At 30.1% G+C, this 72,089-nt stretch overlaps 2 protein-coding genes, 1 long non-coding RNA gene and 1 pseudogene across 3 annotated transcripts; 3 read left to right on the top strand and 1 right to left on the bottom strand.

Moving 5' to 3' along the window:
• Positions 1-12,012, bottom strand: part of LOC112730527 (cytochrome P450 83B1-like) — a 12,288-nt pseudogene extending 276 nt beyond the window's left edge.
• Positions 12,013-16,597: 4,585 nt separating this feature from the next.
• LOC112728200 (uncharacterized) lies at positions 16,598-19,304 on the top strand. The gene is made up of 3 exons (XR_003166195.2): positions 16,598-16,770; positions 16,863-16,917; positions 19,016-19,304. It is a non-coding gene; the product is annotated as an uncharacterized lncRNA (long non-coding RNA).
• Positions 19,305-34,660: 15,356 nt separating this feature from the next.
• LOC112728199 (6,7,8-trihydroxycoumarin synthase) lies at positions 34,661-39,089 on the top strand. The gene is made up of 2 exons (XM_025778244.2): positions 34,661-35,671; positions 38,341-39,089. The coding sequence occupies exons 1-2, from the start codon at positions 34,763-34,765 to the stop codon at positions 38,980-38,982; spliced, it is 1,551 nt and encodes a 516-aa protein (XP_025634029.1). The 5' UTR covers positions 34,661-34,762; the 3' UTR covers positions 38,983-39,089.
• Positions 39,090-67,325: 28,236 nt separating this feature from the next.
• Positions 67,326-70,072, top strand: LOC112728198 (protein RGF1 INDUCIBLE TRANSCRIPTION FACTOR 1). Its single transcript, XM_025778243.2, has 5 exons — positions 67,326-67,445; positions 67,547-67,762; positions 67,846-67,920; positions 68,262-68,405; positions 68,989-70,072. Exons 1-5 carry the CDS (start codon positions 67,443-67,445, stop codon positions 69,331-69,333), a joined length of 783 nt encoding a protein of 260 aa, XP_025634028.1. The 5' UTR covers positions 67,326-67,442; the 3' UTR covers positions 69,334-70,072.
• Positions 70,073-72,089: the final 2,017 nt, after the last annotated feature.

Below are 72,089 nucleotides of genomic sequence, written 5' to 3'. Positions count from 1 at the left end.
AGTTACACTTTTGAATATCTTCTTTTAAGAAATCTTTTTGACCTCCAAAGTTTCTAACTTCTTCTTGAACTTTCTTCATTACTCTTAGATTTTTTATGAGCACGGTCATAGTTCAAATTGTTGTATTTGCAGTTGTATCTGTTGCTGCTATAAGTATGTCCAATAAAAAAAATAATAAAAAATAGCATATTTAAGTAAAAAAAAAAAATCTTTGGTATAAATTATATATAACTGAATTCATGGACCGTGGCCTCAATAGTTGCAAACGCAAAAATAGTTTGTTAAAAGCTAAAGAATATTAAGAATCAGATTGGATAAATAATTTAATTAAGTTATTTTAAAAAAATATATTAAAATTTATATTAAAAATAATTTATAAATAAATTATTTTGTATTTAATTTGTTAGTTATAAAAATATTTATTTAAAAAAAATTAATAAAAAAATTATAATAGAAGTTATTTTTTAATTTTTTTAAAAAATATTTTAAATAACTTTTTAAAAAATTATAAATTAATTTTAAAAAATGTACTAAATATTATTAATGCTATAACTTTTTATAGATTAAAAATTAAAAAAATCAATTATAAACCTGTCAACGGACCCTACTAAGTCGAAAGAGTGGAGCCAAAACAAGTATCATCAAGTTGTCCATCTTAATTTGAAATTTTATGAAAATGTTTTTTATTTATCTATCTATACTTCTTTGAAAATATAAATCCATCTAAGAAGATGAATATTGTGGATAAAAATAGAGAATGTCAGGTGATTAATATTTTTTTATATTTATTTTGTATTTGAATCAATTCTCTATTTTTTTAGCAATATACTGCCGTATGGTTGGTTAGAGTGATAAACACCACTTGTCTAAAAGTTTTAGGTCTAATCTAAAAACAAAAATAAAAAGAAAAACAATAATAATGACCAAGATATATTATCTCATTTAAAAAATTTTGTTAAATTAAATTAAAGAGTAATTACTTAAATCAGTTTCCAAAAATTTTAAAAGTAGATATTTTAGTTTTCAAAAAAAATTAATGTACAAAAATATCCTTAAAATTTTATTTTGATAGACAAATTAGTCTCCAATTTATTTTTCAGTCGACTAATTATCCAAATCACTCATCAACAATTTTAAAAGCAGACATTTTAGTCTCCAAAAAAAATTAATACACAGATCAGATCAATCTCCAATGTTTTTCTCTGTCAGACATAATAATTTTTCGTCTATTTTTCAACATAACTCACTAACAGAGAATGCAAATTTAACATACTTTTTTTTAACATGATTTTTGCACATATTATAAATAAAAAAATAATATGTATGTATATGTTAAGTTAGTCTAATTATATATGAAGTAGAAATTTAGTTAGTTTTTTTAGTTAATTGATAATTTAGTGATCAATTTGAGATTCAATAAGTAAAAAATAGAAGAATAACTTTGAGTATACTTAATTTCTAGCTATCACTCCAAATTAAATTATATTAAATATAAAAATATCAAATAATTTTAACATTGAAATTTTTGTAGAATAATCTCTAATAATTTTATTGAACAATATTATTATTATTATTGTTGTTGTTGAGTGACAATATATATATATATATATATATATATATATATATATACTTTTTATGCAAAAACTATTTTTATATTATAAATACATACATAAAATTTAATGAATAAATTAAATTTATTATTATTTTTATCCAAAAATATGTAAAAAAATTATGGTACAGTATTATTGTGTAATTAATAATACTTTTATTTTATTTTACTTTTTTATGGTGTAATTGATACTAATAAATGTCACTCAATGCACATTTGGTGATGATGATTGTATAAGCATATCTACTTAAAATTTTACATAATGCATACACATGAATATAATTAATGTTTAGACCACTTTTTAATGAAGACATATATATAGCTTAGAGTTAGAAAATATTCAACATAACAAAATAAAACATACAAAAAAACAAGACATGAAACTAAACAAATCACAATAATATGTTTTTAATTTAAGAGAATACAAAATTTAGTACATTTCTTTTTGTTGGATTCGAAATTGTGTATGTAGTGAGAATGGTTCAATATTTTTTTTTTAAAATACCATATTAGAAATTAAATAGGTTTAAATTAACCTTAAAAATTAATTTGATTATTATAATATCTACTAATAAGTACTTGAAGAATTTGATGAGTTATGTCGGAAAATAAATGGAAGATTATTATATCTGACAGAAAAAAAATATTAAAAATTGATCTATGTATTAATTTATTTGAAAACTAAAATATCTGCTTTTAAAAGTTTTGGAGACTAATTTGGACAATAATTACTCCACTAAAAAATAAATTATGGAATAATTGATTTGTTAGAGTAAAATTTTAAAAATATTTTTGTATATTAATTTTTTTTATTAAAAACTAAAATATCTACTTTTTAAATTTTGAGGGACAGATTTAGATAATAATTAACTTTAAATTAAATTAATACACGCACATCCTAACAACATGCTCAAATAACCATTGAAGACGGATTATATTCTCTCTTACAAATACATATGCAATCATCTATATAAAAACAAAATTAATGTAAAGGAAAAGAGGAAGAGTAAATACTGTTAAAACTGCTTTGATGTGATTATAAGTGAGGTCAAAAGAAAACGAACGTTGTTTCTTCAATTGAAGCAAGAGTGCAAGACATCAACAATATCCTCTCCTTCTAAAGTGTCTCTATTAAGATCTATGTGTTCATCAATAACTTGGTAGAACTCATCCAACTCCTTAAAAATTCTCTCAAGACGTGCATGAAGTCCTTTAAATCTATCAATCCAACCCAAGAAAGGTATACAATCCGAAACAAAGAGAGTAATCAACATGGCTTGGAACTCATTGAACAAACTATGGAACTTACTCCTTTCAACTCCTTCATCTTCATACCTTAGCTTCTCCCAAAGGCAATCCTACATATGATAGTGCTTGTTAGAGCCATTAACACCTCATTCAAATTTGTCACCTTTTTTTATGAAGCATGGCTCGATATTTTCTTGATCAATTGCTTGACCTCAAACTCTCTTATTGAGGAAAGGTTTGAGACACGCTTAGCACTAAGGAGATGAGAAACACATATTTTTCTAATCTCTCTCCAATAATCATTGTTTTGGGAAAAGAACATCTCCAATCCATTATAGGAAAGTTTTTGTTGAGCAATTATGTTTGGTCTTTCAGCAAATTCACGAACTTGGTTTTTCAATGCTTCTTTGGCCAATTTAAGGGATGAAATAACAATTGCTTTCCTTAGACCTAATTGAAGGGAGAATATAGGGCCATATTTCTTTGAGAGTTCAAATAGATGAAGATAAAGGGAAGTAGTATATAATTGCGAAGATTTCCAATTATTGGAAGCCCTCTAACCTGGTGGAAAGGCTTTGTTCTTGTTAAGTGTTCTTTGTTTTTGAAAAAAGAAGAAAAACAAGGGCAAGGGAAGAGTAAGGAATAGAAGATAAGTGGTGACATTATTTTAGCCCGTGACTAATTAGGGTTATTATGAAAAGTTTTTGATGATGTTTTCTTACTTAATTGTTTAATTTAGTATATGTTTGTTCAGAAGCATGAATGCATGTCGAAAAGTTTTAAATGTTGGATTAAATTTGTTTGGATATTTTTTTAATATATTTTTATATTAAATATCCGTTTACTTGAAGCAATATTTTGTAGATTTTGTTTTAATTTTTATTATTGAGAATTGAATACAAAATTTATTTTTTTAACTATTTTTCTTTTACTTTTTTTATTTTTTCTATATGTATGATCATTTTTATTTTATTTCATAAATATCTTTTTTCATCTTTTTTGTTTTTTAACTTCATTTTATTTCAACTTTTTTTTGTGACTTCTCTATCTGAGTAATGTTTCTTTGTGACTTCTATTTTATAATACCAATGTCATCTTGATTTGTTTTTACTTTTTTCACGCACTTATTTTTCTCATCTTCAATAATCAAGGTAAATCTCTTTCCTTTATCATAATTTTGCTTATTAAATTATTTTTGTTTAAAAAAAATCAGTTTCTATTTTAAAATTAGTCAAATACTGGTTCCTTCCAAAGTAAAAATTAAAAAAAGGTTTTATTGTGTATCACTCATTAAAAAAAATATGCATTTGAGTTTAGATGAAATATATATTATGATAAACTTCAAGAAAAATATGTATTTGAACTCAAATAAAATTAATTGATATATTTCGGATTATTCTAAAGGCTTGTCTTAACCGTACCCATTGCTTGAACCTTTTTGCTAAGTATTGATAAGTAGATTTAACATGCCAATCTATAAATTTTGATATGTATTGAAATGTCTTCACAAGTTTAACAATGTCATTTCTTTTTGTTAGGAATATGATCAATTTATCCACTATATCATACATACTTTGAAAAGAAATAATAGTAGCACACATACACATAATTAGAATATCCAGAGCATTAAAATTTCATTATATTATACTATTTTTAATTTCAATATATTATACTATTTTTAATTTAATTTAATTTAATTGGCCTTCCTAATCTTTTATAAGTATAATGATTGTATACTTATTTATTTAACTGATTGTAGTGTAATGAGTTTAGTTTTTTTATTCTTGTAAGTAGAATAATATTCATATGTTGTAGTGCACTTCTATATTTTATGCATTTTATTGTTATTTTTGTTTCATTTTATAAATTTGGTTGCTTTTATTATTATAGTTTATAATAATTAGATCTTATCAATTATGTGTTTATATATCTAATATTGTGTGTTGTATGGCCCTCAATTTTTAAAAGTTATTAATAAATTATTTATGATGTATTATATTTATTTAAGACTATATTGTAGAGATTTTTATATAAAAGTTGAGGAAACTCTTATTTATTATTTAGAGTTCTTATAATTGAAAAATAATTAGTATTCTATATGTCTTAATTTTAATATATAATTTTTTAATCTTATTTTATAAATAAAGGAGAATTAATTTACTTATCTCCAATTTTTACTAAATTGGTATTTAACTGAAAATTATTTAAAGATTATTAATTAGAATGTATTCTTAAAAATAGATACTTTATATTTAATTTAATTTTTATTATTGTCCTATTTTTTATTTACTTCATAAAATTACACTACTATCTCTATTGTTAATAAAAATATCTAAGCTAAAACCCTAACCTAATCCTAATTTTATTTAAATCTAATTTTCTACCCTAACCCTCTAACACACTAACACACAAACAACAACCACATCCCTCACTCACTCACGCACGGTCACACACTCACACTCAATACACACAAAAAGAAACCTAACACAACAACTGGGAAAGAAATAAAAGAAACACTACAAGAAAATGGAACATTTGTAACAAAAAATTTGTATCAAATTTAAAATTGTTACAAAAAAATAGTATTTTGTAATAATAATATGTGATTGCTACAAAAGAATAATGTTTTGTAACAACATTACAAGTTGTTGCAAAACATGATAACATTTTGTAACAACCTGTTTTATTTTGTTACAAATTATGTTAGTTTTTGTAATGAGATGGTGTTTTGTATTATAATATTTTGTAACAAAAAAAGACAAGTTGCAAAAATTCAAAATATTTTGTAACAAATTTTGTTTTTTGTTTCAAAAACTCCAATTGTTTTGTAACAAAAAATTAATTTGTCACAAAATTTAATATTGTTTGTAACAAGTTAATTATTTGTCACAAAATATAAATATATTTTATAACAATTTTGTTTTTCAAAATGTTAAACACTTTAAGAGTAAAAAAAATTATGTATATATTTTTTTCAAAATAATTTTATTTTGTAACATCCTGCATTTTTGAAAATCTAAATATAAATAAATTGTGATTTTAATTTATTAAGTTTAAACTTTATAATTTTAGAAATTATTTTATTAGAAATAATTAAATAGATTCGGAGATAATTTTATTATAAATCAATTAAGATTCTTAAGTAATTTTATTATAATTGAATATTTTGTATAATTTTAGTAATTTAAAAATAAAAAAGAATTGTATAACTTAATTTAAATAACTTTTATCATGAAAAAGTTATCACTTATTATTAACTTAAACTTCTTATTTTATAAACTAATCTATTAAGAGTAATTAAATTAGTTTTATTAATATTTGGAGTTTAATTAATTAATATTTTTGTGCAAATTTTATAATTGGTTATTTGAAATTAAAATTCAATAATAAAAGTATTATACAATCTAATTTAAAAAATTTTATAATTGGTTATTCTTATGCAAATTTTATAATTGGTTATTTTTATAAAATTATTATATTACTCGTATATATTTTATCCTAATTCTAGAATTACCAAATAAAATTCTAATTTCACTAAATTCCTAAATTTATACCCTAAATCCCTAAATTAAAACACAATGCACACACATACTTTCAGAAAGGAAGGGAAAAAATGGAGAAGGAAGGAAAGGGAGTTCTCGAGAGAACTAGAGAAACAGAGGATGAGAGATTGAGGGGAAACGGGACGCAGAGGGAAGAGGAGAAGAGGGAGATGGTGCCGGTGGGTATCCTTGCCACCGTCACCGTCATTATCGCACGAGAGAAAGAGAGCCCACGTTCGAGAGAGAAAAGGAGATGCTGTCCGCGCTGCTGCCTCCATCGCGACCGATCCACGGCCGCTACTGCTAGGGTTCGTTGCCGCCACCTCTGCCAATGCCGACAAGCCCGAAGAGAGAGATAGGAGTTCGCAGAGATGTGACGGGGAAGATAGGAGATCGTATCGCTGCTACCGTTGCTAGAGACGGAGGTACCCATCGATCTACACGCCGTGGTTGCCATCGAAAATCACTGCTGAAGCCACAATGCCATGGTGGTTGCTACTGGAGCTATACGCTACTGCCGTTGGGGCTAGTGATGGAGGTGTTGTTGCAGACTCTATTTCAGTTTAGGTCCTTCACTCCTTTAACTTGTTCTACTTCCACTTTTACTTTATGGTAATCTTATTTCTGCTACCTTGTCTCCATTCTATTCTTTGTCAGTTACCAAAATTTCAAATTATTATTGTTGCTATCGGAGAGGGCTGTCAGGGTTACCATTCTAGTTCTAATGTCACTGCCACTACTACTGCTAGGAGAGTGAAGAGTCATCGGAAATCCTACTGCTGTTGTCGAGTTCATTATTAAGGCGACATCGAGGTAGGGAGTTCAAATTAAATGACTTTAATTTTAGAATGCCCATAAAGTTTATTGAATGACTGCAAATAGGTTTAATTTTTATGAGTAATTGATTGGTTATGTGGATATTGAATTGTGGCTGGAAATGTGATTGAGCTTGTGGTTTTTGTGAAATTGATTGATTGCGTGCGAATTATGAATTGTTGATGAGTGATTGAATATTGAATCTTGATGGATTGTATTGGTTGATTACTATTGGGCTGGTTATTAAATATGTTTTGAAATTAATTTTGAGAAATATTGAAAGTTAAACTTGAAATGCTAAACTTTATGTTGAAAATCAGAATTTTGAAATGAAACGGCAACTTTGAAAGTGCACCAGCAATTTAATAGAGATTGGAATAGTATGAGACTAAAAGATAAGCAAACTACAACAAGTATATTTATTAATATTCAATTTTGAAGATGTCGTATTAACTAGAGAGTTAGTTATGATTTTTCAAAGTTGAATAGTAAAATCTGATTTTCTGCATTACTTTCAAACGGAGTTAGAAACTTTGAAAAGCTATAACTAATTATGTAATGATCAGAATTGTATGAGGCCAAGTCTGGATTAACCTTGGGAATATAAGGAACTAAACTGAAAAATTTGAGACCTTTTTGTTAAATATACAATTTATGGAGAATTTTTAAAGTTAGGTTGTTAAATCTGTCCTGCAGCAAAAAAGGTCAAACAGGGCAGCAAATTTTTTGTCTTGCTGCGACTTCTACGAGCTGAGTTTTGGAGTGAAACTAATTTTGTTATAAAATTTGATTAACTTAATTTATTGCTCTAAAACTTCAGAATTTTAGGAGTTAAGGATTGGGAGTTGTGAATTTTTGAATATTGGTGGTCAAAGCTGGAAAGAAACAGATTTCAGCAAGCTATGCATCAATTTCCAATGCTTGTAACTCTTAGAATTGAATAGCAATTGGGTTACAACCAAGACACACTTATTTCTGGATGAGCTAGAAATTTCCAAACCAAAATTTAGCTTAATTAGAGTTTTGTAATAAAAGTTATTCAAATTGAAAGGTACTAAGCTTGTTGGCTTCTAAAAGAGATTCTGACTCATTTTTACTTAACTTCCAGGTTATGTAACTTCTTCATTAAAAATGGTATTAACTCAGAACTAATTGAAAAAGAACTCTGGATGAGTGAAGTTGAACCATATTAATTTTTAAGGTCATTGGATTTAACTTGGATTTTATACTGAATTTTGAATATCACATGTTGTTGCTGTTTTCTGGTTTTACGCACTACAGAGCAGTCACGGTTTTTTCTCTATTTCTAAGGCTAGAGAAATCAGAAAATTATGATCTTTGGTTTGTTAAAAATCTTATTTCAAGATGAATATCTGGACATAAAGTATGCGCAATTCTGAGTTTATTTGCTATATTAAAAACAGAAAAGAAGATAGAGTGTTAAGAATATCTTAGTAACAGTTATGAGTTCATAAAATTAAAGATTAACCTTAGCGTTATATGACTGATTCAATGTTAGAATTTGTTTGATTTTGAACTGATTTGATACTGGAAAGGTTGAAAAGAGTTTGGTAAATTGTTTGGTTGGGACCCGTAAGGGTGGTTAAGTCTTATTTTCAGAAGAGATCATGTCCGAATTTTTATAAAAGTATAAGGATCTATTTATAACATTTTACTTGTGTCATGGTTGAGAAATGACAAATGTTCTATTATTTGGTTTGATAAATTTGGTTGTGTATTGGTTGAGAAATAAGTTGTGAATTGGTTGTTTTTGTTGGAACCGTAGACGGTGGAAATATCCAAGTTTTAGGGGAGGTTCTGCCAAAATTTTTCTAAATATTTTGGATAAAATTTAATAGAAAAAATTGTAGTTAGTGTTATATCTTGTTTCTAATTTTTTGTTTCGATTTTGATGAGTTTGGAAAACTCTTGATTAATATTTGTGATGACTAAATATTATTTAAAATAATTAACTGCAAAAATTAATAATCTGATTTGATTAAATAATTTTTGTTGCAGGTTTTAATATTGGGCCGAAAAATGAGTTTCTGGCTTAAGCCCAATAACCAGCCTTGTTGCATGTTTTTATACTAAGTGGCTGAAATTTATATTGATGGGCCAAACTCAATAATATTATAACCAAGCCCATATTTATTTTTTATGAGAACCTTCTATGCTTGATCCGAAACAAATCTCATCAAGAAAGCAAATGTTAACCAAATGGGCCAGTTTTAAATTCAATGCTACAAGCCCAAATTTTATTTGTGATGCATGGTTCCAAACTTGGTCCGAAACCAAGGAAAAAATGAAAGCAAAGTGCTTCCAACGGAACCAAGCCTTTAACCATGTGATGGATTTCAAAATCTATTACATTGTTAATTAAATGCATGGGGAACATGAGAGAGAAAAGTTCAGCTGAATTGATTGATGGGTGTAATGACTACACGCCACTCTAAGCTAGGGAAGTAAAAGCAACTTTCACCAACTAATTGGTTTATTACATTTGAATTGCTTTTGTTTCAAGCTGTTTATTTTCTTTCATCTCTCTCTTCTTTTCGGTCAATATCCAGAAAATAAAGGAAGCCATGGAAGCTACATGGAGCTACCAAAATGAAGTTGCATGCATCAAGACCATCAAGCTAATGATGGCAAGAAAACATACTAAAATAAAAATGAGCTGTGGCTGAGATATTCACTATATTTGGTTAGATTTGGTGATGTATCTTGAGCCTTTCATGCTCAAAAATGGACGAAGAAGATCTCGGCCAGCAAGGGAGATTCTTGAAGCATGGCTTGTCTTTGATTCTGCTCAACCACCACAGGAAGTAGCTAGAGTGGCGAAGTGATGGTTGAAGGCAGAGATTGAAGCAGATGAAGTCATCATCATCATGAAGCATCAAGGGCCAGAAATCCATCTTGGAGAGCAAGCCAAGGATGGAGAGCTCGGATTGATGAAGAGTGATGATCAAGAAAGGACTAGAGGTAATTGCATGTTGGTTATTGCATGGTTATCTCTTCTCTCTCTATGTGACCGAACCGGTTTGTTGAAGGAGGAAGAAGTTAGTTCGGTTTTGGCTTCAATAAGTGGAGGCTCCCCTCTTCTATAATAAGGGTGGACAGCCACTGTTTGAAGCAAGGAGAAAATTTGAGAGTGCAAGGCACAGTGTTCTCAGAGCTACCTGAGCTAACAGTTTTCTCTTCTCCTTCAATGTATTTTGTTTTGTATTTTTCTGTTTAATTTTGTCATGTCTTGAGTCTCATGGAAAAAAGGCAAACAGTGAGGTTTGTAATGAAAAAGCCATAGAGCGGAAAAAGGCAGAGAGTGTAAAATTAAAAGAAAAAGCCATAGATGTCTTAGAGTTCCTTTGTTCATCTATGTTGTGTTTCATGATTCTGTGGGAATCCCCTTGTAAGTTGGGTTAGCACTTTACAAGTTGTAATCAGATTGATTATAGTGAAATTCCATCATGTTTGTGATGGAGAGTGGATGTAGGCTGCACTGCTTTTAGCAGCTGAACCAGGATATATCTGGGTGTAATCTTCTTTCTCTCCATTTCTGTTTTCTACTGCACAGGAGCAAAAACTAAAATGTCTCGTGCCAAGTGACGAGACAAAACAAAAAGTATCGTGGCAAGTGACGAGCAAAAACAAAAAGGTCTCATATCCAGAGACGAGCCAAAACTAAAAAGTCACCTCTGAGTTCAGCAAGTATTAAGCAACAAAAAAGGGGGCTAAGATTCAACCCCCCTTCTCTTAGTCACTGAAACCATCAGATTTTTTTTATTTACAGGAGTGCTGAAATGGTGACCACATGCTACCTTGAGGGCTCAAGAATATTTTGATTCATAGAGACACTAATCTATGTTAGAACTTTTAACTTTTGGTTGAATTTATGCAAGACATATAACTTGTAAAACTAATCAATGTACTCACTAAGATTCTTTTGTTTTAAAACAATTTTACCTAAATGAGCCATGTTTGAATTATGTATGTTTTTGCATATTATATAAATGTAGACTTGCTTATTAAAATAGTTAATAGATTAGTTAATTTAAAAAATAATTTAGTAAATTATGCATGCAATTTGTATTAAAAAAAATAGTTACAAATAATTATTTTGCTTTTGTAACTAAAGAAAAAAAACGTTACAAAATCAAGTTACATTTTGTAACAAAATTTTATGATAGGAAAAAATAGATTGTCACCAAAAATACCTTGAAGATAAAAATTTGTTACCACTTTTGTAACAACTTCTGGTTTTTTGTATCAGAAAAATTTGTTACAAAATATCACTTTGAATTGTAACAGTTCCATTTTTTGTTACAAAAACTTTTTGTAACGGGACATACTGCAACATCCCCTTTTTTTGTTACAAAATCCTTTTGTTTCAAAATTTCAATTTTTTGTAACAATTTTTTTTGTTACAAATATTACTTTTTCTTGTAGTGAAAGAAAGGGGAAGAAGGGAAGCACGAAGAGGGAGAAAGGGGAGAGAGAAGAAAGGAGATCCGAGGATGAGGGGAGAGGACTGCGCTGCTGTCGCCGCCAGAACCACGAGGAGAGGGAGTCGCGCCGTCAGCCGCGTTGTTACTGTCGTCGCTGATTTTCACCATGCCTCGTCACCACCGCTGCGCCGCGCTCCACACCGTCACCGCTACTGTTCTGTCACGGGAGAACAACGCGCGAAGGAGAGAGAGAAGGATCCGAGGCTGAGCTGAGGTCCAACCGCCGTGCCCTGTCGCTGTTCACGTCGCCTTCGTTGGAACCGCCGCCGTCGCTGCCAGCTTCCATCTCCATCGAGGCTGATTATGGATGAGAGGGGACGAAGCTGCCTCTGCCTCCAGAGAACGCACTGCCGGTAGGATTTTGGGTTTGCCCTTCGTTTCTTTTGAGATTCTAGAAGCTTTATTGTCGTTGCATGTTAATTTTAGTTGCCATTGCCGGAGTTCAGTAGCCGCTGCTGCTTGAGGTGGTTGCCGGGGCTGCCGCCGAACCGGTTTAGAGACCCCGCTGCTTCGTTTTGTCATTTCAGTAAGTATTTACGTTTCAAAAACCCCTGCGTTAGTGTTCGGTTATGTTTGGTTAAAGACTTTGAGGTTTGGTAACGTAGGTTTGAGTTTTGACATTGCGTGTCGCGTAGATGTTGCTGTAGCTACTGCGCCGTTCCTTTTATCCCAGTAAGTGTCTCTATCTCGGAATCCTCGCCATTAGTTTTCCATTATGTGTTTTAAGATTTTCTGTGATATTAATGTTTTAGGAATTAGAAACCGAGGCCGCATGTCGCGTTTGAGGCTGTTCTGCTTTTGAGAAAGCAAGCGGAGCTGAGGTTTCAGTTGCCATTGATTTCGGGTCGAGAGGAAAGGAATTCCTTGAGGCATTTGGATTGTGGTTTGAACATGTCGAGGTAGGGACTTTTTCAAAGAACTTAATTTTATAACTTGGAATTGCTATAAATGGATATTAATGTGATAAATGTACTTCTAGTGATTGTGTAAGTCTTATGTATTTGTTGGGCTATTTTTGGATGAATGTGATTGTTGTTTGACTGCATTGCAGTTTGGTTTTGTTGAATGGGCGATTGCTGAATTATTTCTTTAAAGTTTTGGAAACGAGTTTGGTTCATTGAAAATGATTTGAGTCTGAAGTTGTTTCTTGAAATATAAATTTTCAGAATTAAACTGATTTGGATTTGAGCCGTGGAAAGGGCTACATAATGGTTTGGTTGGGACTCGAAAAGGGTAACAAAGTCCAAGTTTTAAGGGAGATGCTACCGAATTTTTATGAAATTTAAGATTTTGTTTTAAGAATGTGATTTAGAAAAGGAATGTATTTGAGAGGTTCTATTATTTGGTTCTTGATTTATTAAGAAATAGATTTTTTTCGAGTTTAATCTGTTTACGAAAAGTTTATGTTTTAAGATTGATTTAAATAAGAAAGAACCTATGCTTTGAAGTTTGATTAAAGAAGTACTTTTGGAAGAGTTTTAGTGGATTTTAAAAGAAGTTGAACTTTGATTAATTAAGTTCGTTTTGCTTCTCAAGTATTCTTTAAATTTCGACTTAGCAAGACTAAACAATAATTCCGAGCTTTAGAAAGGTTTCCGATTTACGAACGAAATGAAATTGGTTTTTAGGCGCAAATAAGTTGGTTTTGAAAGTGGCTCGGAACTTTTGGCTTACATGCCTTGGTTTTGATTTTAAGTCTCCATTTAAATTGATTTCAATTTAAGTAACTATGATTTCAAGGATTTCTACTAGAAATAGGACATTTTCAGACAAAAATTTCAGACGAAATTTATTCTGTCTGAATGACTTTTTAATTTCAGACACATTTAAGACAAATGTTGAACAACTTTTAGTGGAGGTTTTGGAAAAATATATTCTGTCCTAAATTTGTCTAAATTTTGTCTCAAATTTTGGTGCCAAAATTTTTATACAAATTAGCAACACATTTTAAACAAAAATTATAATTCGTCTGTATTCCATCTGAATATGCACAATAACTTCAGACGGATTTGGGACGCATTTTAAAAAATGTTAATTTTATCTCAAATTTGTCTATAATTAGTCTTAAATGTTTATACTATAACTAATCATTTGAATTAGTCAAATTTTTTTTTTCACAAATTTAGAACGAAAATAACATTATTTATAAATTCTGTATGAAAGTGCATCAGTTTTCAAACGGATTTTATATGTTTATTGAGAAATTATAACATTTAGTATGAAAATAAAGTTTATATTTTAATTTTGTCTATAATTTAATTGAAGAATGGGTTGTTCATAACTTTGTCATATGCATCTCATTGATTTAATCTAACATTATTCGCAGAAAAACAAGTTTTTATTCTAATTCTTTTTAATTAATTTGCTTATAGACAATTTTTTTTTAAAAAAAATATCTGCAAAAATTCACTCTTTCTTTTTATTTATATTCTATTTTATTTAAATAAAATTGTGTCTCTTAATATTACTTTATCTATTCTTTCGTTACCAAGTGAATCTTAATGATTAAATTGGATAGAAAAATAAAATTAGCAGTAAAACAATAAGTCTCAATTTTTTATAAATAGTAATGTGATTCTTGTTTGTTCAAAAGAATAATCTACTGCGATCCATACCGTAAGATTTTATATATATATGTAAGTATAATTTTATATATTAATTTATCTATTGATTAAATAATTGTGTCACACATGTAGAAATTATATAAATATCTTAAAAAATTTGGAGAAAAATTTATTTGTGATCTTAATTGAAACCTATCGACATATATCACTTAAAAAAACGTTTAATTTATGCTCAATTGAACACCTTTTATATATATATATATATATATATATATATATAGTCTATATCATGCTTGTTTAAACAATTATAAATATCTTTTTTTAAAATATATTATAAATATATTTAGTTAACAGTAATATTAAATTTGATTTTATTAAATATTTATCTTTTAAAATTATTATATAATGAAAATTTAAAAATACAACTTAATTTAAATAATTTAAAATTAAATTTTAGATCTGACTTTGTTAAATATTTGTTTTTTAAGTACCAATATTCTAGAACTTATTTTTTAGGTACCAATATTATAATCTTATTTTTTTAATTTATTAATAAAAATTAGATATAGTTTAATTTTAAAATTTTTATATATGTAGTTGTTTTAAAATCAGATCTTTACTCGCGCCAAAAAGCCAAATTTTAAAAACCAAACTCAATTCCAAAACCGCTCTTTTGGTTTTAGTTTTTATCTCCTCCTCAAAAACTGCCCTACCTCACAGTTCACAGAGAGCCGCTCCTCACTCACTCACGCTGCTCTCCTACCTGTGGCTGTCGTCAATCTTCTTGGTCGCACTCCAGCCAGCCTCCGACCTCGCAACTCAAGCAATCTCCACCCTCTCTCGTGCTTTGTGCTCGCAGGTTCGTTGGTTCAGGCTTCATCGTTCTCTACTATTTCCTCCTCAAGGAGTTCCGCAAGTTCTCCTTCAAACTCGTCTTCTACCTCGCCCTCTCTGTACTATCTCTCTCTCCAGATCCAAAATGCTGCATTTCTCTACCGAATGTTCTTGCTCTCTACGCATCGTATTTTGAATTCTTGAACATTGTGTCAGATTCTTGAATTTTATAATTTAAATTTAAGCGCCAAAAATAAAATGGTGTGATTGAATGAGCTTTGGCTTTTCAAATAGAATTTGTGTATGGCTGCTGCTGTTTCCGCTTGCTGGATTTGATTTCAAACTTTGTAGTTGTTGTTTAAAGTAATTTAAATCCGTTTGAGTATTTGTATTCTTTTACCTGATTGCTCAATTTGATTTCAGAACGAATGAATGTGAAACTGTTTGGATTCTTTAATGGTTTGTTATGGTTAAAGGAATTTTGCTTAATTTGGAATAGGTTAGGATTTTAATGCTCATGAACCTTAGCTCTAATGACAGAACGTTATTTTGGTTATGGCTTGAATATCTTCAAAAAAAATTCCTTAAATATCTTTAATATGTTTAAAAATATAATTTATTCCCAGTGAGCTAATCATCATCACAATAAGCTTCTTCATGCAATACAGGTGTTGTTAAATTAACTCTTGTAGTGTTACCTTTAGTAGATGAACTCTGTTTGGCAGTTAGAAAACTAATTCAGGCAACTAACTCTTGTATTCTTTCTAGACTTGTTTCCCATAGCCGTGTAAGTTGCAACTTTAGTTTGTATTTTGTGCTGCTAATGTGGCCATTTCGCAATAATTAATCATAAGGTACTATGTTAAAATAATTAGTTTATGCATTTGTTTGCTTTGTTTCTTTTTTCAAGGCATACACTATCTTAGTAGAGTTCTCTTCTATGAATGTTTATTTTGTTAATTTATTTTAATAATTGCAGGATATGCTTTGCAGAAAAGACTATTGAAAAGATCAAAGACGTCAGTTAAAAATTCAACAAAAAAAAATTAGTTTTACTGAAAAAACATTTCATGTTTTATATGAAAAGTTGACTTCCCCACTTTTTTCAACCTTGTTTATTCCTGCGAAAGATGAGCTTGGGACAGCCTTTAATGATGATGAGGACGATAACATGAGTGATTATATATTTTTTCTGATTTAGATTAAGAAATTTTTAGGTAAATTAGTTAATACATTTTGTAAACCCCGCTAAAATCGGTAAATAATTAGTCAATAAATTAATTTTTAAATAGAAAATTTAAAAATGCAAATCTAACATCAAAATAGGATAGAGCTCTTTAAAACAAGAATTTTGATAACAATTTCAAAAATTTTAGCCCAAAATTGAACTGAATGGACCGAACTGGTTGAACCGGGGTCCAAACCGAAAACGTGGGTCCAACCGGACCCATAACTTAAAAGAAGCAGCAGCTTCTTCTTCCCCATTACATGCACACGACGCCAAACAGAAAAGGGAGGAGAAGGAGCTTCCCTAACCCTCATCAAATCTTCTCACTACCATAACTTCTCCGTTCGAGCTCCGATCGCCGCACCGTTCGCGGCCACGCGTCTAGTGCGTCGAGATCTACATTTCTATCAAATCAATTTCACCAGTAAGCTCCATTTTTGTTCCAGAATCTTTATCCCCTTTCTATTCTTGAAATTGAAACCTTATAGTGAGATTTTGCCAATTTTGATGTTTCAGGTTCGATTTAGCTTGCGGAGCTTACTGGGTTTGAGTTGCTACGCGTGTGGGAGCGGTAAGGTTTTCCTAAACTTTAATTTAATTTTAATTTCATTAGGTAAAATCTTATTTGGAACATATATGTGTATTAGGTGAGAATTAAGTCCATATATATATATGCATTAGAAGTAAAAAGTGAGTATTTGGAGACTTATCGGTGATTGAGGCTTAGATTGTGGTTGGTTTCTTTGAGCTTGGGGGCTGTGTTCTTGCTTGTGAAGCTGCCTTGGATTGAATAAAGTTATCTGCCAAGGTATGGTTTAGGTTTCGCGCGTTTAACATTTAAGGTGTTGTGAAAACTTAGGCTAGAAAATTATAGGTTAAGTTGAAATGGTTAAATGCATTAAATGATTAGCTTTGTGAAGATGTTGGATAAATTCATGGTTATACTTGTATTGGAATTTATGAGTATGAGTGTTGAATATGTGTGATTGTAATTTATTAATGTTGGGTTGATGATGATGTTGATATGAGTTAAATGAACTTGCTGGTTATGGCTTGTTTAATTAGTGAAGGTGAATTATGATTTGGTATTAATGGGAGAAGGTAATGGACTAATGAATTTTAATATGAAAGTTATGGTTGGAAAGGGAGGATTCTTTAAATAATGTATGGGTTTGATGATTTGGTGTGGATATTAATGTGCTAGTGGATAGGATTAATAACATAGAACTTAATATATGATGGAGGTGCAGGTTTTGATGGTAAGGAACATGAATCGGTGAAAATGGGATTTGGTTATAAATTGGTAAAAAGTGAATTTTGGTGAAATTTGGAAGTCCATAACTTACTCCTCAAATTTTGGATGGAATTGTTGTTTGTTTCAAATAAAAGATGGTTTTATAAGTTTTTGAACGATATCAATTTTGTGAAAAACAGAATTTTGTAGAGAAAGTTATAGACGACGGAAGTTTGGTATAAAAACTGTACTTTCAGGATAACAAAATCTGGTTTGTAGCAGCTTTCTGGGCATTTTGCCAATTTTAGGAAAACGTCCATCCACGCATACGCGTGGCGTGGCATTTTAACGACGCATGCGCGAGAAGCCATGCGTGCGCGTGAGAGGCTAATGCGCATGATCACGCGTACGATTGACTCACGCGTACGCGTGACTTGCTGTTCGCTCCATGCGTACGTGTGACCCACGCGTACACGTGGCCCCTGTTTGCTACAAAAGTGGATTTTAACATTTTAAATCAGATTTCTCACTTCTAAACTTCCATTTTCTTCCTTTTTGACTTAAGGTATGGTACTAAGACCAGTAGCTAGTTGAAACTAGGAAAATAAGATAACTTGGGGGGTGAAGCTAGAGGTAAAATGATGAGTTATATGAAAGAGATGAGAATGTAAATGAAGTATAATGCCATGACTTGATGGATGATTAAATAATAATTATAAATATGAAATGGCTTATGAATGATATCTGAGATACGAGTTTCTCTGGATAACAGAACCGTGGCTCGCCACCACGTGTTCCAGGTTGAATCTCGATACTCTGTTGACCCTACGTTGTAAGGGTGACCGGGCACGTATAAATTTCTGGGTATGGATACCCCCATTGAGTGATTTATGAATGAATGTTTGAATGATGCATGAATGTGAAATCTATGCATAGACTCATGGGGATGCGCGACGGGGGACAGTCTAAGGTTTTCGGACTTGTCGGGTTGGCTGGATAACCGACAGATGAGCCTCATCACCCATAGAACATGCATGCATCATGTGCCTTTGTGTGTTTTGATTGCTATGCATTTTCTGGGTTTGCCTAATTGAATATATACCTCCTGTTACTTGTTATACTTGCTTCTTGCACTATCTGCTTATTACTTGTGCGTGAACTTGTTTGGTTGCTTGTTTTCGCTGAATTAAGGAAGACAGAAGGATGGAGGAAAGGATAAAATGGCTTGGTGTTATGTTAGGTTTAGAATTGAGTAAGTTAGGCAGGTTTAGATTACCCACCCCTATTATGGCTTCTATTTAGTATTTAAGTTTTACAATTGTACGACAGAGTTCTAGGATTGCCTCTGGCATTCCCAAGACCTTATTTATTATACGCGTGGCACCTTTACATGCTGAGAACCTCTGGTTCTCATCCCATACTGTGTTGTTTTCAGATGCAGGTCGAGAGGCTCCTTGTTAGGCGTCTGGATCTTGAAGCGAAGTAGTCCCTGGGTTATTTTGGGCTTTATAATTGTATATATTTATGTACCTATGTACTTAGCTTGCTCTCCAAAAATTTTGTTTATTTTGTTCCTCCTAGAGGTTAAAGGAGAGCTAGGACCTTATTTTGAGTTTTAAGTACTTTGGGATATCTATATGTGTATGTATATATATTCTCCGGCCAGCCTTAGCTTCGCAGGCTGAGTCAGGAGCTAGTTATGCTGTTTCCTTGGCTTTCCTTTACTTTCTTGCTTATCTTTATCATTTTCCTATTAGGTTTCTTAGTACGCAAGTAATCCTATTCCTTGAGCGTTGCGCTTTTTATTTCACAAATTTTGTTTTATCCATTTTTCAAGGCTCCTAGTTATTATATTCTTTCTACTATTATATGTATGTATTTTATTTTTAGAGGTCGTAGCGCCTCGCCACCTCTGTTTTACATCCTAGGGGTAAAGCTCTGTGTGGTAGGGTGTTACACATTTTAATTTATTCATTATTTGTGACCTTTCTAAAGGCTTTCTTCTTTGTTTTAGTTTAATTACTTTTTTTCTTATTTTAGTTTGATTATATTTATGGATAAAAGTATTTTAATAATAATTTTTTTAAGTCTTTTATTGTAATTAACTTTTTTATGATTTTATTATTTATTTATAATTTCAATGATGTAATATGAAAATTTTGTTTATTATAATGGTCTTAATATAAGAAACAGATAGTATACAATTTATTTTCTAAAATATTTATATATTAAATAACAAATTATTTTGTATAAAAATTGTTTAAAATATTTTATTAAATTTGTAGAAATTTTGTGCGAAAATAGTTTTTTATTTTGTTTGAGATTTGTTTAAAATACGTAAATTATATTAAATTAAATTTATTTAAAATTTAATTGAAAAGAAATATTTGATTTATTTAAAATTTGTTCGAAAAAATATGTTATATTTGACTAAAATTGTTAGAAATTTGTCTGAAAAGAAATACATTTTTGTTTGAAATTTGTTTGAAATACATTGTCTTTATATTGGCTAATCTGTCTGAAATTTGTCTAAAATACATCATAATAGTTAGAAATTTAGTAGATAATTAGCTATTCAAAATTTGTCACAAAATCGTCTGAAAAAAATTTCGGACGAAATTTCAGACAAAATGTAAATTAGCAACAAGGGTTTTTGGGACAAAAAAAATTTGTCTCAATTTTGTTCGAAAAAAAAATTTGTGTCTAATTTGTTCGAAATTTATTTCAATTTTATCTCAAAATTCGTCTGAAAAATAGGAATTTCTAGTAGAAAGAGTTTAAGAAATGAGGCAGGTTATTCTTCCCTAAAGTCTTGAGACTCTACTGAAAAATTTTTATTACTACATCCTGTTTTAGGATGAATGATTTTGAATCTTTTAGAATAAACTTTTAATTTGGTGTGGTTTTGAAATATTTTGGGAAGATGTTTGTAGATGGTGACTGTGTTTTAAAAAGAAAATTTTACTTTTGAGAAAAAGTGGTCTGTGAACTTGAAATGATTTGAGAAATGAGGATTTTAAAGTTAAGATTGAGATGGATTGATTTTTAGTTTCCAAGTAAAGAGATTTGAGAAAAAGTGATTTATGACTTGAATGATGATTGATTTTATATGAATTATTGATGAAGTGCAGAATGATGATGAATAAATGAATATGTGGCTTTTGCACTTCTTTTATTTGAGATACGAGTTTTTCTGGGTAAAGTACCATGGCATGCCATCACGTATTCCAGGTTAAGACTCGATACTCTGTTGACTCTACGACGTAAGGGTGACCGGACACTTATAAATTCTCGGGAATGGTACCCCATTGAGCGATTTGATATATATATGTGAAAAAAAGCTATGCATAGACTCATGGGGATGCGCGTCGGGGGACAGTCCAAGGGTTTAGCAAACCGGGCTTGTCAGGTTGGCTTGATAACTGACAGATGAGACTCATCAACTATAGGGCAGACATTCATCATATGCATCTACGTGACATTGTTTGAGTGTGCATATTGTAATTGGTTTGCCTACGTGAATAATTATGTCTAATTGCTAATTACTTTACTTGATAACTGCTTGATTGTGTTTGAATCTTCTTACTTGTGTTTGTGACTGAAAACTGGTTGGATTGTGGTAGATTGACTGTTGATTAAAATGTTTGGGCCTATGGCCATGATTGATTATGTGATGGGTCGAAGGCCGTGAATGGTTTGTGTTTTTAGTTTAGTAAAGTATGAAAAACTAAACTGGTTCAGCATAGACTTAATGAACCTATACTTGGAACAATTTGGTCATTCATACTGCCTAGAAAAAGCTCTTTTAAAAAGGTTTGGATTTTTGGAGAATTAATGGGTTTCTCTTTAAAAAAAAAAGATTTCGAATTTTGAATGTGGATCTATAATTTTGAAAAGATATATAAGGCGGGTAACAATCACTATACCTTAAAAACAGTTTTTATTTTCACGTATTCTATTATAATAATTCCGCAACCCTATAGTGAGAACCCTTTCGAGGACGATGTTCTCACTCGCATACAGGTCTTTTCTTTTTAGGTTTTTGGACGACGAAGTTTGGAAGAGTTAATCATTTCGTTTCTGTTTAAACAATATTTTGTGTTGTATTAGTTACTTTCCCCTCACCTTTATCTTTACATATTTTTATAAGAGAGATGTGATTTTGATTATGTAATGCTTAAAATTAATATATATATATATATATATATATATATATATATATATATATATATATATATATATCCTTTGTAAGTATTGATATTTGTATGGATGTAAGTTATCTATTAAAAAATCTTCTGAGCGGTAAAAATATGGTTTAAAATTTTAAATAGGCTCATATTTTAGTATTAAATACTATAAGAGTAATCGTAATACCTAAGCTATTAGAGTAGCGCAGCCAGAAGCGTAATATTTTGATAGTTAGGGTGTTACATGTGTAATTTATTATAATTTAAAATTAAAAAATGCTAAAAGGTCATCAGAATATATTATTTTTTGTCATAAGTTAGTTAATAATATTTAAAAATATGAAATAAAATATGTTGTTGAATTAGACTAAAAGAATTGAATTAATAGTTAAATAATTATCAAAAATAATAAATTCTAATAATTTTTTAATATATATTTTTTAAATTTTTAATTTTTAATATAAAAATTATTAAAATAATAATATTAAAAATTTAATTTAATTTTTATTCTTTTGAGAATTTTATATTTAAAATAATTTTAGTTATTATTATTCAAATAATATTTTATTAATTATAATTATTTTTAAATTAAATATTTAAACATAAATTAACAAATTTAATCTTAATAAAAATATTTTTAATAAAATTAAGTTAAACTCAACTCTAATTTAAAAAAACTAAACTAAAACACAGTTATAAATCGGAAGTACCATTATAAATTGATACTTTCTTGCTCAGTGTTTAGATATTTATTCATCGACAGTATTCTAAGTTCTAAATGCTTTGTTATATGAATAAAAAATATTATATTATTAAATTATTTCTTTGTTAAAAAAATAATTGGACACCCAAATTTAATTATCCAATAATAAATTGATATTTTGAATAAAAAAGAAAAAGTTCACAATAAATTTTAGATTCGATTTTTTTTTGTCTTTGTAAAATACGGCTAATTTTTTTTTATATAAGATTGATATGTGAGTTATGGTGAGTTATGGAGTATTAGGGAGATATACACGATTGTGACGGCTTTCAATTTTTTGTTTTAGTGAGAAGAAATCGGACCCAGGGTTTTTTGCCAGTACACAAATCGAATCCAGGGTTTCTGCCAATACATAAATCGGACCCAGAGTTTACACAAATCGAACCGAGGGTTTTCTGCCAGTACACAAATCGGACCCAAAATTTTCTACCAGTATACAAATCGGACCCAAGATTTTCAGTACCTTCTCATACCCTGATAAAACACCGTATACCTTCATAACTCTACTATACACCAACTCTCCCTCCATATTAAAATTAAAAAGTTCGTAAAATACATGTTTTTTATTTTATTTTCTAAAAATTTTATAAAGTTGAAAATATTATTTGAAAATGGCCTCGGCCCTCTGTGGCTCTGTCATTGGATGAGACAGGTTAACATTTAGTAAGATGTCATATCATTTTCACGTGTCGGGTGCTCTAAAATATCTCCTCTCATAATTTACCTATTATTTGTCCTCTCTCTCTCTCTTTCTTTTTCTCTCTGAAGTGTGATTCTCTCAAAAAAAAAATTCACTATCATTTTTGTTGCGGTTCTCTCTCTCACTTCTTTAACTGATTTTTCTTATTTCTTTTTTCTATCTATAAAAATTAACATGATTTTGCTAATTATGATTTTGGTATGATTGAAGCTTTAAACTAATTTGGATTTATCATTGGAATTTGAATATTTTAGTATAAGATTGAAGATTATTTGCTAATTTATTTTTTTGACTCACGAATAGAAAGATAGTATTACCATATGCTCCAAAAATATACCAATTTCTTAGAACAATGCAAGTAGAGCTACAAAATTCATACATTTGGCAACTAAAACTAGTGTGACCTACAATGCTATGAGACACATAAAACTAATAACTAATGGCCTTTAATTACTTAAGTAACATAACTTTATTCACGTACTTCACTACCTATCCCCTTCTAAATTTCATGGTAATAATGTTGCATATCTCAGTTTTATTATACTAAATAAATAATATGTTAAAGTGATCTAAATAATTAGAAAATAGAAATAGTAGTCTTCAAAAAATATTTAAACAAACACAGGAAAATAGAAAAAAATAATCAATCCAAAAAAAGTATATTTCCCAACCTCTTAACTAAAGAATCAAATTATAATGGATACTTATTTTAAATATTTGTGACATAAAGTATTATTTATTAGTTATTATTTTATATTTTTAAGTATTAAAATATTTAATTTTATATATTTTAATTTTATTTATTTAGTTAGTAGTTTAACTTTATGTTAGAGGATTTAGGTAGTGTTTATTTTCAAAGACTAAAATTAAAATTGGGAGACTATAATTTAGTATTATATTGGTGGATAGAGACTGGAATTAAAATTTCACTCCCAAAATGCAAAACTTCAGTCTCTTCATACTTCCAAAAAGTGGAGACACAAGTAAGAGACAAAAATATCTGGAGACGAAAACTGAAACTTTAATAGCATTTTCTTTAATAACTAAGAGTATTTTAGTAAAAATTCTTATTTCATCTCCATATTTATCTTGAATCAAATAAGATACTAAGACATAATTCAGTTCTATACATTTTACATCAAACATAATACAAAGACTTAATTTAGTCTCAGTCTCTAACTCTCGATCTCTGGCTTTCAATCTCAATCTCCCTTCAAGACGCAGCCTTAGGATTTTCATTATTTTAACTTAATATGATGATGAGGTGTATAAATACCTTCTAAATTATTGTAGCCATGATACAGAGATTAGAAGTTTGAAAACTCACTTTTTGGTTTTGTGACAAAATCATATATAGACAAATGAAGTTGAGTGAGTCCCTTTATTGTTGCATCGTGAAATTGGATAGAATGTAGAGTGATTCTCTTTGATTCAATTTCAATTTGTCATAAACTATGGTGTGGACAAATTAAGTTGAGTGAATCTCTTTCTTATTACATCAAAAATTTGAATAAAACATTACAAGACACACGGATATTAGCATAAGCAAATTGCCTGCCTTTTCTCCTACTACAGTTTGCCAAGTAGCAGCAATTGCCATCCGAGCTCTTCAATGTGACGCAGAATCGAATGGATCGGATTAGCATCGATTCTATGAAGTACCTCGGTAACCCCAACCCTTTATCATATATTTGGTGGCTGTGATACCTAAATCAGATAAGATTATCCAAAATCAAGAAAAACAGAAACTCGCGAAAGGAGACTGGAAGTGCGCGGACCCCTGTTCTCTGCTCCACCATGCGCCGCTATGTTACCATGGAGTTGCGTGGCTGCCGACTCATCCTCCTCTCACCGTCGTCGACCGTTCTCCTCTACTCTACATTGTGTGAAACCCCTAATCCCTCTTTCATAATGTGCGAAACCCACCTTGTTCTCTGCTCCACCGTGCGCATCTGTGCCGTCTTTGAGTCACGTGGCTGCCTAGACATCCTCCTCTCACCATCGTCGACCGTTTTTCTCTCCTCTACTGTGCGTGAAACCCTTACTTCTTCCTCCACCGTGCGCGATTTGAGCTATCATGGCCTCTATCCTATCACTGATTCGTTCTTCCATCTAAATTAATTTCCTATTTTCATCAAAATTTTCTATATATGATTGTATATATTTTATATATTAACTAACTATTTTTTGATTAAATAATCAATTATCAGAATAATCAAATTTACAATTAACAAATAATTAAATTTATTTAGTGTTATATAATATTTTTATAAGATATTAAATATATATTTTTATATACAGTAATTATATATATATATATAATTGCGTTATATTATAAATTCATTTTTTTAAATAAAGAATTGAATAATTAATAATAAAATAATATTTTGAATGAAAAAAGAAAGTTCACAATCAATTTCAAGTTTAACTAAATTTTTTCATCCTAGAGTACACATTTTAGGTTTGATTTTATGTTTTTCTATAAAATTTAATAATATTTGGTATAGATCTATATCGTTAATTAGCATTAAAAAGATAGGACATCTAGTTAGCATTTAAAATGCCTTGCAATTTTCATGCGATCTGTATTCGGATATATGAACCTTACTTCTGTGACATATGGCACATGAGATCTCCATATGATGGAGATATATCAATTAGGTAATAAAACATTAACTCATTTGTGGGTCACATACATGCATCATGATTCACTTATTCTATTCTGGTTCTAAATTTAGAACAACAAATATTAAACTCAAATAAAATTCTGTAAAACAAAATCATGTTAAACAAAAATTATTTGGTAGCTAAATTTTTAGTATTTATAAATTTTTTATATTCAAATGATATTATATTATCGAATATAAATAAAATAATTCAAACAGAAATTACTTTTTATAAAATTTAAAATAATAAAAAATATATAAATTATTATATCTCTAACATGATTTATCACGTAATTTTTTTTTTTTTTTTGAGTTTAAGTGAATTTTTTTTATAATTTTTTTTTATTTTTATTTGTATTGTGTCTTTTTTTTAGAAAATAACTAAAATTTAATTCTAAATTTTTATTTTTTTTCAAAAAATTAAATTAATAAAAAATATAAGTAGTTATATTATTCCTAACAAATTCATTTGATATATACCTTTTGTCTGAAGTGTCACATACAATTTAGCATGCATATATCTCGTTATTCGTTCTTCACGTGTATATAAACCTTATCTCTTCTGCTTCGGCGTTGGACGGTTAATGTCCATATATATATATATATATATATATATATATATATATATATATATATATATATATATATATATATATATATATATTCCAAAAATAATAGATTATATTTCATTAATTATTGAAAAATAAAATATAAAGATATCCAAAAGCAGTACAGCATAATGAAATGTGGGGATTTCTCAAAAACACTACGCTGAAGGTATTCATCCAACGGTGCGTGATTGAAAAAAGAAGAAAAATCTTAAAGAAGAAAGAATGATAAATCAAATTGAATGCAACTAAGAGCTTGCCTCATGGAGATGGCGACCTAAACTTGGAGTTCTTTGGATTTCACGGAGCAACCTGACAGAGCTTGCTAGAATGGCAGACGGCATTGAAATAGAACATTCAAAAATCAACTGGTTGCGAGCTTTCCAACAGTTCCAGCAAATGATGACAAGCAATTGAGGATTACGGTCAGCATTCTTCAACGGGTTAAGCATCTCTGTTGATGCAGTCCACCATGTCCAAAAGTCATTAGGACTCTGAGGAGAAAGACAGTCACGAAGATAACTCTGAGACCATACATCTTTAATTCTAGAGCAATCGATCAAATAATGAGTGACTGTTTCGGTTGCTTCATGACAGCAGGGGCATATTGGTGATATAGATGGGATGCGGTGATGAATCTGAGCAAGCACCGGAAGCCGGCTATGGAGAGCTTTCCAGATAAATAGCTTAATTTTGTGAGGCAAGTTCAACTTCCATAGATCAATCCACGGCTTTTTCTACTGCATATAATTAGCGCAAAGCTCCAGAGGCGGATGGTAAAATAAATAGCCAATTCTGTAACCTGAAACTGTATCATATTGCTTGAATTTGTTCAAATTCCATTGCAATTTGTCCCTATTCTGCTGAATTTTAACTGACAAAATCCTGTTTGCAACATCTTAGGGAAATAATTCTTGAATGAGATTCTGATTCCAATTCCTATCTTCAGTAATTAGATCTTTAACTCTTGGAACCAACTCAGAAATAGCCTGTCTATTTGGCATGTCAGAAATCATTAAAGGATACGGAGGAGGCAGCCAAAGATCCTCAAAGGTTCGGATATTCTCTCTAGTACCCATAGCCCAATTAAGACATTTTTCAACAATCTTTCGGCCTTCCAGTATGCTCCTCCATCCCCAAGAAGGTAAGACTCCAATTTCTGCCGTTATAGCGTTACCATTGCTAAAGTATTTACTTCTTAGGATTTTGGATAATAAGGAAGTAGGCTGTGTTACGAATCGCCAAAACTGTTTGCCTAAAAGCGCCAGATTTTGGATTCTGAGATATCTTTAAATCCAATGCCTCCTTCTTTTCGTGGGCGAGTCATAGTGTCCCACCTAATCCAAACCATCCGCCTTTCAGAACCTTTTTGTCCCCACCAGAACTGAGAAAGTAGAGAGTGAATTTCTGAAATTAAACCATCAGGTAACTTGAAGCAAGACAATGTATAAATAGGAATAGCTTCTCCCACTGCCTTAAGCAATACGTGTCTACCACCTGACGATAGAAGATTGCGCTTCCACCCTTGGATTCTTTTCCGAACCTTTTCTTTGATCATACTAAAAGAAGCCTTTTTTGATTTAGAGACTGTAGAAGGCAAACCAAGGTATTTATCCTGAGCCCCAATATGATTAATATTCATAGAGTTAGCCACTAGTGTACGAGTAGTGGAGGGAGTGTTGTGGCTAAAAAATACAACAGATTTATTAAGATTTATCCTCTGGCCACCGATGCTTTCATAAGAATTCAATAAATGCAGAATATTTGAACATGCTTCAGGGTTAGCCTTACAGAATAAGATGGAATCATCAGCAAAGAGGAGGTGGTTGACCTTGGGACATCGCTTATGTATCTGAAGATCCTGAATTAGTCTGTTTTGTTCTGCCTTGTGTAGCAAGAAAGAGAGACCTTCTGCACAGAAGAGAAAAAGATAGGGAGATAGAGGATCTCCTTGTCGAATACCTCTATTTGGTTTGAAGAAACCATAAGGTTGTCCTTCCACAATAACAGAATAAGAAACAGTTGTCACTAATTCTCGAATCCACATGATCCACCGGGAGTCAAAACTAAACTTCTCCAATATAAACCAAAGAAAGTGCCATTCCACCCTATCATATGCCTTACTCATATCTAATTTTAGCGTCATTTCATTTTCGAGTCCCCTTTTTTTGTTCTTCAAGTAATGCATACACTCGTGAGCAATTAGGATATTATCAGGGATTAATCTGCCTTTAATAAAAGCACTCTGTGCAAGGCTAATTAGTCTATTCATCATATCCTGAAGTCTATGTACAAATACTTTAGAGATAATCTTGTAAAAGACTGAAGATAGGCTTATTGGTCTTACCTGAGTCATATCTTTAGCATCAGAAATCTTGGGAATAAGACAAATCTGAGTGTGGTTAAAACCTTTAAAAATCCTGCCCCCTGAAAAGAAGCTCTTAACTGCTCGAAACACATCACCACTAAGTATGTTCCAAAAGCTTTGAAAAAATTTTGCTGTCATACCATCATTTTCTGGAGCACTTTGAGGATGAATGCTAAATGTTGCACGTTTCACTTCCTCCATAGTCACTGGTCTTTGAAGCCTACGGTTCATTTGAGCTATAACCTTAGGTTCAAAATCAGTAAACAGAGGTTCAGGGTTCTCATGACAAGTGGAGGAAAAGATGTCCTTGAAATAAGATTCAGCCACAGAAGCAATACCAGCATTTGAAGTAGCCACTTTCACCATCACTGCCAGTTAGTTGCCAAATTCTATTCCTTCGGGTTCGATTTCTAAATTTCTGATGGAAGAAAGCTGTATTTTGATCACCAGATTTGAGCCATTTGACTCTAGACTTATCTTTTCAATAAGATTCCTCATTTTGCAAAGCTTTTTTCAAGTTTGTCCTCTATTTCTGAAATGATGTCGCCTCCATAAATTCCTGCTAAACGAAGTTCCTCTAATTCAGACTATAGCAAATCAATCTCCACCTTCGAATTAGATCTGTGTTCTTGCTGCCATCTGACAATCTTATGCCGACAACACTTTATTTTTTGAGTTAGGATATACATGGCTGAACCATCAATTTGTTCGTGCCAAACTTCTCTAACAATCTGCTTTATTTCATCATTGGAACACTATCTTTTTTGGAATTTAAATCGGCGTTTAGATCTCTCAGCTCTCGAATTAGAGTCTAAGAGAAGATGGGAGTGATTCGAGCCTGATTCTGAGAGTCTAAGAACTGTTGCATTGGGATAGAATATCCATATATATTAGAGTTATAAATAGGTGTATGTGAATAATATAAACTCATAATATCTCACATAGGCCACACAATAATGGATTCACTTCTTCTAATTCCATATCTAACCCTTTCAACATTATTGTTGCTATTCTCTTTGTTTTTCAACAAACACAGCTACTAAGAACACAACAAAAACTTCGCAAGATTCTAAAGGCCTTCCAATAATTGAAAACCTTCACCCATAATTAGCTACTATATATTTATATATATAAATATATATTATTTAATTTATTTTTAATATATATTATGTATTTTAATATATATTTTATATAATAATTAAGTTATAATTAATTTTTATGTATGCAAAATATAACTATAAAATAATTATCTTATTAGACAATAGCTATAAAAATCTCTATTTTATAAAGTGGAAAATTATTATCAAATTCGTAAGTCAAATAAATAGCATTTTCTATTAAATTATTAGGACCGTCTCCTTTCACAGTGCCATTTTTTTTTTAATTTATGTTACATCTTGACTTAATTAGTGGAAACATTACGGTAAGTTATGACACCAAAAATGTATCATATATTGTCGCTATATCTAATATTATTTGTATCCTTATATTATATTACACATGAATAATCACCTAATGAATATATTCTAGAGTAATTTTTAGAGCCCAATAATTTTTAATATTTTTTATTATTATTTGGTCAGTATAAATATTAAATTATTTTTAATAAATAATTTTTATTAATTTATATATATAAATTTTAAAAAATATGAATATAAATTATATTAATTTATATATGTAAAACTCTAATAATATAAATATAAATTATATATTTTTTGTGTATAAAATATCTATAAATATAAATATAAATTAATATTGACTAAATACTAACTAAAAATAATAATATTTATTAATTATGTAATATTATTCCATATTATATGGTATATGTTCTCACAATATAATTGATTGCTTCCTGTATAAGTTGAATCTGTGACTGTCATCAAATTTATTCAGCACCACTTTATTCACCTATAATTCTTTTCACGCACATCTTTTTCATTATGCCTATAGTCAAAATCATTTCTGATCATTATAAAGTAGTTGTATATTTTGGAAATAGAGTTCTCAAATAATTTTTTTTCTCAACTACTTTTATTTTTATTACAGAGTTTTGCTAGGTAAATAATATAGGGTGCAAACAACGTGAATAATAAGTTGTATTTTAGGCCTATTAAAATAAAAAATATTCTATTTCATTTATCTATTATAATTTTAGCTTTTCACTTTCCATTTTTCTCTTTTTTTACCGCAACTACTTTACTTTTTCCTTCTTTATCGCGTTGTCATCAACGCATCTCACCATCGCCATCATTATCTGAAGAAGCAACACCCCGCACCGTCACGGTGCCTTCTTCTTCCATGTGTCGCGTTGTCTCTATGCTCTCTGCAATTGATGCTGTTGCTGCACCTTCTTCCGTTGCACTCCTTCTTCTTCCTTACGTAACGTCGCACCATCACTGAGTCAGAGGCCTTATTCTATCACTGCTCTAACACTACATCTCTGTCCTTGCTTCTACACTGTTGCGTCGTGTCTTCGCCACTTTCATTGTATATCGCTTTGTTTCGTTTATCCAAATGGTATGACCTAAATAAACATCTACATATTAGTGAAAAGAACTATTCGCATATATAATAAAATGAACATTCTGCGAAACATGTGTATGTAAAATCAAGCAAATCAAGTAAAATACCAATCATATACCCAAATAAATATCCATTTTAAAATGAAAAGAACCATCTACATACATATATATAGTAAAATGAACATTGAACTTAATTAATAAAAAAACAAATAACGAGCCAGAATCGCCATACAGCAGCAACGACAGTAACAATTACAAAAAATAATTACAACAAAAATAAAAAATTATAATTATAATTAAACTTAATTAATTAAAATTTTTATTTTTAAAATTAAAATTAAATTTTTTAACCTATTATTTAGGTTGTTCGAACAATATGAGATAATAATTGTACTTTTCTTTTCAATTATATTGTAGAGCGATCTCCATGATTTGGATTGTCGCTTCCTTTAAGGTGTTTGAGGTCACAGTCTAATAATATTTTAAAATTAAATAATTATGTGCAACAAAAAATATGATAGACAATAAATAAAAATACATAATTAATAATACTTACACTTATAAAAATTTATTTCGATAAGTTTTTTAAAAAAAATGGAGTTATTTTTGTAAAAAAATCTTTAAAAAAATAAAAATAATTTTATGTTTGAATATCTCATATAAAAAATTTTTTATTTATTAATTATATTTGAGTAAAATAATATAAAAATAATTTTTTTATTTATTATGTAAAAAATATTTTTTTAAAGAAAAATATCTTTTTAAAAAAGATATAAAATATAGTTTCTCAAAAAAGATATTTTTTATTTTTTTAGTACTTTTACTTTTACTATTAGAAATTTGTCAAATACGCTAAAAATAAATAATGATATTTTTTATTGAAAAAAGAGATTTTTTAATCAACTTAACGACACTCAAACAAGCACTAAAAGAATATAAATTACTCTCCTAACTTAATTGACACAATTAATTTCTCTTTATAACTATCTTCTCTCATTTAGTTATACCAAAAATCCATTCCAAATTTAATGTAAATCAAATTCCAAAAAACTCTCTTTCATTATTACATTCATAATTTTATAATTTCACTCAAATAAAAATTTTAAATTCTTATATTTTTAACCCTAAAAAAATTCAAATCACCTCAACACATTTTATAAAAAATAAAAACATCTTAAATTTAATCGGTCACTATTTATTAAAAATAAAAAACGACCAAAATTATTAGTTTGTGACCTGCAAAATAAAATAATAAATGATAAATTAGCACCAATTTATTGATTATAAATATTATTAGGGGTGTCCGCGGATCGGATCGGATCGGATCGGATATGGCCGAAAATTCGATCCGATCCGCACAATTTTCATCGGATCGGATCGGATATGATATCCGCACTTTTTAGTGCCGGATCCGATCCGATCCGCACATTTGCGGATCGGATCGGATATCGGATATATCCGCATAATTAAACCTTCTCTTTTTAATCATATTTCTACGTAAAAAAATTCGATAAAAATATTTCTTTCATACTTTTAAACTTATTTATTCCTAAAATATTTTTAATCAAACTCTCTCTAAATAAAAAAAAATAAAATAATACAATATATAAATAATAATTACTAACTAAAACATACAAACAAGTAAATATAATACCAAACATATATATATATATTTATTAATTAATTATTATAGTGCGGATCTGCGGATCCGCGGATCGGATACGCGGATGTAGAACAGATATCCGCGATCCGATCCGCAAAGGGTGCGGATCGGATCCAATCCGATCCAATCAATTTGCGGATCGGATCGGATCCGCCATTTTCGGATCGGATGCGGATATTTACCGCGGATCTGCGGATACGATCCGATCCATGGACACCCCTAAATATTATGTATTTAAAATTATAGATGTTATACGTATAAAATTATGGATGACGTTAAATTAAAAAATTTTAATAATTTCTACTATACAACTACTCATATTTTACATATAGACTATTATAAAATAAAAATATAAAATATAAAAAAATTAAGAAATAAACTTTTTAAAATAATTATTAACTCATCATGTTAAAATTAATAAATAAACATACATATGAATATTAAATAAAAAATATTAAAATAATTAAAATCATCACCATTAGTGTATATATGAGATAATTTGAAATATAAATAAGACACACAGTTTAAAATGTAGTAATATTAATTGTAAAAATTTGTTTATTATATAGACATTATATGTATGAAATTATGAATATTATGAGTACAAAATTATGGATGTTATTAATATAAAATTATAGATGTTATCTGTATGAATTTATAAATGTTATGAATAAATTTGTCAATTGAATAAATTAATTTAAATATTTGGTATTCTTTTTTCAAATTCAATTATGGTAAAATTTGAAAACATATGTGATTAAAAAACTAGAATAAATCATTCCACTTTGAAAAACATAAAACAAATTTTTAAATTATCGAGGACGGAAATTTAAAAAATTATATGATAATTTAAATATATAATGTCTTTAAAAAATATTAAAATAATTTAAAATATACAATAATACATAATTTGAAATTAAATAATATTAATTATAAATATCCTGTTAATTATAAAAATTATATATATGAATTTATGGATGTTACATATTAAATAAGAAATATGATTTTATTATTATAATATAAATTAAATAACATAAATATAAATTATGTGTATTTTATTTAATAAAAATATAAATTGATAAATGTATATGATTATAATATGCTATTTAATATATACAATTAATACTTTTATATACAATAAATATTATAGTAAAAAAAAAAGACGAGTGAAAAGATAATAAATAACATTGCTCATCTTATTAAATAAAATTAAAAATAGAAGATTCTGGCTATTTTTAGTTTTCTAAGTTTGATTTTTAAATTTTTTTCATTTAAAATTTGAAATTTTAATATTATTTTATAAATTAATAACTTTTAAATAATACTTAAATTTTTTACATTACGAATATTTAAAGTACGTATTAATCTATCTCACAATCATTTTTATGAGTATGAATATGATAGATGGTGTTTTATTTTTAAGTGTTGTATTATATTTGATCCTTCATATATTTTGGTTGAGGTTGTTTTATGTTGTTTGGTATCTACAGTGATGCCACCTCTCCCTTTACTTTTCAATCACATTGTAGAGCGTCTTCTATGATTTGGATTGTCGCTTCCTCTAAGATATTTGAGGTCACACAGTCTAATAATAATTTAAAATTTGTGGTCCTAATGCTGTTCTATAAATTTCTAAACACTCAAGCAAGAAATTAAAGCATCAATAATAATAACTTTTCATAATCATTATTAGTCAGGAGCCAAAATGGTGTCCCCCCTGCTCTTAATTCTATTCCTAACTCTTCCTTTCTCATTGTTTCTCTTCTTCTTTCAAAAACAAAAGAACAAAGCCTTTCCACCAGGTCCTAAAGGCCTTCCAATAATTGGAAACCTTCACCAATTTCATTTTCCTACCCTTCATATTCAACTATGGAAGCTCTCAAAATTATATGGTCCTTTGTTCTCAATCAAACTAGGTTTAAGGCCATGTCTTGTTGTATCCAATTCCAAAATGGCCCAAGAAGTGTTGAAAACTCATGACATTGAATTTTGTGGAAGGCCTTCTTTTCTTGCCCAAAACAAAATTTCCTACAATAGGATTGAAATTGCATTTTCAGCATACAATGATTCTTGGAAAGCAATCAAGAAAATTTGTATTACCCATTTCCTCAATTCAAGTAGTGTCTCCAAATTCTCCTCTATACGCCAATTTGAGGTGAATCAAATGATCAAGGAGATATCAATACAAGCTTCTTCTAAAAGTGTGACAAATTTGAATGATGCAATTTTGTCACTTACCAACACTATAATTTATAGAATTGCTTTTGGAAGAAGCTATAAAGATGATAAAGGAATTATTGTTGCTAAGAGGTTACTTGGTTTGCTTAATGAATCTCAAGCTTTGTTAGGAGCATTCTTTGTTTCTGATTATGTTCCATTCATGGGGTGGATTGATAAACTTAGAGGTATGCATTCTCTTCTTGAAAGAAGTTGTCAGAAATTTGATGCATTCTTGCAAGAAATTGTCAACCAACACCTTGATCCAAAGAGACAAAAATCTGATGACGAAGAAGAAGAAGAAAATGTCATTGATGTCTTATTGAAGCTGAAGAATAATAAGGAGCAGTCATTTCCATTTGATCTCACTTATGATCACATCAAAGCTGTGCTAATGGTATGTAATGTTATTTTACACATTTTTTTTTTAATTTACGTACTCTATATATCTTCTTAATTTCAAAGAAATTTGATTTGAAAATCTGTGAAAATATTATTTGGTATCAAATTTTCCGTGAGATTATTTATAAAGCAATAAAACTACTAATCACTTATAATCATATCTTAGATTGTTTCAATTTGAGTATTGTATTTAATTTATCTAGTATACTAATTTAGGATAAAATTCTCTTTAATTTTTCTTTTTCAAATTTTTTTAAAATTATTTTTAATATTTAGGGTTAAGTACTAAAATCGTCCCTAAGGTCGGGGGCGAAAATCAAATTCGTCTCCGACCATTTTTTGTTATTAAAATCATCCCTAACGTTACAAAACGTTATAAAATTGTCCTTTTTTTATCTCAATTTTATTTTTTGACCAAATTATCCTTAACTATTAATAAAAAAATAAAAAATAAAAACAAAAACAAAAACAAAAAACTCCTCCCCCACCCCGACCCCACCTCCGATGTCTCTTCCCAGTGAGAAAACCCAGCTTCTTCCTCTTCTTGTTCAACTTCAACACCGCCACCCTCCCTTTGCACTCTCTCTCCTCTACTCCTCCGCCACCAGCAACTCCATTCTTGACCCCTTAACGCCTCTCACTTCTTCCACCCCTTCCTCCGCCACACTCACTGGCCTTGGATCTTGATATCCCATCCTTCTGCTCTTTGCAAACTTCCCCTTCCTTCCCCTCTCCCACCCAAAAAATCCCAAGTCTTCTTCTCTCCTTCAACAACAACAACAACTAAATCTAGCAACAACAATTCTTTTTCTCTTCTTCACCAGCAACAACAAATCCAGCAAATTGAACAATAACAAATTCAGCAAAATAAATCACTAACAAATTTAAATTTGACAACAGTTCAACAATCATCAATTGCACTTCAAATCCAAAATCAACAACCACAGAAATTAAAAAGAATTAAAAAAATGATGTTCATGTTCTTAAATCTCAGCATGTCGAACATCGAAGCCGAGCACCGCGAAGGGGAGGAGGCTCCTGCCGGCGAGGACGAGGACACCGGAGCTCAAGTAGCTCCGATCGTCAGACTCGAAGAGGTCACCGTCTCCAGTGGAGAATAGCATCTTCGTTTTCTTCGCCAGTGAAAAAAGTTCAAGCAGAAGCAGAAGGAGAAGCAGAGGCAGTCAATCACAGAAGAAGAAGCAGCGCCGGCTTCCCTTCCCTCCCCCAAGATTCGCCGCAAAACTGCCACCGTTATCGAGCCCGAAATGGAGAGGAGAGAGCGCAAGTGAGAGGATGAGCTGTTCACTATTGCGTCTGTTGCTGCAAGGGATTCGTCGTCGTCGTTGTTGGTCCATCGCCGAACTGCTGCCGCCGTTGAGTGCGCCGTGGCTGTGGTGGTCGCTGGAGGAAGAGAGAGCCAGAGGAGAAAGAGAGCAAGCGAGATCTGAGGAGAGAGAGAGAGCTCGGGAGCAGAGGAGAGAGAGGGAAAACCCGTGCTCAGCCACCGCCGCGCCTCTGCCGCCGAAAAACGCCGCCGGGAGGGTGAGTGAGAGAGTGGGGTGAGGGAGTGAGGGAATGAGGGAGAGGTGAGGGTTGAGGGTTGAGGGGTGGGAGTGAAGGAGTGGGTTGAGGGGGTTACGGGAGGGTGAGTGAGGGAGTGAGGGAATTACGGAGGGGTGAGGGGTGAGGGTTGAGGATTGAGGGTGGGTGGGGGGTGGGGGGAGTTGTTTTAATTTTTTAATATTATTTTTAATTATTTTTATTAATAATGAAGGGTAATATGGTAAAAAAAAATAAAATTGAAGTGAAAAAGGACGATTTTATAACGTTTTATAACGTTGAGGATGATTTTAATAACAAAAAAAAGTCGGAAACAATTTTAATTTTCACCCCAGACCTTAGGAACGATTTCAGTACTTAACTCTAATATTTAATTTGATATAATTAAAATTTATGAAAATATTAAAAACAAACAATATTTTTTTATCATTTTTTTATTATTAAGTATACATGTAAAATTCATCTATTAGTATTGTGAAATTTAGATTCCATCTAGTAAGCTATGTTTATTAATTTAGTGTATGAAACAAAAAGTAAATATATAAAATATTTTTCAATTAATATGTCACATTGTAACATAAAACAAATGAAAGTACGTCAGTGAACATTTACCTATAATTGTTTTCATGCGAAATTGATATTTGAGAGAGAAATATTATGGGTCATAAGATTTTGTAATTTGTAACCATCAATTAGTCATCATGAATATTTTAATAGTATGAAATTATATTTAATGTGGAATTACTTATTTTTTTTAATAGTTAAGTACTAACAAAATTTTAATAATGAAAATGCTGTCCTCCTAGACCTCCTCTAATTTTAAAAACTGTTAGATGATAATTTAATTAAATTTATTAAATTATGTAACGATTTTTAAATATCATTTTCACATCACAATAGGTTTATCTCATGATTTAATTAAAAATGGACCACAATTAGAAGCTATAGGTTGGCTAATGTATGTCGCCACATTTATATCACTTAGGTTCAATAATTGAAAATATCATAATTTATGTATCTTATCAATAATGAAGTAAACGACAAGAAAATATAATTTTTTATATTTAATTATTTATTATCAACCAATTATTTTTTTTGAAGGACATACTTATTGGAGGGACATATTCAAGTGCTGCCACATCAACTTGGGCCATGGCCAATCTAATGAAGAACCCTAAAGCAATGATGAAGGTTCAAGAAGAAGTTAGAAACTTCTTTGGAAGCAAAGGCTTTGTTGATGAAGATGAAATAAGAAATAATAATAATAATGTTCTACCTTATCTTAAGGCAGTGATAAAAGAGACACTTAGATTAGTGCCACCATTACCACTATTATTAACAAGAGAAACAAATGAAGCATGCAAAATAGGAGAATATGAAATTGAAGCCAAGACATTAGTGTATGTTAATGCATGGGCAATTCAAAGGGATCCTGAAATTTGGAAAGACCCAGAAGAGTTTTATCCTGAGAGATTCTTGAAAAGTTCAATTGATTTTAAGGGTCAAGATTTTGAGCTGATTCCATTTGGTTCTGGAAGGAGAATTTGCCCTGGATTGAATATGGGAGTTGCAACGGTGGAGATTATTGTTGCTAATCTTCTTTTTTGGTTTGATTGGGAGATTCCAATTGGGATGGAAGACTTGGATAATAATGAAGTCAAACCAGGGATTGTTCATAGCAAAAAGAATCCTCTTTATCTTAGGGCCAAGAATTATTATCATATGGGAGTAATTAATGAATGAATGGTAGCTATATAGTATATATAATTGGGGCATAAAATAAATGTAATTTGGTAGGAACGTCTTTAGTTAAATTTCAGCCTACTATAATATTGAAATAATTTAAGTAATTTGGCCTTCTATTTTTACATTCAGCTAACTTTGTGACTTTTTTTTTTTCTCTCTTTTTTCTCATTTAAAAATCATAACAATGAACGGAACCTTTGCAATAAGAGCTACTATCCGTTTTTCACAATGATAATCACTTTCTTTTCTAATATACTAAAAATGCATCTTTCAGGATATTTAATAAGTTGCATTTGAATTTTATTTTTGAAACAGAAATACAAAAATCAAATAGAAAGAAAGAGTCGGATTTCGGTCTCAACTTTCAGAAAGTATTAAAATTAGGTTTAATTACTATGCAAGTCCCTATAGTTTTATCGAATTTTTAATTAGGTCTCTATACTTTTTTTCTTTTCAGTTGGGTTTCTATACATTAAATTTTTTTCAATTAAGTCCCTGCCGTGAGTAAAACATTTAAAATAACATAATATTCTTAGTAAAAAACGAATATTCTTGTCATTTGGTTGGAGTGGCTAGTTGAACAAAAATGTAATTTTTCAAAATACCAAAAACACCCCTTTCATTTCATTTCAAAGAAAAAAAAACCCTAGGTTGCTCTCTGAAGATTTCGAGGATCGTCTGCTGCGTCTCCTACGTCCCGTCGTCCGCGTCCGTGTCTGGCATTATCTACAACGGACGCTTGGTGGTCTGCTGTCCGTCGCATCCTTCCCTCTGCGCTAGTCTCCTCTGGTTTGTTCTGTTCGGAGGTCTTCGCCGTTTCTCCGTCCAAGCCGTCGCCGTCCCTCGCGGTGAAGCCCCTTGCCTGACGTCGCCGCCCCGCACCGTGCTGATTCTCGTAGTGCTTGGCCTCCCATCCCCGCGTTGTGCCTCTGCTCCATCTCCCTGTACTCGAACTGTCTACAAACAGCTGACAAAAAAAAAAAGCCTCTTTTTCAGTTTTAAAACTTCATGTTTATGCTAATTTTATTTTGTTTAAAAATATGGCATTGGTTGATTATGTATTTGTTGAATTGATTTTTGCATTGTTTTGATTCAATGGTTTATTTAGGGTTTACAATATGGATATTTATGTACAAGGATTTTGTTTACAATATTTATTCCTAGATTATTTTGTTATTTGCTGATGATAAATTTTATTTATTCTTGATTCTTGATTGTTAATTGTTGTTGCTGTGATGATGCTGCTTTAAATGGAATCTGTTTCTATTTTTATTAATGTAGTGATGGGGATTCGAAATTTATTATAGACATACAGTATGGTGGCAAGTTTCATGATATAGGAAATGTGCTAGAATATTTGGGGTGAAGGATGTTGGAAGAGATGCATTTTGAGCTCGATGAATGGAGTTTGCAAGAAATAGTTAGTGAGTTGCAGAAATTAGGGTACAAAGGGTATGCTAAGATATGATACTGTGAACCAAGATGTCAATTGAGCTCGGGTCTTAGAGAGTTGATGAGTGATGGAGATGCCACGAGAATGGGTAGGTTATTAGTATCACAGACTGTTAAGCGTTGCTCGGTGTATGTTGTTGATGGCTACAGAGAAGGTATTGGTGTTGAGATATGTTCAAATGATAAGGATTATGTGCCAACGGAATGCCCTAGCTACCCGCATGCTTGTTGTGTCATATTCGAGAAGGGGGCAATCCAAGAGATTATTGCAACAACTTCTATAGCCCAGCAGCCTATGTTGCAACTTATGGTAAGTTAGTTTCTCCAATCAACGGAGAAAATATGTTTCCAAAAGTTGAGTGTGATACCATCATTCCTCCCATCTTTAGAGTGAAGCCTGGAAGACCATAGATGGTGAAGATCAGAGAACCTGATGAGAACTGTTCTCAGAAAAAACTTAGGAGGACTGGTACCTCTATTACATGCAGCAACTGCAGACAATATGGATATAACAGAAGGCATTATTCTAATCCAATAGTGTCAGGTATGAAGCAAATTCGAATATACAAACTGCTGTTTTATTGTGTTTAATGGAATAGGTTGTGATGGTATATGATAACATAGTGGGTGTGAATTATATTTGGGTTATTAGGTATATGCTGTTGTTTTAGTGTTTTACTGGTGTGAATTATGTTTGTTTTAGAGTTGAAAATAGATTATGCTGTGTTATGAAGGTGAGCATATTGTAGAGTTGAAAATAGATTATGTTAAATTTGTTTGGTGAAATTTTTTTATATATAAATTGATTGAAAATAAAGTTAAATATTTGTGTGGTACAAAGCTTATAAATGTAAGATGTTTGACATTGGTTTATGTTGCAACTAGTTGTGTTTTACCTGATTTTCGAGCCTGATGTTGCTGCTGCCGCCAACGGACAAGATCCGGCCGCGGTTGACACTGCGGCTGCTGCTAATACTATAGCTGCTATTGACATTGCTCCTGCTGCTGACAATAGATCCAGTGTGAACATTCGTAGATCTGAGAGAATAAGGCAAGCAGGGGTAGGCAGGGGCAGAGAAAGGGGTAGAGCTGCATCTTCACAACCATTCCCCACCACAGCTGCATCTTCACAATCGCTACCCACCACACCTGCGCATGCTATTGCTGCCTCTACTCAACCCTCTTCCATACTTGCAACTTCAGCTTCTCAGGCTCCAACCACAGCCACCGGCGCAGTGAATTATGAGTCTCCTATTGTAGCATCTTCTGGATCTTCACAGCAAGCCTTACCAGCCTCCCAACCTCTCCTAGCTGTGGTAACTGCAGATTCTCAGCAACCACCTAGAGCATCTTCTCAAGCTTTACCAAAAACAAAGGTGTTTGGTGCGAGGAGGAGTGGGCGGCTAAAGTTAGGAGTGAGGAAGCAAACAGGGACACCTAGTGTACATATAGACCTAAGTGATGACTGAAGTAGGATTAAATTTATAGTTAGGGTTGTTGGAGTTGCTATTAAATAATATATGTTGTAGTGAATTGTGTCTATGTGGCCAATGTTTATTATGTGGATAGGACCACTATTTTGATATTTTGGGATTAGGTTGGACCACTTTTAATTATTGCACTTCTTGGACCTTTATTTTGGGTTAGGTATGTGGCATATTATATGACCACTTATTTTATGATATTTTGTGTACGTATGGTTTACAGGAACACTTACTTAATAGATATCTAGATATATGGCATATTATATGGCCACTTTTTTTTGCAGCTTGTTGACCAATTGTGGTACTTTAAATATTCAAATTGATAAAGTCTCTTCCCAACTATGATTTTATTTTTATTGTTATGCACACACAAAATACATCAAAATACAAAATTTATTCAAACAAAACCTAATTAGCAGTAATTGTATTGAAGCCATCAAATCTCTTACATTAGAATTACATAACACATATAACTTTAAACTCTTGCAAACCACATTCCAATTATTAAGACTAGCAAAAATATAAATAGCATATATTGTATTTTACGTTGAATTTTCATATTGTCATCCAATCTCCCAACTTGTTCTTGGAGAATATTGAACTCATCACATAATCTACCCACACAAGCATCTATTTTTCTGGCTTCAACAATCAATCTCTCTATCTCCACGTTTAGTCTCTCTATCTTTCTCTCTTGTGCATCTAATTTTCTCATTTTACCTTTCAACTTAGCATAATTTTGTGTTTCAACAACTCCAATAGCAGCAGCAGACACGCTGCTTCTTGCACCAACTTCATCAACCCACTCAAAAAATTTGTATCTTCTATTAGGACAAGAAATAAATCTTCTATTAGGATTCTTTGTTGTTTCTGAAATTTGAAGAATCAGACTATCACCACAAAAATAGTGAACTCTCCTTTTTTTTCCTTTGTCCACCCATTCTTTGCACCGTCATCATCCTCAATCCGCTCAAAATTATCAATCCACTCAAAAAAGTTGCACTTTAGTATCTTCCCACAAGTAACATACCTCCTACCATAGTCAGAAATGGCTGACGAACGGCAGACGGTTACTACCTCTTCACAGAAATACAGATGTCTTCTTTTCTTTGGGTTGGAGCTCCTGGAAACACAGGTTTTTGAAGAGAAAATGAAAGAGGTTCCTTGACTTTAAGACATAAGTTTGTGGAAGATGAAAACTGGAAATGGAAAACGGGTAAGAAGAGAAACCTCAGATAATTCAAAAACATGGAGTGTTTATAGTAGAAAGATAGGGGTAAATAAGTCATTTCACAACTCACTAACGTTTTTTGTGACGTTAAACGTTAACAAGGACTTAATTGAAAAAAATATTAACGTACAGGAACCCAATTGAAAAGAAAAAAGTATAAAGACCTAATTGAAAATTCGGTAAAACTATAGGGACCTGCAGAGTAAGTAAACCTTAAAATTATAAGAATTTTGACCTCTAGACAAAAAAAAATTAAGAATGATTATTGTTTAATATCTTGGTCAAAGTAAATCTTAAAGTGGTTTTTGATATTGATGTTGTATTTTAAAATTGTCTTTAAAATTTCAATTATATCAATTATGTTCCTAAGATTAGTAAAAGTGTACTATATTAATTTCCGACTCATTTTATATTAACAGAGTGCTGACGCAGCTTGATGACATTCAATTTATAAAAAATAGCTCATTTAAGGATATTGAGAATTTTGAATTTATTAAAAAATAAAAAATAGGGAATAGACTAATTTGGTGCACGATATTTAATTTCAGGGACTAAAATGAGTTATTTAGAACAAAACTAAAGACTAACTTAGAACATCTGGAATGATGACATAATGGATGATACATAGACAAATAATGAATAAATTACCATATGTACCCATAAAAAATACAAACACTGACAAATGTACCCATCAAAAAAGAAAACGACCATTGTACCCATAAAAAATGGGTTTCGTGTGACAGAAATATCAAAACCCTAAAAAACTATTCAAAAACCCCAAATTTTTCTTCTCTCTCTCTCTCTCTCTCTCTCTCTCTCTCTCTCTCTCTCTCTCTCTCTCTCTCTCTCTCTCTCTCTCTCTCTCTCTCTCTCTCTCTCTCTCTCTCTCTCTCTCTCTCTCTCTCCGGTGAGTGTCTCAATTTCAAAAATCTAGTATCAAAGCCAAACCATGAAACAGCATTCCCAAATTCACTTTACCCATTGCAGCCACCACAAGAACCATTGTGACCATAGTAGCAACATCAGGAACCGAACCTTAATCACCACCACCAGTCAACAAAAACCCCTTAAACAAACCACAAATCTCACCAAAAAGTCTATTCTCCGAGAACATAAGCATAATTGAGTTTCACGAAATCAAATTTTTTCGAGGCATTTTCTCAAACACCTTCACGCACTCTCCACAAACCCACACTTACCATATATAGCAATAAGTACATTTCCCACAAAAGAATCAGAGCACAGTACCATCTTTAAAGCAAGCGCGTGAAGTACTTCCCCGAGCTCCACCTCCGTGAACCTAGTGTAAGCCTTGACAGCACACGGCAGTGTGAAATTGTCTGGTAGAAGTCCTGTCACAGAGACTAATTCAACGAATAGTAAAATAGCGTTGCAGTAGAATGCATAGCTGCTGAAAAGCGCGTTGTAGAAGAATATGTTCTTCTTATTGAAAAAATTGTGGAACACTGAGCGTGATTCGGAGGGTGAGGCGCATGCGCGGCATACATGGTGATTAAGTGGGTGGTGAGAAGCTTGACAAGATCTGAAAGAAGACGGAAGCGAACGAAAGGATAAGGGAAAAGAAGAAAGGAGAAAGGGAGGGGATCATCGGTGGGGCACTCATTGGAGAGTTGGAAGAAGATTTAGAGAGAGAGAGACAGAGAGAAAAAAATAGACAAACAGAGAGAGAGAGATGAGGTTTTTGAATAGTTTTTTAGGGTTTGAGTATTTCTGTCATACGGAACTCATTTTTTTTGGGTAAAATGGTCGTTTTCTTATTTGATGGGTATATTTGTCAGCGTCTGTATTTTTCATGGGTACATATGGTAATTTATTTGACAAATAATATTACAATATGTGGTACAAAATAACACGTGGTCAAATATTATTGTGACGCGTGACCCAGTCATCCATGTCAGCATATCGTGTCTCACTGATTAACCCATCGTCATGCTATTACACGTGGTCAAACAATAATGTGACACGTGGCATTAACGATCCATATCATCAAACCATGTCAATATGTCGGTAACGAAAAATAGATTAGAGACTAACATGGTGTATTTTTGTTAATCTTAATTTAAAATATAATTAGACCCATTTTGGGTAAACAACTTAAATAAGTTCTTTTGGAAAAAGAGTTTAAAGTATAAGGACTTTTATTAATAGCAGCTTATAAATAAGTTATTTTGTATTTGGATTTTTAGTTATAGAAGTACTTATTTTAAAGTTGTAGCGTGTGGATAAATAACTCAAAAAATATAATTTTTTTTACACAAGAAAATAGAAATTAAAATAACGATGATAACAAATACTTTTCAACATTGAATGTTGATTTTACATAACCTAATCACTAAAATTACAATTGTTTATGCAATTGATCTTTATTTGCTCTCTTATTAGTTCCATTTTTTAGACAATTAGTTCTTGCCTTGTAATATCATTAGAAATTGGTTCTTCTACTTCACCTTCACCCATAACGGTGTTCTTATATGTGGTGAATAGTAATAAAATTTTAATTCACAATAATCTTGATGGCAATGCCAAAAAAAATTATTGTGTAGTTAGTGTTTGTTGTTTTATTGTGTATGATATGGTAGGTAAAAATAAAAAACAAATATGAAATGCGTGTCACTGTATATTTTGTTGCTGTTTTTTATTTTTTATTTTTACTCCTATTAGCCTCCTCCTTTATTGGAGTTAAGAATTTGTTACAACTAATTATAAAAATAATAGCAAGCTATATAAAAAAAATGACATGTGAAAAAAATAAAATGAAAACTGAGATTTCATATCATACACAATATTAAATACAAATTTAATAATTAAAATAGAGTGGTAAAATGATAAAAAAAAAAAATAATCATTACGTGAAAATGGTGGTAGAGGGCCAATACTTCCAGTAGATGAAACCTTGGGTGAAAATGATGGTGGAAGACCAATGCTTCTAACAGATGGAACTTTGTGTGAAAATGGTGGTGAAGGGTCAGTATTTCTAGCAGAAACAGAAAATATTTTTACATAGCCAAGAATAAAAGTAGATTTTTTTTGTTTTAAAATCAACTTTTTGTAAGAAAGTGATAAAATGACTTCTCGAGAAGGATAAGTCATATATTTTTGCTTCTTCAAAAAGCTGTGAATTAACTTTTTGAGAAGTTAAAAAATTTTTTTTAAATAGTACCAAACACGCGTATTATGACTTAAGCTATTTTTCAAACGGGCTCTTAGTATAATTAGAATCTTAGAAACGATTTTAATGCACGACACCCATTCAGGAACCACCTTGAGAATTTAGTCATCCCGGACAATATCCCAACCTAATGGTGTCAATCACAAACTTGGATCACAAAATGTCCTGTTTACAAGTTTATATGCTTTCACAAATCAAGACCAAATAGTTAACCCAGTAACTAACATTTTAGGTAAACCCAAATCTTTTTATGATTTTCACAATAAATGTTGGGTCAACCCAATAGCTTCAAGGTCATTATAGTACTGAATTGTATTTTTGGGTGAAAATTTTTAGCCCACCAAGGCCAGGCCCAAATTCTCAAATACCAAAGCATTCCACAAGAGTTTCAGGACCCCAAAAAAAGAATTCAGAATATTATTCCAGAAAAGGAAAAAATTGCTTATCAATTTAAAAAAAAAAAATCCTCAATCATAATCAAATAATAATAATAATTAAAAATAAAAACAAATTAAAGTATCTCCGGCAACAAAACTCCTTTTATTAGATAAATAAATCTTAATTTTTTAATATTCGTCAACCAAGAACCAACAATTAATTTTGAGAATAAAAGACTAGTCATAAACTCCATTGTATAAACATAATTCAAAAATAAAATTTTTCATTTTTTTTCAATTATTTTGTCAAATATAATCTTTTATCATTTAATATCTTCTCTCACATTTTTTTCACACTTAAAAAATATATAATAAAAAATCACACTTAAAAAAACAATTAAAAAAAATAATTCCCCACATAATATTTAAACAATCCAAAGTACTAGAGGCAGAACAGCTAACCAGCGCATTTGCAGCTGCCGAAGGAGACAGTATGGTACGATTTTTTAATTTATTATTCTTTTTTCTTTTATTATATAATAATTAATAATAAGAATAAGAATGCATAGTTTTTGAATTTGGTGGTCAAACTTCCATTGTTACGCTTAACCTGCGATTCTATGTTGGCTCTTGAGGGTGTCTTTTCCAGAGCAAAACCCTTAAAAGCAATAAGACTTACACATATTTGGTTGCACTGCACCATGTAGTGTCATGAGAGACACAAAAACAAGATTAGAAGGTGCCATTCAGAATAATGTATATGCATATGTATCCTTACAGATTCTATATATTTATTAGGGTTTATTTTCTGGTGCAGTATCATGTTCATCATCTCTTCACAAATCAGTGAATCATAGAAAGAAGATTTGCATGATGTTGATGTTTCAACTTTTTTAAATGAGATTTTAATTTGAGTAACTGGAGAATGTGAAGACAAAATACGTAACAGTAAGAAGCTAATGTTTGACTTCAATCTTAACATTAAACCAAGTTAAATTTGAGAGATTCAATTACTAATAATAGTAATCATCGTAAGTTAATTTTGAAAAGAGACAAAAGAAAATCAATGCAAAGGTCAAAGTTTTTATTTAGTATTTATTAATTATTATTAAAATAATTTATAACTTTTATGAGAAAATAATAAATAATTTTTTGAATTTTTAATTCGAAGATAAATAAATCGTTGATTAATTAAAAATATAAAAATATTTATTATATTTTAAAATATAAGACATCTAAATCTTTTTAACAAATTTATTTATTTTCATATATTTTAAACGGAGGAACTTAACATTTTAAATGTAAAAAATATTTTATATTTTTAATTAGTTAAAAAATTATTTGTATTCAAATTAAAAAATCAAATATTTATTTGTCTTTTTTCTTTTAGATATAATAAATATATATCTATAAATATCATATACATAAAATTATGAAGGTTATGTATTTATGTTAAATAAAATTATTTTAGTTATTAAATTTTTAGTATTACTGTTAATTTTGCGGGAGTTATTAAATTTCGGTAAAATTTGCAAATTTTTATTTCATTTCCTGAAGTGATATATGGCTGTCATGAGAATCTATGCTTCAGTTGGAATTCTACTTGACACGTTAGTATTTAATATAAACAAGCTAATAATATGAACTAAAATAAAATATTTTCTCATTTTTTATAGACTACAATAAAAATATGAATCAAGGCAAAGAAAAAGAAATCAGAATATTACAAAGACTAAAATGTATATTAAACTCTAAATTTTAATATCATTTGTCTAATTTATTTATCATAATAAAAATAGTTGGCTGGAGAAAAAAGCATTGATCCATTGACCAGTATTCACAGTTTTAAACCATAATTATAGAGTGATTATAGAACAAATTATGGTCATGATTTAAAATTATAACCTAAATAATTGGTAAAAAGAATAGTAACTATGATTAAAATATCGTAATTGCAGTTAAAAATCGTGACCATGAAATTATAATTATGCTGAATTAGATCATGTGGTAAAAAAAACCTATTAAATTATGATTATGATATTCTTAATTATAATTTCGGTTTTAAAACATGACCTTATTAGATTAAAATATTGTAGGGAAATAAGTTTTCTCCTGTATAATATAGCTGCTGCCACTAATATTGTACATGGATCCGTGATACACAAATTCTGGCTACATTTAATTTACACTATGGAGTGTGTTATATATTCATAAGTAATAATAAGGTAATGTAATTCCTAAATGTGTATGTGTAGTGTCAATCAAATAAAATTTTGTACCTTGGGATCAATAATAACGATGTTAACATTTGCATGTCATGCCAACGTATGTTTTAATCTCTGAGAATTTGCAATTGTTTTCTAACATTGACCTTGTCTTTTTTTCTGTCTCTCTTACTACAATATATTATCATCTTAAATTGATCAAGGTATGCCTTCAAATTATGTGGATAACGATCTTCTATTATTTATATTCTTGGCATTTCTTAGAAACAAAACATACATGAATTTTAAGTCAACAACATGGTTCCACATGAAGCGTGTGTATATATGCGCATTCATTGTTCTAGCCTTCTAGGTATTTGCTATGATGTTTAAAAAATATTATAAAAAATAAAATGGGCAAAAATTCAGCACCAAATTACAGATACCACAAAATTGGCCTTGAATGTATATGCTATGCACTAATCAAGTTGTGTTTGCATATCTCTAAGCTAGACTAGTATATATATATATATATTCATGTATGAGGGTGTGTAATTGTGTATCATCAATACAAAATTACGATTCAGAAGTGTTATTTCAGTTTTCTTTCCCTCTTCTCTTTCTGTTACAACTTCTATTGTTCATCATAATTCTTATATTATCAGAGAATCAAGAAGATTATTCTTGATCCATATTCAAAACCTTGACCTTTATGGCCAAAACATTTAGAATTTGATTCTTGTTAAATTTTAATAGAAAAATTTTTTAGTATAAAACAAAAATTAAAAAATATATGTAAAAATTTAAGTAAATCAAAAAAAAAATTTTTTGCTCGAAAGACAAACGTGTTATACATATATTCTTATCATTTTAGATTTTGACACAACTGCCTAACACATGTCTATTATTGGTTATTATTTATTGCTTTCCCTTTAAACTTTTAAGATGCGTTAAATCTATTTCACTATTTTTATTAATTATTTGGATCACTTTTATTATGAAGTATGACGTTGTTTTTATTATTTAAAAAAAATATTATTTACGTGTATAAATATACATGTAATTTAATTTATTTTTATATATATTTTATATTTTAATATATATTTTATACTGATAATTTATTTTATTATATATTTAGTATAATTATATTTTTTATGTACATCTTATATACACTTTTTTATAATATAAAAAATAATTTTTTATCTTTTTCTCTTATTCATTATTTTTAATTTTATGTATATGTGTGTGTGAGAAAATATATACGAAAACACATGCATATATATAGTATTTCTCTTTCATTAACCCTTTAAATTTTATATTTCTAATTTTTAAATTTTGAAGTTTTATTAAATTTCACCATAATTCATTTTCATGTCCTTTATTACTAATTAAATTACTGCACATACATACAATTTTTGCTAATACATGTTAATTTTGATCAATAATATAATTTTAAAAGTAAAGTATATTATAAAGTTTTTTGTATGTACATTATTTATTTAAAAAATTTTAATTTTAATGTATTAATAATATAAAATATTATTTATAATTATTCAATTATATTATTTTTATAAATAATTATTTATACAGTTAACATAAAAAATAATTATTTTTACTAATATAATACTACATAATTAAATATACATATACAATTCCTTTACATAAAATTAGTTTATAATACTAATACATCAAAATTAAATTTTTATTTTAAACCATCAAAGAGAATAATTGAACAAGAAGTCAAGAACAGAACCTAACTCCGTATTCTCCTTCTTTATTTCTTTATTTCCTTTTTTTTGAAATTTTGTTAGGGATGCTGGCCGTACCCTATGGTGGTGTTAGGGTCAGGATTAAGGCCGCCGTAGGGCACAACCCCGGGATTGTGTCATGTGCCCCTTTTCAATGCTCTTACAATATCTTTGTCAGGATTTTTTTTCTTTTTTTTTCCTAGAAAATGACTATTAACATTCTCAAATTGGTAATGTTTTATGACTTTATCTCCAATTTGGATTTTTTTTTAAGTAAAATTAGATAATAATAATAATAATAATAATAATAATAATAATAATAATAATAATAATATTACTTCAATATAAATTATATTTATTACAAATTTTTTATTAAATTAAAGTAACAAGATTCACTTATTTTATAAAAAAATTAAAAATATAAATGTAAAATTTTAATGTATTTATTATATATTTATTAAAATTAAAATTTTAAAATTTTATACAAATAATAAAAACACATTTCATTAAATTGGTGACCGAAGAATTAAAATTAAAATTCCAGTGTTCACTTATTTTTTGAAGAAAACTTGATGTAACTAATAAATTTGGCGCTAGCTGTCCCATCAAATTGGGGTAAGGACCAACGTCCTAGATTTAGGGAGTATTTAATAGGGATTTATTAGATTGGACTTTGATGTTTTTTTAAAGGAACTTGGATGTTAATAAAAAGGGTAAGACACTTTTTTTTTTTTAAGAGTGCTACACATACAAGTCTTTTTGAGTTACAAGTCTTACAAGTTACTAGGCCTTTTAATGCGTTATTCAACGTTTCCTATTTTCAAAGCGCTACACTCAGAACGGTTCTTCTTCCTCTTTGTCTTCGTCTTCCTCTTCCTCTTCCTCTTCTTCTTCTTCTTCTTCTTCTTCTCTTCCTCTTCTTCTCTTCCTCTTCCTCTTCTTCTTCTTCGTTTTTTTTTCGATTTTCATAGTTTCTGAAATCAAGCTTTGAAATCGTTTTGAAGAAGAAGCAGCAGCAGAAGATGAGGAGAAAGAGAAAGAGTTCTGAATTATGCAACGAACTTTGGGTGTATTTCTTAAATACTTTGGGTGTATTTTTCGTAATCCTTTGGGTGTATTTCTGTGATCCTTTTGAAGATAATGGAACTTCAGAAATACACCCAAACGATTACAGAAGTACACCCAAAATGATTACAGAAATACACCCAAACGGTTACAGGAATTTACCCAAACGATTATAGAAATACACCCAAAGGATTACAGAAAATACACCCAAAGGATTTAAAGAAATACACCCAAAATTTGTTAAAATACATCTTATGCATAATTCAGAACTCTTTCTCTTTCTCCTCCTCATCTTCTACTGCTTCTTCTTCTTCAAAAACGATTTCACCATGAAAAATCGAAAAAAAAAAGATAAAACAGAGAGAAAGAACGTAAATGAAGAAGAAGAGGAAGACGATGAAGAAGAACGTGCAGAAACGAAAGAAAAGGAGAAGAAGAAGAGTAAGAGGAAGAAGAACGTGCAGCAAAAAGAAGAAGAAGAAGGAGAAAGAGAAGGCAAGAAACGAAAGAAAAGAAGAAGGAGAAGACAAAGAGGAAGAAGAATGGTTCGAAGCGTGTTTTGAGCGTTAGTTTTAATTGAACTTGTAAGGTTTACAAGCCTTAATCGCTTGTATGTCAAGAATTACTCTTTTTTTTTTAAATAAATATAAGTACGATATAGGAAATTGATCATATATAAAAACTCATATGTTATGTTAAAACTCTATCCCCAGGAAAAAAATAAGCAATGATATATAATTGACAAAAATAAATTTAAAAAATTATTAAGAAATAAACAAATAATAGAAGGTATCAAGGTAATATGACTTATTAATATTCAAGAGCTTAGTATTTTATATTGTACAATTCTAAAGAATAAAATAAATAAGTCTCTCAGCTCTAATATTTTTACTTAAATCTATTTTAAAAGTGTCATATTGTGTCATAATTTTCACTGTTGAGTAGTGTATGCTCTTGAGTTATTCTCAGGTTGAGAAGCTAAAACTGGAAGGTTTATGCCACGACTAGCCAGTAGTGACGTTCAAATTTTTTGCTTGGAATAAAAGTTGGAAATATATGAATATAATTTTGATTCAAAAATTGTGCTAGCTTAGAGCAATTATTGATCTAATTATTCAGGGAATATAAATTGTTAGATAAACTTAACATAAACAATTATGTTAGCGGCAAAACACATCGCAAGTACTAGACGAAAATGAGTATATTTTTAGGGTAAAAAACGTAAATAAGTCAAGGGTAGAACAATTTGACACAAATAAGTTAAAGTAAAATCTGATTAATCAATCAACCAAAGTATATTTAAATGTAGTTCGAATCTACCTGTTTCGAACTCACTTTTCATGTAATTCGAACCACACTGATTCGAATTACACTTGAGAAACAAAACCACATAATTCGAATTGAGCTGATTCGAATTACGCAGAAACATGTAATTCGAATCAAGCTGATTCGAACTCCTCTCATGCACACCATGCAACGTAATTCGAACCAGGCTGGTTCGAACTATAAAGGAGGAGAGTTGTATATATATGGTGTGGACGTGAGTTGCTCTCATTAGAGGGGTAGAATGGCTAGTGAGGAGAGTTTTGTGGTGTTGGTTCACCACAGAGGATCGATTAAGAGGAAGACACGTTCCGGTGTGAAGTTCACTGATAAGGATCCTCTCTGTATTATCGTGAGGCCTACGATTAGGTATGATGACCTTGTTAGCTCTGTGCTGATGAAACTTGGTCTGGATGGTGTGAAACGGGTTAAGAAGTTTTTTTATCGCATTCCGATCACGGTGCTCCAAGAAACCGTGAAGTATGATTGTTTCACGATCGGGAGTGATGAGGACTTGCAGGTCATGTTTCATTGTCGCCGGCAGTTTCCGAAAGTGAGGACACTAGAGCTGTTGGCAAAGTTGGTTGATGTGGTATCCAGCTCGGGGGGTTCGAACCGGAATACCACCACTTTAGCCACGGTAGCCGGTTCTAGCTCCAGACCTGTCGTTGCTTCTACCTCCGTCCCTACGTATGAGCCACCCGTCCAGCCTGTCGCCTCCCCTTCCTTCGCTGCTGATCTCAACGGCAGTGTAGGCGACGAGGTTGGAACAGGGGAATTTCAGCCGACCTCTTTACAATGTGCTGCACCGGCTGGGGTTGGAGAGCAATTTTTGGATGATGCAGATGACGATGATGTCGAGCCGGATATGATTGCTGATGAGAGTGGCGATGATATTGGAGCGAGTGAGCCTGCTGAGGTGGGAGGTGGTTCTAGCTCTGGCACACAGCAGTACCCTCCACATTTTTCATCATTGGACTTGGATGCCATGAGGCAGGGGGTTCCTGGGCAGCCTGCTGGGTTTGGCGCTAGAGATGCGGAAGGGTCTGCAGGTCTGATAGAGTTCCAGATTGGTCAGCAATTTCAGGATAAAGATGAGGCCCTGTTAAGTGTGAAGACTTACAGCATCCGCCAAGGGGTACAGTACAAGGTAGTGGAGTCTGGCTATCGCCGGTATGTGGGCAAGTGTTCTGAGTTCGGGAATGGGTGCACATGGTTGATTCGGCTGAGTCTCCGACAGCGCAAGGGCATTTGGGAGGTCAAACGGTATAATGGACCTCATACGTGTCTGGCCACCTCCATCTCCAGCGACCACAGGAGTTTGGATTATCATGTGATATCGGCATTCATTATGCCAATGGTTAGGGCTGATGCATCCGTCAGCATCAAGGTGCTCCTAAATGCCACGGTCGCACACTTTGGGTTTAGGCCGACGTACAGGAGGGTCTGGTTGGCGAAGCAGAAGGCTGTTGCCCTCATCTATGGTGACTGGGATGAGTCATACAACGAGCTCCCTAGGTGGGTGTTAGGAGTCCAGCTGACGATGTCTGGTACTGTTGCAGTCCTTATGACGAGCCCTGTTCGAGTTGGTGGACAGCTTGACGAGTCTCGAGCTTATTTTCACAGACTATTCTGGACGTTTTCACCGTATATCGAGGCATTCCGTCATTGCAAGTCGCTGGTTAGTATTGACGGCACCCATCTGTATGGCAAGTATGGGGGAACGTTGCTTGTCGCTATTGCACAGGACGGGAACTCCAACGTACTCCATGTTGCATTCGCACTAGTTGAGGGTGAGAATGCTGAGTCCTGGTCCTTCTTTCTCTCCCACATGCGTCAGCACGTGACACCGCAGCCGGGTCTGCTGGTTATATCAGACAGGCATAACGGTATCAAGGCCGCGCTTGAGGCTCCCGACGGAGGCTGGTTACCTCCATCTGCATACCGGGCATTCTGCATTCGACATGTAGCGGAAAATTTTGCCCTAACCTTCAAGGGCAAAGACGCAAGGAGGCTTCTTGTCAACGCAGCGTATGCAAAGACCGAGGTAGAGTTCGATTACTGGTTTGATATTCTGCGGTCTGAAGACCCGCCGATGTGTGACTGGGCGAACCGGATTGAGTATTCCTTGTGGACACAGCATTGTGATGAGGGGCGGAGATTCGGGCACATGATGACGAATATCTCTGAGTGTGTGAACTCAATCCTGAAGGGTGTCAGAAACCTCTCTGTGTGCTCGCTGGTGAAGGCAACATACGGAAGGCTGGCCGAACTATTTGTTTGCAAGGGGAGAGAGGCTGAGGCCCAGCTGGGAACCGGACAACAATTCATTCAGTACTTGGTGAAGTGTATCGAGGCCAACTTGAAGACGGTGAGGTGCTTCACGATGACTTTGTACGACAGGGATAACTCGGAGTTCACCGTCGCAGAGACGACTCCGACTGGTTCGTTCTCACTGAGTAGCTATAGAGTCTCGCTTGCATCTCAGACATGTGACTGCGGATACTTCCAGGCACTTCATTTTCCGTGTCCGCACGCACTGGCATGCTGTGCCTACTCACGGCTTACATGGCAGCCTTACGTCCACCAGGAGTATCGTCTTAGTTCGGTGTTCAGTGTGTATCGGATGGGATTCACACCTCCCATTCCGGAGGATTTCTGGCTACCATATGACAGGCCAACTGTGATCCCGGACCCTAACAAGAGGCGTGCGAGAGAGGGTCGTCCGAGGTCCACTAGGATACGAACCAACATGGACGAGACAGATCCGAACCGGCCAAAGAGATATGGCCTCTGTCGGCAACCCGGACACACACGTCGGAGTTGCCCACAGGTCAGAGGGCCAGAGCATACAGGGGGACATGATTAGGTGTATTGTTAGCTTTGGTACTTTGTTTATTTCACTTTAGCTTTACATTCCACTGTTATTTATTTTCTTACTTGTTGTTGATAGGTGATAGAGTTTGTTAATGTTAATGCGATGTACTATGCATCGGATCTTACTTAATGAATATGTTCCGTTTTCGGAGTTTTGTACGAAATGTCTGTTAAACTCACAAGGCAATAAATAAATCTTCAAATTAAACTAATACATGATGCAAAAAATATGCTAGTAACTGAAATAAACCCTGAACAGCCATTTTCAAAGTACAATATCATGATTTGGAACAACATATATATACAACTCTCCTCCTTTATAGTTCGAACCAACCTGGTTCGAATTACACTTGGAGTAATTCGAATTGAGCCAATTCGAATTACGTTGCATGGCGTGCATGAGAGGAGTTCGAATCAGCTTGATTCGAATTACATGTTTCTGCGTAATTCGAATCAGCTCAATTCGAATTATGTGGTTTTCTTTCTCAAGTGTAATTCGAATCAGTGTGGTTCGAATTACATGAAAAGTGAGTTCGAAACAGGTAGATTCGAACTACATTTAAATATGCTTTGATTGATTGATAAATCAGATTTTGTTTTGGCTTATTTGTGTCAAATTGTGCTGCCCTTGGCTTGTTTGCGTTTTTTACCCATGTTTTTATTTTGAAAAAAAAATTATAAATTACTTTTTATACTCAATAAATAAATTAATAATTGTTGAAAGTATTCTCTTATAATTACTAACATTAAAAAAATACTTAACTACTATTTTGATTATAAGTGACAATTAATAATTATTTATTATAATAATCATTTTATGAAAAATTACTCATATTTTATTTTATTTTTAATTAAAATTTAATTATTTTATTGGTCTTTATTGTTTTATTAAATTTTATAGGTGAATACCCATCTTAATCCCTAATAACTTTTTCGAAGGACCACAAAGTTCCTAACAAAAAAAAATACCCATTTTGACTCTTACTTTTTAACATTGTGAGATTAATTAGCCTCTAAGTTAATAATCTCTTTTTAAAATATATTTATCTTATACGTTAATTATTAATATATCTTCTATTTAATTTTTATAAATAAAAATAATTGAAAAAAACATTAATATTTCTCAGTTTTACACATCAAATTTAGCCAATATATTTAAAAAAGATAACAAAATATAAAAAAAATTAAATGTCTTAAACAATTACTAAAAAATACAATGAGACTTCTAACAAAAAAAACTCTATATCCTAGTCAGCTCTTAACGGATAAATCAACATTTTAATATATCACATAAGTTTAATTTATTCTATTAATATAGAAAAAAATATTGATAAAAGAACTAATCAGTCTCACATAAGTAGGCCAAAAATTTTGGATATGGAAGTAGGAGGAGTGTTATACTTTAATATGATAATTTTTGGTGTTTTTTAAAACTATGAGAGGTACACAAATCGGAGAGTCCGATTTGTATTTAAAAAATTTAAAAAATTTGGGGTACACAAATCGGTGGATTTTTGTTTGATTTGTGTTTTAAAAATAAAAAAAATTTGGAGTACACAAATTAGACGGTCCAATTTGTGTACTCCAAATTTTTTTAGTTTTTTAAACACAAATCGGACGGTCCGAGTACAGAAATCGGACGGTCCGATTTCTGTACCTCTTAAAAATCAAATGGTCTGATTTGTACTCCATAAATTAAATCATTTCACATTTTAGAAAAATACCACAGTAGATCACAATTTAAAAAACACTATTGTTAACCGAATATTAAAAATAAAAATTTGCACATAAGTAAAGATAAAAGGGACTAATTATCAAAGGTCATTTAGAATATTTTTTAATTTTTAATTAGATTCTTATATTTTTTTAACTGGATCTTTATATTACTTTTAATTTTGTAATTACGTCTTTTTTATGTCAAAATATTAAAATTAATAAAATATTTCTTTCAAAATATATACGATTAAAAATTTAGTTAAATTTTAATTATAAATATATTTAATTTACAAAAAAATATTTAATAAATTTTAATATTTTTATATTAGATAATTCATAAAATAAAAATAATATAAAAATTTAGTAAACAATTATAAAAATAAACAAAATAATTAAATCTTTAATTAAAAGGATCCAACTTGATGGGAGTGCGTAGTTATAATTAGTAAATGGGGAGAGTGAGAGTGGGTTGATATTAGGCCACAAAGAAAGAAGGCTGCCACTGCCACCTGCAAATGCTGATCAATGAAGACACCGTTCATGTTCTCCGTGGCTCTCTTACTTGCCTTTATTCTTTACACTCTTTTTGTCTCTACTTTTTTTTGTCCTGTTATTAGTTTTTGATCTTTTAACGAGTGATTTTATAATGTAATATTAAAAATTTTATGATAAAAAATATAAAATTAGATTTTTGTTAATTAAAAAATTATTCTAAGACAAATAATAAATATATAAATTCAAAATGTATATAATTATTTATATATTTTAATTTTATTTAATTTTTTAAGTATTTGATGAATATTTTTATAAATATTTAGAGTTATCCTTTAATTATAAGGTAAAAGAACATATCTCATAAAACTTCTCACTCCTCGGAGAATACGATCACTTACTCAAATTAGTACTAAGATTTAATATATACTCTAAAAAAATAATATAATATAATAATAATAATAATTTCATAACATTAAATAATTACATCTAAAATGAGTCCTAAAATTATTTTAACGAATCGTCATAATATTTTTGTTAGAATGGATAAGACATTTGTCGATTTTTATTTTTTAGATCAAATAGATTTACATAAAATAATTTAAATAGAATTTATAGCTAATTTAATATGCTTCACATAAATTTTTTTTATATTTATTTTAAATTTTATTTTGATAACAAAAATTAAATTTTAAAACTTTTATTATAAAAATTTTGATATTAATTTATGAAATTATTTAACTTCTAAAAATTTATTTTATTTAAAAAATATATTAATTATATACGCTTATAGAGTGAATGATAAAAATACTAATAAGACATACATACAGGGTAATTTACGTCAAAAATTAATTTTATTATGGAACTAATATTGGTGCTGGACGGAGTTATAGAAAAGAGGAGAGCTTTACATTCGCATAGTGTCAGTTTACATGCAAATCGGACCAAGGGACTTGTCAAAGCAAAATTGGACTGTGCGAGAACTACAGCAAAGAACTCTGAGGATCCGTTTTGATTTAAAAAAATAAAAAAAAAGAAAAATCTGAAAACGGAGGATCCGTTTTCTTTTAAGAGAAAAATTAAAAAAACAAAAATCTGAAAACGGAGGGTCCAATTTGATTTCAAATATAAAAAAAAAAAACAAAAACTAATCGGATGGTCCGATTTGTGGTTAATAAATTTTTTAACAAAGAATTTGGACGGTCTAATTTTTCTCTGTCCCACACCTGTGTCTAACATTTGTATACACCATAACCAAACACAACTCACACACTCTTCCAATATAAAAAAAATTAGCCAATTTACGTGGCTAATAATAAATATATTTATATATCTACTTTTTATTATTTTAAAACGAAACATAAACACTGCCAAATATAAATGCTAAAGAAGAGGGAGTAGTCGAGTAGACTAGACAGGCATTGCTTGATTTCTTTTCTGTTGGGTTGTGTTAATCAAGAACCTTATTGAAAAGTTTCTAAATATCTCTAAAATATCGGTATTTCATTAATTTTAAGTGACGATTTTAATTAATATATATTATATATATTTAATAATTAAAATTAATAATTAAAAATATTAATATATTTGTTAAGCTTAAAATTCCTTTTATATCTCCACACCTTCTGAATCTTGCCATGATAATATGATATGGTTTTAGTAACTTGCCCTATTGCCACTGGACATTTTTTCAATCATTTAATTTATTTTTATTATTATTATGGATAACTGAGAAAAAGCACTGTTTCTTGTCTTGTCATTTAGCATTTGGCAATGTAGGGATAGGACGCAAGCAAGTAGGGCCATTCAAAGTTAACCATATGGTTAGGGTTCTTCTAGGGTTTTTGGAACATAGACTCTATTGCTAATACAAAAGCAAAAATTAAAGGGAAATATAGGTTTAAGATACTATTATTATCTATTTTTATCATAGTTACTAAAACTGAATCGATAATTAAATCAACTAAATTACTGAACTATTAAGTCATAAGATAAATCAATTGAGTTGGTTATAATTAAATAATTATATAAAATTTTATTTTATTTTTATAATAAAAATTTTTGTTTAGTTTTATTTATATTAAATTAATTATTATTTTTAAATTTTAATAATTTATCAATTGGTTTATATTTATTATATTCTTTAAATATTTATAAAAAAATATAAAAATAAAAATATATTTTTAATTTGTAAATATAAATTAATTTTATTTATATAATATATTTAATAAAAAATATCATGTGTAGAAAATAATATTTTTTGTATAATTTAACGAGATTTTATTAAATTTGTCTAGGTCAGTTTCAGCCAATTTTTATCAAATTTGATTAAATTTGCCGGATTAATTACTTAATCAATTCAAATGATAATCCAATCGAAGTGATTAGGTTTTCGGTCTGACTGACCGGGTCGGATCGAATTTGATTACTATAGTTTTATCTTATTATTTTTATAATACTTCCGTTTGTGGAAAAAAAGCCTAAATTACAAATAATTTGTTAATTATAATAGTATATGTTAGACATAATTATATAAAGAGATTTATGAAAGACTTTTCAACTATTCAATGAAGCTAGTATGTCAAATATTATTTTTAGAGTAAATATAAATTCACACTCTTATGCCGTAATTAGATTCATTTTTGTAAAATAAATTTAATTAGTTGATAACATATAGTGTAGAATTGAACTTGTTTAAATCAATAATATAATGTTTTACTACTCAATCTATTCACTCAATTTGTAGAAAGTTAAATAAATTTATAAGGTTGAACTTTGAATCTTATTGTTGTCAATAATATTATGTTTATATAAAGTTTGTTATAACCCTTAGAATTTTACTATAGAATACTAGAATACCAAGAAAAAAATATTTCTGTAGCTATTAAAATTATTTAAATGATCATTATCCAGTTATCCATAATTTATATATTATTATATTAATAAAAGTATTAAAATTTATAATTATTTCAAAAAATTCATATGCCAGTAACATATGGTTATTTATTATTAATTACTTTTATGCAAATGATATGTCAATATATATATATATATGATAAAATGATTTTCATGTCTATAATAATTTTAATTGATAATATAATCTAAGATTTATAATAAATTGTATCTTTTATTTAGAAATACGAGTGTACAATTTAAAGTCATAATTTAAAAATAGTTAATCAAACAAATAAAATAAACGCAAATAAATAAAATAAAGAGTTATTATATAAATTAATATTTTGTAATCAAAATATAATTAATATAATGGAAAATAAAAAATGACTAATCAAATATATTTTATATTGTTTGTGAATAACTAAGAATAAATGTGATATTATATATAACCTAAATTTTTAGAATAAGTGCTCAAATTAATTCTAAGCATTTTTGAGTTGGACACTTTGGTTTTCATATTTTTTAAAAGTACTCAAAAATTATTTTTGATAGACAAATTAATCATTCTATCATTTTTAATCAAATTTATAATGTATTATATAAAATAAATTTTTAATAAATTTTATTATAAAATAATTAAGTTTTAAAAATATTGTTATAAAATAAATTAATTTTCTAAAATAACAAAAAAAATCATTTTATCTAGTAAAAATAATTTTTAAAAATAGTGTAAAATATTGTTTTAGTCTCTAATACTTTGGACTAAATTTTAATTTCGTCTCTAATATTTGACAGAAATTATTTTAAAAATAGAATAAAAAATAGTGTAATCCAACTATATTGGTGCATGGTGTGTTATTCACATACGTGGATCTGCAAGTTTAGTGACCTGCAAACATAAGTCACGTTTTGCATGGTAGAAAAAAAAAGAAATAAGATTGCTGTAAAACGTAAGTTGCGTCTGGCATAAAGGAGCAACCAGATGCGGAAACGTGTCCTCTGTTTCTTGCATGTAGACAAGACGTGTCGTTTGACCACATTAGAAGTGCCCAAACGCGACCTACATTAGGTAGGTGGACAGAGCAAAGCAAGGGCGGAGCTAGATAAAATATTGGAGGGGGCCAAAATTATTTATATAATAAACTAAGACTAAAATAAAATTTTAAGCGGGGCTAAACTAAAATTTACATGTAAAAATTTAAAATTAGGGGGTCATCGCCTCCCTTTCCTACCACCTGGCTCCGCCCCTAGAGCAAAGCGCAACTTGAGATTGGTATAGAGGTAGCTTGCATGTCCGACACATGTTGGTGAAAGAAGGAAAATGGGTCTTTATAACGTGTTTTGCGTCTTGCTTTTTAGGGAAGGTGAGCTTGTTTTCACTACAACAATTACGGCAGATAGCGGCAGAAATTTTGCGACGATTTTATAAAACCGCCGCAAAACGGCAACCTGTGGCACATATAGCAGCGGTTATTGGTTGGGGCTGCAATCAGGACTATATTTAGTGGCGGTTTTCCTCGAACCGCCACTATATTTCAATCAGGCTTGTATTTAGTGGCGTCTTTTTGAAAACCGCCGCTATATGTACTGTCGGAACCGCCGCAAAATGCGTATTACCACATATTGCAATGTTTTCTTTAGTAATAACCATCTGGGTATAATCTAGTTAAGTAAACACTACTATCTTAAGCTACATATGTTTAAATCATTGTTACTTAAACTCGTAACACTTTTTCTACATTCGTTTTACATAAAAAAAAAATTCACAAGTTAAATAAGCTATATATGTTAACTCATGAACAAATTTACCAATAAGATTTTTTTGTTTATTTTATTGGCATTTAAATTTATATTCAAACATGGATGTAAAAGAAAAAAAATAAAATCATACTCTGAACTAATTAAAAATCAAATATTTTCTAAAAATAATAATTATAAATATTTTCTATAAAATATTAAAAATAATAATTAAAAATATTTTCTACAAGTCATTAAAAATTCAAAACTTTATAATTTTATTAAAATTATAATTTTAAATTATAATTTTTTTATTTTAATGATTTGTTGATCATTTATTGAAATAAAAAATTTAAAATTTTTTTAAATAACAATCTTAACTTGTATTCTTAGATATAAGAATCCATAATAACTAAATTCAAAATTAATTAATGTTTTATCAAAATTAAATACTAAATAGAATAAAATATTTTTATATGAAAATCAATCAATCATCTGCATATTATCGTGGTTAGTAGATTCAATAATGCTAACTGACCAACAAAATATAATGTTTTTGGCAAATATTTCACTAATTTTAAATATTAAAGACTAAATTCTAAATCTTAATAAATATTTTTAAAAAATATTTAATTTTTAATAATTTATAACAAAATATTTATAATTATTTTTTTATTTATGATTGAATGTACTCTTTATTGAATTCATTATGGATATTATTAAATGTAATCTTTATTGTACCCTTTATATACGTTTGGATCATATATAAATAGATGTAAATTAATTCGATCTACTAAAGTAAAAAATTAATTCAAAGCTGACCTATTCGAATTACTAGGTACGTCCTAGCGTGCATAATTCGAATCACCCTAATTCGAACAATCCTAAGACTACATGCAAGCATAATTCAAATTGGACAAATTCGAATTACAAGCATTACTACTAATTCGAATAGGACTAATTCGAATTAGTGTTGGTTTGTCTAATTCGAATGAGACTGATTCGAATTACATAAGAATGTGCTTTTAGGAGATCATGGTAATATTTTTTAATTTGGTAGAATTGTGAAATTTGGTCCTCCATTTAATTTAATTGTGCATTTTACCCAATATATAAGGTGCCTATAATAACTATGATTAGATATAAAGTATACAACAAAAAATTCTGTGGCAATCAAATGTGTTCATTTGATATATATAATTATTAGCGGAAAAGTCTAAGGGGCCAGCAATTTTATTACATTTTGGCCAGCATGTAACCAGCAGAGAAAGGTGAGCCATTGGATAAAATCTCACACCATCAAATCATCATTGATGGCTAGTTGATGGCTACCAATCACAAATGTTGCTGGCCCCCTAGCATTGCTCATTATTAGCGCTATATACATCGAAGAGACATTTCGCTTGGCTTTGACATTGTTAAAGCTTTTCCTTCTTCCAGGTTCTAGGTTCGACCCCTACCTTCTTTGTTTGTGGAAGGCTTTACATAGTTGATATTCTACAGTGATCCACACGTTGTAGGTCTATTGGTGGAAGCGCGGGTTTAACGATTGAGTCGGTTGGACCACCGGACGATCCGGTCCGATTCTAATAACTATGAACGGAAATACTAAAATTTGGCAGCGATTTAGAACCGCTGCAAAACAAATGCTGTTTTCGTTTATTTGCTATTTAGCGGCCCAACCGCCGCAAAATTGATAGACACTTAGCGGCGATTATTCCAACAGTTATCTAAAATCGTCGCTAACCGTTTACCCGCGGCTTATCTTTCAGTATTTGGTTTAATCGCCATAATATGTTTGGCGGGGGTTAAAAACCGCCGCAATATGACCCCATAACCGCCGCTATCTGCCAGAATTGTTGTAGTGTTTATTACACTTTACTTTTGCATTTTGGGTGCAAGGAAGGGAGGAAGAAAAAGACCATAAAAAAAGAGGAAGTAGTTTGAGTGGGTGAGGAGTAAAATTATTGAAAAAAAATAGTTCATAATTTTATATTACCTCAAAAACATATTATTAAATATTTGAATTATCTTTAATGGGTAAGTTTTTTTATATTTTAATCATGAATAAATTTAGTTATTTGTGTTTTATTAGTAAATTTTTTATATATAAATTAACACTTATTATTATTATTATTATTATTATTATTATTATTATTATTATTATTAATAGTGATGATTATTGTTATTGTTATTATTGTTACTGTTAATTATTATTATTAAATATACTATTAATATATTCATAATCGTAAATTATTATTATTATTGTTATTATTATTACTGTTTTTGTTATATATTATTAATTGTTATTATTAGTATATTATTAATAATATATAATTAATATATTATTATCATTTTGTATAAAATGTCTGCGGCTCAAATTCATACACAGTGTAATCAACTCCTCTAGAGATAGTGTAGTCTTCGATTGCAGATATCATCAACTCTCTAAAAACAAATTTCATTTCGAAATTAAACTTATCATCTTTCACCAACATTACCTTCACCTACGACATACAAACCACCGTTAGTCGATCTAGGCAAACAAAAGAAATGGTAGTGGTAACTTTAATTAACATACCCATATCCGCATACTCAGAAAATTTTGGGGCATGCATGGCTGCGAGATCCAGAATTCGCATAAAAGACGTAACACCAAAAGGGTGCTGGTTTATAAGTGCATCTGTTTCATTTTGCACCGTCGGATTGCCTACTTCGTCTCCGTCATCGTTTTCGTCATCGACTTCGTAGTTGGCTTCGAACTCCTCTCCACTGTCGTTGTTATCTTCTTCCCAGTCTATATCGCCGAACTCATCAACATTCACCTCCTTATCAACCACGTCCAGCCCCGTATGCTGTTCAAACTCAATATACAACTCTATTATCAGCACGTAAAATTAGGTTTGTTAATAAATATAGAATATTTGCTACATACATGTGTCGTCAGTGATGAATATTACTTGAAACTGTATCGGCCCACCAAATATTTGTACCGGATTTTTGTATAAAATGTTACTCACCCTCTTAAAAATATGATTTTGTATGTTCTCACAAAAATCATTTTGTAACTCAACAAAATTTATAGTGCATGGAATGACAAAGAAAAATGGACATTCATAAACAAAAATCACTCATTCGTGTGTTTGATATAATCTCACCGTTATACTATGTTCGCAAATTTGTAATACCTTCCATAAAAATGCATTTTGTTCTTCAAAAAAATAAAAAAAAAATGCAAAAATCAAACACAACTTGTGTTTTTGCCGCTTTTTATTTTTGATTTGGAGGAGAGGATTGAGTGATACAACACTATGGAGAAGAGGGATACTTTCCATACATGTGGTGTCAATCGTGTTTTAGTAGAAATCGGAGGGTCCGTTTTGAGTTTAGAAAAAATAAAAAAATAAATAAAAATTCTAATCGAACGGTCCGAGTTGTGATTTCAAAAATAAAAAATTTTTAATGTTGAAATCGGACTGTCCGATTTTTATTTTAACAAATAAAAAAAATAAAAAATACAAATCGGACCCTCCGATTTGAAGTTTATTTTTTTCTTCAAGCAAATCGGACCCTCCGATTTGAATAAAACACCATATAAAAAAAACACCTAATCTTCCAATAATAATATATTACACATATATTTAACCAATATAAAAAAAAATTAGCCGTGTTTTGCGGGTTGCAATTTTTAAAATTATACAATGGCCAAACATGATATAATTACTTTACACACATTTATTTTAACATCAAACACCACATTTTTTTTCATATAAAAAAAATCAGCTAATATTTGAAGTATCTTATTTTTATCATAAATATTTTATTTTATTCTATTTCAGTCGTTTGGTTAAAATTAAATTTTTTTTGTCTAAAATATTCTTTTTCTCATTATGTTTATCTTTTAGGTAGCGACAAAAATCATAATTGTTATAGTCAAAATAATTATTATAGTGATTTGAGAGAACAATAACGTAGTAATAAGAAAAAAATAAAAGATAAGAATAGAGACAAAAATATTTTCAAAAGTAAAATTTTAATATTAATTAGTAAATGAATAGGATAAAATAAAATATTTAAAATAAAAATAATATGTTTCAAATATTAACGACAAAATTAAGATTTAGTCTAATAAAACGATACTTTATCTTTTAAAAGTATTTAAAAAATAAAAATATATTAAAAATTATAGTATTCGATTTAATTTTATTAAAAACTAACCGTTTAAGAATTTATTACTTCTTAAGAAGGTAAAATGGATTTTTATGAATGAAACCAAACCAAAGCAAAAGCAATTAAGATTTGTGTACGACACAATCACACAATATCCTTCCTTACTTTAAGTTTGTATTATTATTATTTCCCTCTCACTTTGTCTTTCATCTCATCTCATCGGTAACAGTAACTTTTCCTATCAACCCAACCCTGCAATCGCCGCTTCTCCCTTCTCTCCACCTTTTTCAAAAATCCAATAATAATAATAATAATAATAATAATAAATAAATAAATAAATTATTATTATTTACTGTGTGATCACACACACGCACCCCCACTCTATAATTATGCGTCTCTTCTTTTTTTTTCTCACTTCTCTTCAAGCAAGCTCAGTACTTAACACACTACTAAATAAAACACATTCACCATCATCATCATCATCATCATCATCATCATGGTTGGTATCATTATAATTATTACTCTTTGTTCTTTCTCTACTTTATTTATGATGACTACTTATTAACTCAATTCAATTCAATTCAATTCAATTATTCACAGTTGATACCTGCTCCTTCTTCTTCTTCTAAACAACATCATGACAATGGTGGTGGTCTTCCTCGGTGGCTGCAAGTGCTTCTAACAGAGAAGTTCTACAACGCTTGCATAGTTCATGAAGAAGCAAAGAAGAATGAGAAGAACGTTTATTGCTTGGATTGTTGCATCACTCTCTGCCCTCACTGTTTAGCCCCACATCGCTCTCACAGACTCTTGCAGGTTCCTACCTTCAATTCTTCTTTCTTTCTTTCTTTTTTTCATATTATTTTTCAATTACTATATTTATTATTTTTTAATTGCAGATTAGAAGGTATGTGTACCACGATGTTATAAGGTTGGATGATGCTGCAAAGTTAATTGACTGCACTTCTGTTCAAGTGAGTCCATAATTAAATTTCATACTCAAAAAGGAAAAAAAAAATATATATAAGTAAACTAATTAATTAAAGAAAATAGAATTTTGAAGCTTCTTTAATTTTCACTTTTATGTAAGTGTAACTACTAATTTAGCTCAGTAATATGAAGATTTTCTAATTCTCAATTCAGTTTTTTTTAATGGTTATGTTAGTCTTAAAAATGAAAATTCTTTCATGAATTAATTGACAAAAAATCCCCTCACATGTGTGGTGATATATGCTGCTATTTTTGCACAAATAAAAAACATGGTTATTAACTATAATTGGTTGTTCTCTTCTTCTTTGTGTGTTTGATTTTGCAGTCATACACAACGAACAGTGCAAAAGTGGTGTTTATAAAAGAAAGGGCACAGACAAGGAACTTTAGGGGTAATTCCGGCAATTCGTGCAGTACTTGCGACAGAACCCTGCAAGACCCATATCAATTCTGCTCTCTCTCTTGCAAGGTTAATTTACTTAATTACCCTTTCTCTTCATCTCTTTTTCTCTCTTGGCCTAAAAAGAAGAAAACATAACTTGCTTTCAACTTTCAACCCCATAACATACTCACATTCCAATTCCATGTTACTATTATTCCCATTCTCTATGACTATTCATCTGCTTCTCTAGCCTCTTTTTCTATAAAAAGTTGAATTTTTTATTTTATTTTTTATCCATGTTCCCATGCTACCATGTCAATTTCCTCCTTTTTCCTATCTAGGCTGTCTGTGATAAATCTTTTATGGGATTATATTTGACAAGTGCTGTGTTTGTTAAGAAAATTAAAGTTAGAAACTTTTCATTTAAAAGATATATTTTTTTAAAGTTCTTGTTAAATCAATAGTTCTTAATTTTTATATTCCATAACAAGTACCCATACATAACGAGAATCCTCTTTAAAAAAAGTAAAATATTTAGCCTTTTTTTACTATTAAATTTGTTTAAATTTGAATATTAATTGACACCTATTTTTTAATACATATTTTTTTATTTTATTTTATTTTTTAAATTTAGTTTTGTTAACTTGTTTATTTTGTATTGCTTTCACAGATCAACTATCTTATTGGAAGTAGGGGTAGTCTCTCCGGGTACCTATATGAGTGCAACTATTTGCCCTTCAATGAAACCGGGTTTGATGATGGTCAATTGACAACTGACTCGGTTCTTGAACCGGCTGGTTCAGTTTGGACCTCATCCGGTTCAGGTGGATGTGTTGGTGGGGTTGATTGTAAGACCACCCTTGCTTGCACTGCCACCACAGAAATTGTGAGAAAAAAGCGAAGTTCCGGTTCGGCTAGTCGTCCAACCGCACCGGTTTGTCGACCGGTTCATGACATTTTGGTTGGTCTTCCGAACCGGAGGAAAGGGACCCCACAGAGGGCCCCTCTTTATTAAGTGATACTATTTTCCACTGGGGGTGGAGATTGTGGGGGAAAATTTTTCTTCAATTTTATTTGATGGTAGAAATTGGAATGGAGTGTTTATTTCATTGAAAGAGATCAAAGGACACAAACATTTTACCTCAACAATTTTACTAATTTTTTGGTATTTTTGTGAAGTATAAATGTTTGTGTTTAGCATGTTTTATAAGAATTTTCAAGACAAGTAGACCTCAAAATTTGTCTTTGACTAAATAATTTTGGGCACATTGGTATTTGAAAATTAAATGGTTTCTAACATCTAATAATTAAGATCTTAAAGTTGACTATTATAGGTGATATTATTAACTTGACAGAATTAAAAGAAGATTTATTTTTTTACTTTTCAAATATTAATGTGTCCTGTTATTTGTTCAAGGATTGAGTTTGTGCGTTTACTCCTCCATTCTCTGCCAAAGAAGATTTAAACAAAAGTTAGATTGAAGAAAAACCCTCCCATTTTTGTGTATTCCACCCTTAATATTCTCTAGTTTGAAGGAAGTTAATTGTTATGTACTAACCTCAATGTGGGTATATGGTCTTAATGGGTTTTGAGTATAGTGGTCACAAAGATCATCATAATAGTCATAGTATATGCATTCTGAACTTTGTAATTAAGATGATAGCTAAACTAGCTATTTATGACATCTATCTGAGGTTCAATTTAGGGTTCTCATTTTGTCACTTTATATATATGGATGAGATTTAGGGTGCAATTGGCAGTTTGGCACACTTTTTGTTTATTTGAAGTTGGTGGATGATGGATGTTATTTTGTTTATTTGGCACATTTTTTTTTAATTTTGTTTATTTTAAAATCTAAATTTTAACTCATAAATCTTTAATTTTAATTTTTAAATTATAAACTTAAATACTAAATTTGACTAATTAAAAGTTTCCAAATGACCGTATCCGTCGTTTATCTTTGGAGATTAATATTTAACTTTTTATAATAGCACGTTAAGAACTTATTTAGCGGGCTAATAAAATGTCAAATAATTTTATTGCAAACTTTGTTAATAACTATTCTAAGAATAATATTATTTGAATGGTTCTAATCAACCTAATCCAATTCAAAATACCACCTCAATTTGATTAAAAAAACTGCACCTAATCATTTTATAAATCCGAGTCTAACTCGAAATATTTTTAGGCTAGACTGAAATCTTCAGATTGGGTTGGATAATGAAACACCTTGACCTTGTTGACATTGCTAACTGGTTGACCCCCCTCCATCATGGGAATATTGTTGTAACTTGAAAAACCACTATCTACGACAAAAATGTCTTTATTCTTAGTTATATACTTATGGAAGAGTTTCAAGTGTACTGAGAACGTCGGTGTTCTAATTATTTTAACCGTTGATCTGAATTATAAAAAATATATATAATATATATTAATTGAAATCAACGGTTAAAACAATTAGAATACCGGTATTTTTGATACACTTAAAATTTTTCCAGAAATAATATTCTTAAAAAACATGGGGTTATAGATGGAATCCTTGAAAATGAAGGGGAGAATGGAAGAAATGGACTTTAGGGTTAGAGTAACCCATCAAAAATCATTCTAATTATTTTCGCGTTGATAAAAATATTTTTAAATTTTGTTATTAATAATAATACCATCAAATAATTAAAAAATATATAAAAAATGTCTAATCATAATCAAATACTTGCTCTGGTAATAGAAAAGCGTGACATGCATGACTATCATAGTATTTTATGTGGTAAAAAAATCTTGATATGGCCAAGCCGAATATATAATAAGTTGTTTGAAATTTAATTGAATCCAAATTAAAATAGATGTGTATTTTTGTTATATTTTTTAATTATTTAAAAATATTTTTATTGATAATAAAATTTAAAAGATATTTTTTTTGGCAAAAAATAATTCAAATGCATTTTTGTTGGGTTAACCATTACCAGCAAAGTACATTTTTGATATGATCCTAAAATTAGTTTTTGGTTTCTGATTTTCTTGTTGTTGACTTTTTGGTTTCAAATTTAAGTGTTTTGAATCCAAGTTTGAGAAATAATAAATACTTATACGCACCTTTTTTTTATTTTTTTTTTGGCCTAGTTTTTCTTTTTAACTTCTCTTTGTTTCAATTTTTTTCTCTCTGTGTGTGTGCATGGACAACTGGCCCAAAACTTACACATGTGTCATAGATATCTTAATAATTCTTTTTTTAGTATCACTAAAAAAAAAAAACCTTTTTTTAGTTAAAAAAAAAAAACAAAACTTCCTTCTGAATATTTATTGATCAAAGTTGAATTAGTCAAATTTTTTATTCATAGAGAAGATTTGATGAACTAGTAGGCTTCGTCCAAAACGAATACCATTTCATTGAGTGTTAATGAAATAACAGCAAAACTAGTCTTCTTAACATGATAGTAATATTAAGGTGTAGCTAATATTTATTTTATATGTTAAAATTATTAATTAAGATTTTTTTTATAAAAAAAAATTAATTTTTATTATTTATTAAAATAAAAAATATCTATTAATAATAATTCTTTAGAATACATGCCCTTATTAATATAAAAGTAAAGAGTAGGTAGAAAAATTTGCTGAAAGAAACTAAAGAATACTACTATATATCTATAAGATATACATCAGTAAATGATTTTGTAGTGGTTTGACCTAAGTATGGCCATATCTAACAAATATCATGATTGGTTCTAGTTCAAAATATTTTAAAATAATTCTTTTATACATAATATTTAGATAAT

This window comes from Arachis hypogaea, chromosome 12 (genome assembly GCF_003086295.3).
Source record: "Arachis hypogaea cultivar Tifrunner chromosome 12, arahy.Tifrunner.gnm2.J5K5, whole genome shotgun sequence".
Classification (NCBI taxonomy): Eukaryota; Viridiplantae; Streptophyta; class Magnoliopsida; order Fabales; family Fabaceae; genus Arachis; species Arachis hypogaea.
This window is presented reverse-complemented; position numbering and strand designations above follow the sequence as displayed.

Bases quoted from the DNA above. Each gene is read 5' to 3' on its own strand.
- LOC112728198 (XM_025778243.2), top strand. The intron at 67,921-68,261 runs GTGAGTCCATAA...TTGATTTTGCAG, and splicing joins TTGACTGCACTTCTGTTCAA to TCATACACAACGAACAGTGC. The intron at 68,406-68,988 runs GTTAATTTACTT...TTGCTTTCACAG, and splicing joins TCTGCTCTCTCTCTTGCAAG to ATCAACTATCTTATTGGAAG.
- LOC112728199 (XM_025778244.2), top strand. From the start codon at position 34,763: ATGGTGTCCCCCCTGCTCTTAATTCTATTCCTAACTCTTCCTTTCTCA. The intron at 35,672-38,340 runs GTATGTAATGTT...TTTTTTTTGAAG, and splicing joins ACATCAAAGCTGTGCTAATG to GACATACTTATTGGAGGGAC.